The sequence below is a fragment of the Netta rufina genome (assembly GCF_964035555.1).
Source record: "Netta rufina genome assembly, chromosome: 14".
NCBI lineage: Eukaryota > Metazoa > Chordata > Aves > Anseriformes > Anatidae > Netta > Netta rufina.
The window spans coordinates 17,343,602-17,415,690 of record NC_140137.1 but is presented as its reverse complement, the minus strand read 5'-3'; the positions used below and the strand labels follow the sequence as shown (position 1 = coordinate 17,415,690).

Below are 72,089 nucleotides of genomic sequence, written 5' to 3'. Positions count from 1 at the left end.
CATCCATCTACTCCAGCTGAGGATCTGGACGAAAGCATTTAGGTAAAACAGAGGGCTGAAAACTACCAGAACACCTTTAAAGCTAATGTGCCAGCAAGCAAGAGAGGCATTCGCTTATGTGGAGTAGACTTCTTTCATCTGTGGTATTTAAAGCAGAAAAGTGAACTTTAGATTCTCACCATTTTACTGCATCTGTTAAAGCAGTATTGGCTTTCAACAATGAAATGAGTATTCAGGCCAAGTGTCTCTGCAGAATTTCGGGCACTCCACGAACGGATAAAATTTCAATTGCAGAAACAAGAGAAAGTACCAGACACAAATGCACCACATATTACATTTAAGGAAAGACGGTGAAGTGGGCAGGTTATACCGTGGGAATAGGCAGCAGCTGGTGGCTGACCCTAGTGTTATGGCAAAGTCACTGACGAGGCCACAAAAAATTAAGAAAATTAGTAAGCAAAGTCTTTAAGAAACCCAGCCTTTAAGAAATCCACCAGGGCTGCTCTGTGGGCTAGCAGCAGGGAACCGCTAAGCTCTGGGCTCGGGCTCCAGGCCGGGTCCCTCGTTCCCAGGCAGACAGAGTTGGCAACAGCCCGTATCGCTCTCTGGTGGCCCCTCGGGCCAGAAAGAGGAGGTATATTGGCAGCCCAGCAGGGGAGAGGCAGCCAGCTCCCCTTGCCAGAAGTCAGGTTGCTACATTGGCGGTGAGAAAAAGCCTAAAGCAGGGCCCCTTCGATGCAGCAGGCTGGCGAGGAGCAGCATGGAACAGACCTGCGGCTGCGCCACTGGGGTGGAGAAGCCCGGGCCAGGTGGGACTCACCGGTCGGAGGCTGCCTGTCCTGCGGTGAGCGGTCGGGGGCCGTCGTTGTGGGGCCATCGTTGCAGGTTGAAGTGTGGCTGGGCACTGGCACGGCCCCACGGCCTCACCCCGCAGCCACGTGTGGATGTAGCTCACGCTCTCACCCGGTCACAGCTCTTTGGGGTGCCCCGTGGAGGGTTCCTGAAGACATCTGTGCCTCGGCAGCTCCGGGGTCTGGTTTCGCCATGCGCCGGGCTCCCTGCGTGTGACTTTTCTCTTTCCACTGCTGTTCTGGACAGGCCTCCCGTTCATCCTTTCGCTTCATTAAAAGGGCTTCAGCCCCTCCTCCAGCATCTTAAAAGACAGTGCTGGGAGAGGCAGCAGTGACGGGAGTGACAGACAGACCTGGAGAAACTACTGCACCCTTTTTCTTAAAGCCCCTGCAATTACCTTCCTTCTAGTTGGGAATCTCTCTCAGTGATTATCTGGCTCTTCTGATTTCCATCAGCTGGAGAGCTGCATCTCTGGGATTATCCTCTCAGCATCCTTGCCTGCCCCTTAATGTCACAGGCTTTGGCCAGTTAGTCCAGTTATAGCTTCTCTCAATTCCAGCCTCATCCTCCTGCAAGAGTAACTCACAAATAAAGCAGAGTGGGAGTTTCCATGTTAACGTGCTTTTCTCGAGCCCTCGGGAAAGGTCCTGAACATGATTTCTTCCGCTTGGATGGAAAGAGGTATTCCTGCTAGAGCCTCCATGAAATTACAGTCCTTTTTTTTTTTTTTTTTTTTTTTTTTTTTTATGAAATGTAAAACAAAGTAAATATTACCTTAGAGTCTCTTATTCGTGTTGCAATAAAATGAGAGACTTCCTTGGAAATAAGTTTTAAGACACAAGTCTTGTAATGTTCACATTTATTGGAGTGGAGTTCACAGCTGACCCGAGGTCTGGAGGGTTTGGAAGCAATAGCCTGTGTGAACTTCCAATTCTTCCTCCTCCAGCACAAGGTGCAAAACCGGACAGTTATTCAGAGACTTCCCCACCCTCTGTAAGCTTGTGTGCTCATATATCTCTCATGGTACATAAAGAATGACATATTGCAGTGAATCTGCTGAGAATAGCTTGTAAAATACATCATTATATGAATCAGCCTCATTAGAAGTCTCCCTTTCTCATGATTTAAAACAGACACAGTACTTGCAGGAGTGGAAACCAGTGCTTTTTTTTTTTTCTTTCTTTTTTTCTATTTTTTTTTTCTCTGTTGTTGGCGTGTTGTGTTCAACCAAATGTTGAAACAGAAAAAAAATAGTTCTCTGAACTCAGGGCCAGAATTAGAAAGCAAATACTACATTACCCTGATGCCTCTCCGGCATAATTAAGGTCTCGGGTGTTTCCCTGGATGTATGACTTTCCAGCTTTGTTAATAAAATATTATTTTGCTCCTCTAAACAGCACAAAGCTGCATTCTTTGCATACTCCAAATCCCCCTGACTCTGGACCCTATAACACCTCACATTCAGCATCCTCAGCCATTCCAGGCTCTCCTCCCCCAGCTGCTGCTGAGTTTATGAAGGGGATTATCCGGCATGGTGCCTGTGATAGCAGGAGACAAGGCTCGGTGACCCAGGGCCTCTCTCAGCCCAATTTTCTATAAGGACTGGTGTACCAGGTGCCTCCCAGCCTCATGTCTCAGAGCCCGTTCAGGCTGCCCGTACGCTGGTGCAAGCACTTGGAAACGAGCTCAGTGGTGTCAGTGTTTTACCTCAGACAAGGCTCCAGCAGATGCACACCAAATGAGGCACCGCAGATCGCGGCAGCTCTGGGCTAGTGGCCATATCATGCAGGACTCATGGCAGAAAAGGGATGTGTCTTTGCTCCGAGGCAATGAAACAGCCTCCTCCAGTCCCCTTTGCCCTCTGCATTTAGTAGAGCACGCTGAAAAACTGCAGGTACAGCAACTTTTTACTGTTTCTCTCTTGTCACTTCAACATCAGGGAATATATCACTATCATTTCTTGCAAGCCCCAGCAACACACACTCTCTACAGCATGTTTTGCCTTATAAACCTCTGGCTGCACTCTTCTGGATAAAATGGATTTTTAATCAAATGTGATAAGTGCAATTACTCAGCTACCCTCAGGTCTGGCCTCCTGCTGCTCCCAACCCTGCAGCCCACGATCCCTGCCGGGATGCTCTGCTTGTGGGCTTGTCACAAAGAGCCTCACTGGCTGAACACCGTGGTACATTTTTGTCTCCCACCCAAGATGTTGGGCCATGAACATCACCAAGGGTCTTGTCACACTCAAGGCTAGGACATCACAACCTTACAGGGAAGTCGTATTTATCTTGAGCACACTTTTTTTCCTAGACTCTGCTCTGATTTTAGAGGTGATAAGCAGCTTCTCCTGCTTTACCCGTGTGAGCTTCCATGGAAACCCCACATGTTCCTGTTCTACCCCGGCTCAGGCAGGTGGTGCCACTTCAGGGCACAAAACAACAAAAAACATCCACTCTATTTCTAGCCTTGATCTTCTGTTCCCAAACATTTTCCTTATTTGTCACGACCTGAAGGATTTCTTTTTCATAGCAATTCACATAACCTTTGTTTCACTTCTGGTTCTGCCCTGACACAAGCGGGTTTACTTCTCCTTATCACTCACTTCATCTACCAAATGCCATTTTGTGAGACCTGTTGTGCTTTAGCAGAGTTTTTTTTTTTTTTTTTTTTTTTTTTTTTTTTTTTTTTTTTTTTTTTTTTGCCTTGAGGACTGGGCAGCCCTTCCGATGCCAGTCTTGCCTCCTTCCTCCTGGATTTGCTGGGGAGGATCTGGTTGCCAAAGCTGGGATTTCACAGCTGTGGTCTGACGGGCTTCCTATCAGCACATACAAAAGGAGCGAGCACACAGCACCAGCTAAACGTCCCCTTCAAGGCTTCTCAGCTGGAACAACTGCTGCGGTTTGAAGTTGTTTTGTTAACTTCTTTGGCTAATTGATAACATCTGCATCTCGCCACCCTTCCTTGCGTCTCAGGCTACTTCCAAACAGATCAGATAGATAATGCTGCGGCAGATCTCGGTTTCTGTATTAGTGATATATTGTTACACTTCACGAAAATGGTATTAAAAGCTGGGGGATGTCTTCAGATAATGCTTCCTTTATAAAGGTTTCTTTCACACAGTCACAGAAACAAGCCCAGAGACACTAATAAAACTTCAGGTTATTCATTTGGTGTTTCCCTTGTGATCACGATCAGATAAAAAAAACTTTTGAAATATTTCACGCTATCTTCCTTTCTTTTTCCCTACTCTACTACCTAAGTTTAAAAATTATATTTAGGCTTTAAAACATTGGAATTAGCTTTTATTTTTCATTATTTTTCATCATCCTCGTATTACAATAGGAGAATCAGGATCTGGTACATGTGATATTTTAGTAAATAAAGTCTTTGTATTCAGGATCACTCTTGAAGTCTGGTAATACACAGTGACACCATATAGGTCCCAAGGAGACATTATGGTTGTAATGGAAATATCGTATATCTCATATCTCAGGTCTGATATATCAGCTCGGCCATAAAAAGAAACAGGATATTTGCAACTATATTTTAACAGGGATTTTGCTGTTACCATGAGAACATGGATTACTTAGAAATTTTGGTGAGAAAACTCTTAAATGGTTTCATCAGTGTCTAGTCCCAGGAGTGTTCAGTTCTTTCGCTGCTATCGAAATAGCCATTAATGCAGTGAAAATCAGAAACTTATGAGTGTTTCATGGGTGTCTGACTGTACATCTCAGACTTAAGTCTCAGTACAGGTCAGATGGTCCCTTCTATCATATTTCAGGATTCCCAAGATCAAATCTGGGCCGTGCCTAGAGACACACGTCCGCTATGAGTTCTCTGTAGCTTGACATTTTTCCATTTCTGGCTGGGCAGAGGTTCCCTCCTCCACCTCTCAGTTGCTCTTGGGACAGTTCGTGGTGTTGCTGAGCAGGGCCCGGAGATGTCTGCAGGCCCTGTGATGTGCGGGGAGCTGATGTAAGCCAAGGCTCAAAGACTCAGAGTTGCTCAGCCAGCCAGGAGAGCCTCGTGAAATTTCTTGTAAAAGGAATTTCTCAGGATTCGGAGAGACCGGTGTTACATAACCCCTCAGAAACAGCATTTGACACAGGATAGGGCTATCCCCTTTATGAAGTCCCCAGAAGAACCTGAAAGATGCCATGAGAACTATTATTACTGCGATTCTTTTATTTTGTGCCATTTCAGCATCGGTAACATCTACAAAAGAAACATAGATAAAATCCCAAACACAAATCTCTCATGACTTCACCTAATGCAAGCTCAACACATTTGGTCTTAATCTGAGTATCTGGGCTGGGATGAGTTCTGCAGAGCTGTAATAAAATAAATATTTTTCTGCACTGAGAATGGCTCAGCAAAAGGTTCAAAGTCAGGTCAGCGCAGAGTTCTTTACCCATGTTTTGCTAGACATGGAAATTTATCCTCACCTAAGGAGCTGTGAAAGCTCCACACCGGCTGGTGGAAGGGAAGAGACTTAAATCAAGTATCTCTTGCTCATTTTAAACATCAGATTCCATCAGAATTTGAGGAAGGCTAGGCAATAGGTACAGCCCCAGATTCTGGAAACAAAAACATTTCCACCGGAAAAGTTAAAAATAAATGAATGGGGGAATTTCCATAGGGCTCCCTTTCCTGCTCTGCCCCATTCAAATTAGATTGCTTGCAGAAACAAAGGGAACAAGCAGCCTCGTTACAGCAGACTCATCCCAGGTGAGCAAGTGTGAGCTACTCAACAATTAGCAATAGAGTGAGAGCTCTTTTAATTGTTTTTTTTCAAAGAAACACAAACCACCTGTTCTTCCATTTTCATGCAGGAACAAAAGGAAGCGTGATTCACAGGTACAGCATAAAAAGGAAGGCAGAGAGGTTTGGAAGGATGTTTGCCACTTTGCTGCAGCATGTGATAGAGCTTCAAAATTTAGTGACCAATTGTTTTATGTCATCGTGTGATTGAGGCAGAAATAATATGAACGAATGAAGAATTCACGGAGGTTAGTAGTTTTCCATTTCTTTGCAATTATGTTGTCTGTTAGCCTACTGCAGATGAGAGAAAGTGCCCATCTTTTAGTTAGGTTGTTCCAAAGCTGTTCGTGAAGAGACTGTCACAGTACAAAAGCTGTCATTATCTTAGTGTTTAACTCTTGTCACCTTTCGTACAGCCAGGTGCTGCTGCAACTATATTGACATAATTCCCTTTTAAATTAGTGGGAATTGATTGTGAATTCCCAATATAAAAATCTACTTTCAAGTGGTAAATCCTTAAAAAAATGTGATCTAACCTGTAACTTTTCTGAAGGTTGATGCTTTCCTAGTGTGAGAAGTGATCCATCCTCTACTTAACTGTATATTCAGTTACTGTTAACTCTGTTTTGCTAGATAGAAATTCTCTATTTCATGTTTCCAGGCCCACACTAGCCTATAAAAAGAACTCAAGAGTTTGACCAAACTTCTGAAGAGGACTGCAGGCTGAGCTAGATGTGGATGCAGGAGTTCTAGTTCCAGGTCTTGCATCTCTGACTAATTATTAATTGTTTGAATCAGCCTTCAGAAAGGTCAGTCATAAGCACCCCAGATTATCTCAGCTCAAAGCAAAGGTATCAGGTGCACCCTTGCAGACCCAGGTTAGCAAGAAAACCACTGTGTGCTCATAGTGGAAGTAGATGACACTCTACACCTGGACCCAGAAATTTTCCACCCATTTAAATTCATCAAGTGCAGTGGAAGTAATCTTATCCCTCCTGGTGGTCTCCAGCTCTCCTTGTCCCATGGCATAGTAGTTTACTGAGTTGCTGCAGAGGCCCCTCCAGGAGGAGATGTCTCTCTTGGTTGAACTTACCACAAACATCATCAGCTGTGATGTCTTTTCAGAAGAGGACTTTTAAGGAAAGATTGAGGCAAGTATGTATTGTTTGTTCCCTGGCTGCCAGTAGAGAGGTTGATGTGTCCTGTCCTTGCAGAAGCAGTGGCTGCTTAAGTGAAAGTATTTCTTTATGGCCATTGCCATTTATCCTTTCATTTTGAAGCAGCACTAATCTCTCTCCTTTTAGGGTGTGTCAGTACATTTACAGACTATGATAAGTTGCCCTGAATTGAAGGGTTTACAACCATATGTATATTTTTTGATTTTGGGACACATATAGATCATGTTAAAAACCAGAAGTCCATTGTTCAATCAATCAAGTTAATCCTGGTGCTCCTTGATAACTATAGCTATCGCATTTCAGAGTGATTTTACTGGATATTACTGGGATTACTTGTAGTAGCCACTCAGTCTAGACAGGGGTTTCTATTACAGTGAACACAGACAAAAGGGTAAGAAATATTAATGCCCAACATCCATTAACCATGCACAAACTGCATATCAGGGAGTGGATCCTGTTCACTTGGCTGTGGTTCCCCTTCCCTTTTGTGTATCTCTCAGGAGGGCACTGGCTTTTTTAATTAAAAAAAAAAAAAAAAACACAACAGGTTGTCTTTATGATTTTAAAAGAAAAAAAAGGAAAAGAGCTGCATGGAAATCTTGCCATTTAGAGATAAGGGGAGTTAGAGATCTCTTGTGGGACTGTACCAATATGGAAAGGTCCACATATTTTGGCTTGAGAGTTGTCTTCAGGACGGCCTGTCTCCTATGGCCTCTCCTCCAAGTTGTGAGCAGGGTTGTGGTCATCCTGCTGAAATGGACAGCTTAGAAGCTTGGAGGATCTCCGAGAAACCTATCATTGTGAGACTATGGTGAAATCGATTCCAGGACTGTCATCAGGGCCAGATAAAATTATACTACCCGTTGTTTCTGAAACAAAGCCACTTAGAATGAGAAGCACTCCAGGAATGCTGGTTCTTGAATAAATGTAATGTGCCAGTGACATGTAGTTCCCACCATCCCTAGAAGATAATTCTGCCGCAACTAAATTAGGACAGTTGGCTGATTAAAATTAGACCTAGTTAATGGGGCACTGAGTGAGGTAATAAAGTTAAACTTTAAAGCATTTCAAACTCTCATTATGTTATTCCACATGTTCAGGCTCATAATGTATGGGCAAACATTGTATTTGCTGCTTAGACTGCTTGTTGTGTCCCAGATGTTATTTTGGGTATGCCATATTTCAAATTGTTGTCAGACTGCCTGTGATAGCTGAACTTCCACCAGGTCTTCCCAAGTACATTACGAGTTAGAGTATCAGTAGAAACACTTAAACACTTCACTTACATACTACTTGTTGTGTTGTACTCACTTGTCCAAGGATGTTCTCTTTCTTGGCGTCCTTTTAAGACTTTGGGAATTAATAGCTACCTAGCTTGCTGTTGGAAGGGTCTGAAGATCCTGTGGAAGTAGAATTTTCTAAAACATTTCCCTCTTTAGACAGCACAAATCAATATTTCCAGTTATATAGGAAGCTTGAAATTATTGCAAGATTATCATTGGGTGATGAGGTCAATTTGGTGCTATTTGGGTACATAAATCAAGGTTTCCCTGCAAAACTTTAGGTATAGGTCTAGGGAACATGGTCTGCATGGCCACTGCTTTGAAACCACTTCTATAATCTGAGAGCTGACTTCGAAACACTTGAATGTGGTGGGCGCTGGGTGCTGTTACTTCCTCAGTGTCTATCTTTCAGTTTCCAGGGCTGGGCACTTTTCACCTCAAATCTTCCACAGTAAATTTGCCCATGACAAGAAGCTTTGTCTGCTGGTTGGCATAGCTCAGCAGAGCCTTTGGTGGCTCCCAGATCTTCTCTCCAGTCAGAGGGAAACAAGTAGTGGATGTGTCTTAATTAGTTAGTCCCTGTTGCTGTAACTCATTCTAACCTAATGCTTTACAATCCTAAATATTTTTATACTGTGAGATGAGGATTGTGTTTATATCCATGTCTTACAACATGGAAAAGGCACCACTGAGAAGTTCAAGGTCCAAGTTTGTGTAAGTACCCAATTCTCTTGGTTACTTTCCTCAGCAGTTGGTCTTTTAATACAGTTATGGACATGTATTGGAGCAGGGTGATGCAGCTGGACTCGTAAATTTTAGACTTAAAAATAAAGATTTGTCTTGCTGTGTACATGTCTATCTGGATCCAGCAGCTGAAGGTCCGCTTACACCTCCTCACTTGAACTTTCATTTCATTTTTGGCTGTTTCCCACTGACGTTCATGCCTAGTTGGTGGGCAGAGTCACGTTTTCAGACTTGCTGAGGAAGTTGGAAATGCAGGAGGCTTCTTTGTGCATGGTCCCCTGTGATCCCTTCTCTCCTGCCTGCTGCTCACTCCAGGAAGCTTGGCTCTGTGGGGTCAGAGGATGACCAGAACCACTGGGAACCACCCATGGTGGTGTGGGATGAACTGTTGTGAAGAATGGCGAAAGTCCAGAGATTTTCCTGACCCATAGCTTGGAGATCCTCCAAGCTTCTTGATAAAATCCATTGCTTGACTGCACTGTCACCTCCTTCAGTCCCTGCTTCCTGGCTGCACAGCTCAGCACTGAATTCGAGAAGCAAAATCTTTTTCAGGCCTAGAGACAGTCCAGAACTGCACTGATTTACGTGCCCTGAGATAACGGCCTCATGCTATCCTTTGAGGTTTTCTATGTTTCTTTCATTGCTTCCCAAATGCCACTCGATACCTGCAACCCCAGCAATCAATGGTACTATATCAGGTTTGTTAACTTCAGATTAAACCTTTGTTAAACTTCACTGGTGGTGTGGATGTCTTGGAAGCTACAAAGTATGAAGGAGATCATCTGTGGGAAAGGCTGGCCAATGGCATTTCATTAGCCATCTGGCTGGGAGATCCTGATCATCTTTACAGTTCGTGAAAGGCTGTTGAAGTAGAAGTTTCAATGATAATTAATAACAGCATTCATCTCAGCTATTCTCTTGGTGAAGCTCTTGCTCTAACGTTGGCTTTCAATGAAGATATGCCATTGTAAGCTCTCATTTTATATAGAGAAAAATGCTTTTAAAGTTCCAGATTTAGAAGCTTTTACAGAGCTTAATAAAAATTCCCTTTTTGGGCAAAGTGCAGTTGACAGCTGTACTGGTACTGATGGTTTCTATTTAAAAACATGTTCCTTTCATTTGCTGCATCTTGCAGCTGCTGAGAATCTTCTGTTTTGCTTCCTCTGAGTTTCTCTCTTACCATCGTGCAGGCATTGGAGTGAGGGGCCAAGTGCCTGGAACAACACCAGTGGGGAGAGAGAAGCTGCTTTTAATTTCTCTCTCCCTTGACTCAGCTCTGTATTGATGTGGGAAAGATCTGGACAAGTACCAGGTATTTGCAATATAGACTTGTTGGGACAGAGGCTACTCATCTCCAGAAATGTGCAATTTCTAGGATAATAAAGTCCTATAGAAACAGTAACAATGGTGCTATGGGACTCTGCTAAAGGGGTGTGTGTGTGTCCATCCAAAGAGGGCTTGGTTTCTAACACCCACCACAAAGTCTTCATGTTCTGTATGTAGCAAATATAAACGCTGTTGATTTAGACTTTTCTTGAAAGGACAGATAAGCAACAATAACCAGAGCAAGATGTACTATTCTGACAAAAAGCCACATGAATTTACTGGGTAAAACCTCTGTCTGGGGAGTCCAGGGCTTGGCTCATCCTCCTGTTAGGTTTCTGGGTGCCCCTTGCTTCTAGGAGGCAGTCAGCAATGTGAAGAAAAGGCAATCATGTTAATCTCCTGCCTAACTAGTACCTGGATCTCTTTACCAGCTTAGCACTTCTGGGCCATATATCCATGTAGGAACCCCAGTTGTACTTCTTTTTATGTGTATTGACTTAGTGGAGTGCAAACATGTTAAAAAGTTCACTTTCTCCTTTATACGAGTCTATAAAAAAGCTCTTAAAATGGAGTCATAGGGTTTCAACGAGACAAATGAATGATCAGCCGAGAGCTAGCAGTCCTTTCCGATGGATTGGGTGCTTTACTGAGAGGAATGGTAAGATCCTAATCAGCCTGGAGAGTTTTCATGCCTCCAGCACTATGTAATGACACAAAATATTACGATGCCTCCAAGTTACAATGGGACAGGCGGGTAGGATGCAGTAATAGGTATCACTCATGATATTTGATTCCAGTTAAAACTATGTTCTCGAGTCTCTAGGCAGCAGAGATTTCTTATGCATTTATGGGAATTTGAGTAAAACTAAACATACACACACTAGCCTGGAAATTTTTCTAACAGTTATTTGGGCACAGTAACATGCAGAAATAATTGTAAACACATGCAGGAGTAGATCAGTGTGTTTTCAGTGCCTACTTTTAGGAGAAATAACACATTAACATATTTTCTGAATTTTGCAAATGCACTGCAAGGTTGCAGCTCAATAAACCTAACTTTATATGTTCTTTTAAACTGATGACACGGTATTATATCAAGATGTTTTCCAGTTGGGAAGCTGTACGACATGACAGAAGTGTTCGTAATCAGACATTTCAGCACAATTTTTGACTCACACGGAGCTGATCAAAAATCATCTCTCCAGCAAGGAACAGATCTGTTTACAAGACTTGCTGTGGACGGAATCGATCCCATGGCCAGGGCAGTAAAACACATCCACTGCAATCGCACAGGAGCAGGTTGCAGCTTACCAGAAGGAATCACTTACTGTACAGAACTGCTACACTTCATTTCTGCAAATGTTGGGTTATGTCCTGGAACTTACATTTGCGGGGATGTGCTTATATTCTGTGTTGGTCACTGGGATCACAAACGTGGTCAATCAGTGAGAAAAGAAAGAAAATGGAATAATTCATCTGCTCCCCCCCAAACACCCAGAAGTGGTGGTGTTATTTTGGGGAGAGAAAGAGAAACACAGAAGCATTTGGAAACAGCCCCCAGATAGCTCTATTTCTAGAGTCTTTCTACAAACAAATGGTGAAAACAGGAAAATTTCACTACAGGCACCACAAAAATGATTTATTTTTTTCTCTCTGCTGGTAGTTCCTGGAGGTTTTCACTGTGAGTACCACCTGCTGAGCTTCGAAAGGATGCACCTGAGCTAGTGCTGGGGTTTGCTAATGGTGAGGCTGGGAATGGTTAACTCATGCTGCTCATGGGGCTGAAAGATCAACATTCATCCCTGGCACAACTCTTCAGGAATGGTGCCAGGAACCAGTAGCTGAACTTCTCCCTAGGAACAGAGGACAGCACTGCTAAACGCCTGCAGTCTTAAATGATTGCTCGTTTGTCAAGGTGGCACTTGTGGTCTTGTTGAAGCACGAGCTGAGAGACATCTCTGTTACCCAAAGAAATGTGTAGCCAATGGAGCCTGAGCACTTTTGTTGTTACAACAGCAAAAGTTATCTGCATAATTACAAAGTTATGTTCTGATAGGGATTCTTATTTAAGCCTGTTACATGCTCCAGCAAAGCAGAAAATCCCTTACTGAGTACCGTTAATAATGGAGCATTAAGAATACACTGTTTTCTTTCCTTGCTTTATACACATCTATTTATTTTTCAAACGACTGTATTTTGGTACTTTCTAGGATTTCTCTCCTGGGTGCTGGAAAGGTCTTTCCCCTGGACATGACAACAAGAGGCAATGTCACCACAAGTGTTTCTGGTAAGGTTCCCTTTACCTTTTGGGGACTGGCTCTCTCCCTCCCACTAGGGTCTGTGAGGGGCTGGGACTGGGATTTAACTGGGAGATGAAGTGTGGGGAGTTTGTCAGCTCTGGAGAATGTGCCTGGCCTTGGAGAGCCTGATAACTTTCAGAGGTTTTTCTGCAAGGATTAAACTGAGCTTTCTGGTGGAGAAATTAATGATGTGGTGCCCGAGGACTAAGACACCCCTAACTTTTGTGAAGTTTTAATTTTCAGGTAGTGCTGTGTGGAGCTGGGAGCTGGACTCGATGATCCTTGTGGGTCCCTTCCAACCCGATATGCTGTGATGCTGCTCTATGATTCCTCTGGTGATCTAACTAGAAGAGTCCAGTGGGGTTAGCGGGATCGTGGATGTCCCAAGCATGGACCCCAACCCCAGGCAGTGCTCTGGTGGTGGTGGGAACTGCTTCTCCATGTAGAGCTGTGTGTAGCTGCGGGCACACACGTTGGAAGAAGCCACCCGAGGGACCCCGTTTTGTCCATGCTGCAGATTTGGGGATGGTTTAGCTGTGTGCTGTACCTACCCCGCTTCAGGTAAGTCCCTGCTAGGATGCATCTTCCCCCTGCTGTGGGAAACAAGGTCGTCTCACCAGTTTTAAGGCCCAGCAGTAAATTAAGCAATGGAAAAAGGACCCGGAGTCAACCCCTTTCCTGGGCTGGGCACTCTCGGAGCCGGTGAGTGTAACACTAACGTTACGTGGCTTTATCACCAACATGTGCACACGCAGACTTAAAGGCCAGTGGCTAGACTGAGCTAGCATTTAGTGCGAGTGGGAGGAGGGAAAGAATCTATTTTTGTGCCAATACAAAGGATGAGTAATGACTCCAGGAACAGCAGCGGTGCCCCTGAAACTGCAGAAGGCCAGCTGATTCCTGCCGTGCCTCCCCAGCCAGGAGGCAGCACCTGAGGCCTGCCAGGTAAAAGTTGGGCTCTGTGCTTTGTCCAGGTCCTTAGAGCTCCACTTGGAGGGAAGTGAGCGGGGAACAGGCTTTGCTTCACTGCTCAAAGAGTTCCTCAAAAAGGAGAAGGGGGGAAAAAAAATACCTGGGAGAAATATTTCAGCCCAAAGTAATATTTACTTGGGTGCTTAAAACTTTGTAAAATGCCCCGGAGGTCACGAGCCATTCATCCTGCTGTGTATTTCTCTTTAAGAAGGTGCTTGTAAGTAGTACTGGAACACATGTGTGATGAGGGGTTGCCATGGCAAACAGGTTTTGGCACTGTTTAAGACAGAGTTTTATTGCACAGCAGAATAAATAAGCATGTTAAAGCCGCATACAGTAACTTGTTGGCACATACATTAATGCTCCCAAGGGTTGCAATAACTTAAGCACCCTCCCTTTAAACATTTTTCAGTGTTTTTTCTTTTTTTATTGACTACATGCATTTAGTATTAGGGCTAGGAATGTCCCATTTCCACCCCCTTTTGAAGTGAGTAATTGAGGCAAAAAAGGAGGACTGTCTAATAAATCATAAAGGCCCATTGTACCCAGACAGGAGGGATGATTTTTCCTTTCCTAACCTGCATGAGGATAAGCCAGCAAGGGACCTGACTGCGTGCTAAATCCCAACCTGCTCCCTCTAGACATAGGAGTAGACTGTGGTTGTACTTCTGATAGAGCCAAAACGATCAGAAATCGTTTCACACAGTTCTCTGCAGTTTCTGCCTTGCTGTTTTGTGCCAAGCCAGCCTCCCACCACATCACAGCAGCGAGGTATTACTTCAGCCTCAGCACTTCTTGAACTACCTGTTCGGTTCCATTTGGCTCCCAGTTTGCACCAGTGAGTCCCCAGCAGGTCTGGAAATACTCCCAGCTCCAGGGAAGTGCTACAGGGAGGCAAAAGGCAAATCTGGGCCTGTAAGAGGGCTCAGGCTTGTGGTGCTCTTAAAGGTGAACATAAATTACTCTTTATAATGAAAGCTCTGGTTTAAGAAGAGTTATTAGTGTATTAGGCTGGGCTTTATTAGCTCAGAGCTTTTGGAGCCATGTGGGAGGTGTGACACTGGCTCCCTCTTCTGTGGGAAGCAGCAACCTTCCTGCGTGGAGAACTTTAAAGCTGCCAAAAGCAGGCAAAGCCCACAAAATCTCCCCCATCTCCTCCCACCTCGGTTAGGTTAGCATAAAAGCACATTAGTGCAGACGTGATCAGATAATGCCTGGCTGTAAGGCCGGTGGCGCAGCGCTGCCTCCGCTCCTGGGGAGTGAAGGATGGCTGAGGCCTTCAGCAGAGCTGGCAGTTATTGTTTCCTGTTAAAAAATGGGGAATTGGCAAGAGCGATGGGCTGAATTCTTTGTTTTATTGGTGAGTTGGGCAGTTATGGTGAAGGGTGACAAAGTAGAGATGCTCACCTGAAAAGGAGATTGTAGTCAGTACTGGCTGCTATCATACTCTGAAGTCAAATGCTTTGCACACTCCCTGTGTTTTTAGGATGAGGACTGTAATATATTTTATTCTTAGGGCCCTTTTTGCCTCTCACCATCTTACCAAGAAGAGCCCACGGCCATCAATGTGACCATCAGAGCCGCTCATTTCTCCTAAACTTTTTGTGTATGCTCAGCCATAGCTGAACCACTCCTGGGCTCCATGAAATGGGAAACGGGAAAAGAAAAGTTGATTATTTTAAATGAAACGTATGTGTTTGTGACACTGCAGGCTGATAGGCTCATTATGAGAAGTAATAAAAGAAACTGTGAGGGAAGGATATTGTGTTGAGGGAAAAAGAAGGGAGGTGATTTATTTTTATTTTTTTTAGGTGTTTTTTAGGCCTAGAAAGGCGTCTCCTGGGCATAAGCGGAGTTGAAGAGCTACCACTTCCTTCAGGTTGCTTGGATTTGCTTGCAATTAAAGCCTAGTGGAGCTGTCAGGGGCTGTTGACAAATATATTATAGCCAACTTAGGTTAAGCGAGAATTACTTAAAATTAATCCATCCCTGCACAATATTCCTGTTTCACTTCAGAAGAATGTGCCAGGAGGAGTAAGTACAATCCTGACAATGTTCGGGGAACCTCCTCAAGGTGGAAATTTGCAAATAGGGCTACTGTAGTATGTAATGAGAAGCTGCAGGGCTTTCAATTATCCCACATAGTCTGTCTCTTTGCAACTTGACTGACAGCTAATTATGCTGGTGCCATTTTTTTGGCAGTGGAATTTAATCTCCCAGATGGAAAGCAAATCAATCTGCCCATCGCTGCAGCTGAGGCATACTTTGGCTCAACTTTAATTTATTCTCCTAAGCCTGAGAAGGCGAGTCATTTCAAGGTGCAGAAATATCAAATTTCTTCTGTTAGCCAGGCTGGCGAGAAAGCGGGGAAGAGTTGGGATTTCGTAGGCTACGCTGCGAAGCGATGTTGCTCCTTGCTTTGTATTAGGGAACGGCGGAATCATCTCCCCTTGATTCCTGTCCGAGGTGTCTGACAAGGAGGAAGCGTTTATGAGCTGGGTGCTAGTGATAATGGTTAAACATGAGTTGTGCAGGCATTAAGTAGGATTCGATGGAGGAATGAACTAAATCTCTGAAGAACTCAATACAGAAAGGAATTGGTGGCAATTTTCAAGCACTTCAGCCAGTGTGTGATAGCCTGGTTCCCATTGGGTTTCACGCCAGGGATATAAATACAATCCTTCTACTTACCTGCACTCTTCAGGCCTATCAATTATGCTGCTCCCTCTGGGTTGCCACTGCAGCTTTAGGTATTACTGTCCTCTGTAAAACCACCACGGAGCACGGTATGTCACTAGTTACCACGGGCTACAGACCTGATCTTCGAGTGCCCGGGCACCTGCAGCTCCTGTCAATGCTGTTTTTCAGGCTAGAAAACCCAATTTTAGCTAGGATCAAGGGGAAGGGAGCTCACAAAAAAAACTTGGTGTTAACACAGGGAAATTGGAGCCTTGTTTTTCTGCAGACTTCTGCTTGTTTGGCTAACAAGGAGTCTTCTTGCTCTTTCAGCCTATGTGCCTCAGTTCCGTGCTTTATCTTACCTTTTGGGGTACTCTCTCTGAATTCTTAGCTTCTCAGATGTCTGGAGAGAAACAAAGTTCCTGCCTCGTTTTTATTGAGAAAAGCATTTCTACAAGTGCTCTGCTCAGGCCTGGTGAGTCAGATTCCAGCCTTCCTCACACTTGCACAAATACTTTGTTGACTTCACCAAGGTATGTCTGAATGCTGAAGGGTTAGAAGCTCTCCCTTCTAGCTATTAATATCTTCCTATTTTCATATAGTGCTTGTAATCATGCTGATGCTGCTCCTAATGAGTCCTAGAGTGATATTTTGTAATTACAATAAGCTTGTACATAAGCAGCACTTGTTGCTGGCAAAAAAAGCCCCAACACATTCCTGTGCCTCCCATCACCCACCTTTGTTGGGATCAGCCTTTGCTTGGCCACCTTGCTTTCACTCTGTTGCAGGACAGGACGAGCTGAAGTAGCTTGGGGCATACCCAGTCCTTTGTCTGGGGTATGTCTAAGAGCAGTAGGAAGATTTCAGTTGGGGTTGTGGGCTGGATGTGAGTGCTAGGAGCCTGCTTGTACCTCCGAATCTCCCAAACTGCTCATCCAGACTTCCAAAACGTTGAGATCCAGAAAGGAGCTGAAGCAAATGCAGCAAGTTTTGTTAGCGACTCTTAAATAAATCATGAGGTAGGGAGGGCTGATTCAAGTGGGATGTAACATGAGACCCAAAGTCTAACCTGTCCATCACTGCGCTAATCATCCAGAAGACACATCTGTGCTGCTGTTCCTAAATAATCTGCCCTCCTCAAACTGTTTTAGAAAACTCAAGGTTACACAAATGTTGTTCATTGCTTCCATTTCGGGGTGGGGTGGGAGGTGGGGGCTGGACCTCAGGAAGCCAGGACCCAAAGAGGCAGAGGAGCTGCAGCAGGACCGTGAGCTATTCTCTTCAGATGGGGGGTTAGGGGAAAGACCCCAAATTTGCATTTTTGCTTAATTCTTCTCCAGGGCAAATTAACACTTTTGTCAGCAGCTAATTGCTTCTAAAACCCAGCCTGGCAACCTGACCATGACTGTGGTAGGGTAATTATACCTGCTAATCACACCTAATCTGTCAGCCTAGGATGAGAAAAGCTTCGGGAGGGTGATAGCCTGCAAAATCAGAGTGAACTGCTGAAGTTACGTGACTTTTGATGCACCCAAGAACAGTATTACAATGAATTTTCTCTTCCACAGTGGAAAAAATCAGTGGACTAAAAGCAGAATAGTAGTGGAGAGCAAGATTTGAAGCAGTTGATTAAAAGTATTTTGTTGCCAGCAGCATTTTCAACTTTTTAAAGTATATGAATTGGTAAAGAGAGGACACTGGTTTTAACTGTTGTTTTCAGATAAGATCCCAAAAGGTCTTACCAGGAGAAGAACAAGCTGTAAAGGCGCTTTGACTGAGACTTTCCGTATGCATCCCTCCTGAAATATGATTAATTTATTTTTGCATGGAGCTTGCACACTTAAATATAACAAACAAAATGCTAGGAGGATTCCCAAAGTGGTATCATCTTGGTCGCAGTACATGTTAGCAGGAATTTCCTCTGTTTTTCTTATGCATGTAACCAGATCTGTTGCTTTTTAGGTACTTGAATATGAGCCATAATCTACTCGGGCTGCACCATGTGGCTGAGTTCAAGCTTGCTCCAGGATCTTTGGCTTCTGCTTTCCTGACAAAGCCTGCTGGATTTCAGGACCTCAGAGCAGCATTCTTCAGGCTGTGGGAAACGTGGGTGAGTGCTGACTGGGAGGCAGGGCTGTGTCAGAGACCACCAACTCCTCCTCCAGGCAAACTTCCCCTGTTCCAAGTGCGGTAGGGACCAGCTGGGCAGCAGTTCAAGGTCGCTTTCAGAGCAGGCTGGGTCAAAGCAATGGAATCACAGTATTTACTGCAAACACTGCAAAAGCTTTATGAGCTTTTGAATAAATGCTAGGAAGGAGGAGGAAGCTCTGGTGTTTGTACAGGAGGAGAATACAGTGATGCTACCTATGAGACTAGCTTCAAAATTGGCAGAGATTTTAAACAGGAGTGAAAGATGCTTCAGTTATGAGTTAGAATGAGAACAGGCTTCCTGAAAGCTCTCAGGCTGGGGCCCTGCCCACTGTGACCCACTGTGAGCATGGCGTTGTCCTTCTTAGTCAAGGCACTGTAAGAAGCCCTGATAACTGTCCCTGTTCACTGTGGTGCTGAGAGCTCAGATCCTCACCAGGTGGGAGCTGCTCATGGGTCTTGGTTTGCAAAAGGACCTGCAGTCAAACAAGGCAAATTGCATGTCACAGGCAATCCGATGGGAGCAGTGGAACTGTTCATGGAGCCAGTGGCTGAATAAGCAGAAAAGATTTGAAGCCAGGAGAAACAAGTCCATGTAATTTGAGTTGCGTTACAATTTACTTCAGGATTTTCTTGAAAGACAGAAGTTGCCATCCCTTCATTTTGTGTAACAGTGTAAGTCAGATTCGTTAAATGCCACTGGGCGTTGTACTTTTAACTGCTTTGAAAACACCCCTGATCAAACACTTTTTATGTTATTGACATGAAAAATTTTGGGACTTAAAAAAAACATTACAGTAAATTCTACAGTGCAAAGAGACCAAGAAGCTGTAATTTGTTGGGTACACAGTTGGTCTGATGTGTACACTCCTGTATTAAATATCCCCTTCTGAGCTTAAGAACTCAGGGCCCTTTTCATCCCAAGTGTTTCCTTATGACCCTCATCCATTGTCTACTCTTCAATCCTTTTAGTGACACCTAGTGAAATTTATGGAAAGTGCAGCACCCCTTCTACAATTAAATCTTACTGCATCTTATTTATTGCCACTTAACCTGCTGTCATTAAAGACTGATACCAGATGCATTTGGGCCATTTAAAAATTTAAAGTTTGCATTCATAGTATGGTCAAACACCTTACATGTTTGCACGGAGTTAACTTATTCTCTGTTCCTCTTAACTTTGTGTACATGTTTAGAGCAGCATTGTTCTAAAGACATTTTAAATGTCTTCTAGTATTGGTACTGTTGTTCCTCTGGAGCACTCCACTTGAAGCAAGTATTCTGAATTCTGTGCAAAAAACCAAACTCTTGCAGGAGCTTAAACTACATGTTTTTAATATTTGATAATGAGGATACATATACGGAGTCCTGAGCTTACTGTTAACAGTCAGTCACATTTCATCCACTCATTGCTCTGCATCAACCCAGGATGGATGTGAAGCACTCTTTCATCAGCAAATGAAGTTTTCCACAGAAATCGAAAACGTATGCCTACTATCTAGAAAGTAGGCTAAAGACTTCAAAGGAAGAGCTTCCTCTTCAGAGAGAGCATTCATATGCAATAGCTTTTGAACATGTAACCTCTTCTTTCTCAAAGTACAAAAACAAGTGGCTTCCGTAAGGTTTATGTTGGTATGGATTTCAGCTGTGCAAACTATATGGCAACCAGTACAAACTGGGCTCATAAAGAGTAGGAAAAAAAATACAAAATGGCTTCAAACAAGCCAATATTCAATGACTGGAACTAGTTCAAAAAAACAAACCCTAGGCCTTACTTGATATAAAAGGCTTGGACCTCTCAAAATAAACAGCCAATTAAGTCAGATTCTGAACAGGAGGATCTGAAGCACCAACAGGAAAGTCTGAATGCTCACTGCAGAAAGTTCAGTTGTGGGCGTCACCAGGCATGTAGTCATCCAGCCGGTACATGTAAGGTGCCCAGCATCTCCAAACAAGTTTCCAGGCTGATAGTTCAGATCTGGTTTCATCATCCTTCTCACAGCTACCTTTTCAGAATTTATAAAATAAAGACTTAAGGGGAAAATTAATTCAAGTACACTGACAGCAACAGTTCAAACATTTTACTAAATCAATTCACACGATTTCAAAATTGTAAATATAATTAAGAACAACAGGGTTTCTGTATCTTTTCTTCCAGATTTATCATTAAGACAATAAACAAACACAAATTAGGTTTATAGCATCTGTTCTTTTAAAAAATGAAAGGAACGCCACTCGATGTATTGATAAAGCACCACAACACAGTTACAAAATAGGGTCGGCCCGTTTCTTTCACAAGTAAAAGACTACATATTCCTAACAGCTTTCTGCTTCAACCATACTTCATTAAAATAAAACTATAAAATCTCCTAGATTACACTAAGTTCAGACGATGCCTGGTATACAGTGCATTAACAGCAGTAATGCCAACTATCAGTGCCAACATAAAACATTTTAGAAAGTAAAAAACAAAATAAAACTAAAACAAATCCAAAAACCCACCTTTTTATTTCCCTAGATGAGCAAAATTTAAAATAAGGGATGTTCTGCTTCACAATGAGTTAAGGATTTTGGGGAAGAAGATGGGTAAGAGGGAGCTGGTACTGTAGCTTTCTATGCTTAGTTGGCATCTAGTTTGGCCATTTCCTGCACATATATCCCTATACTCTCACTGTCGAAGAGCACGAAGTACACCGTCTTGATTGAAGAGGACATTGTTGACACAAAATAGCTGGAGATGGCTTTCAGGATCAGCTGGGCAGCCGTTTGCTTTGGGAAACCGTTTCTAGTAAGAGAAACAGGAAAAAAAGAAAGGAAATCAAGACCTGCAGAACAAGCTTTTGATGGTATAACCTTGCAGGGAATGCTCAGCCTTTTCTCTAATGCAGCACAGTAAATAAAGCCACAAAGCTAGTGTTTACAGGTGGAATTAGAAGCTACAAAGTTGTTTGTTTAAGCAAGACTTAAAACGTTCAAACAGAAGAAAGCATTCCCAATACGCGAACACAGAGTCCACACGTTAATGTGTTGAACCTTTCAGCATCAGAAGGCTCAATTATGCTCATTTAACAGATGAGGAAACCAATGGCCGGTCAGCCTGAAGTGTTCAGGAATCTGCATATACCTTAGAGTCAAACCCATCGTCAAAGTAAACCAACCCCTGAAGAAAAATAAAAAGGGACCTGGAACTTGGTATACAAACAGCACAAGAAAAAACAGAAAAACCTTGCTGCTTTCTCAGATGACTAAGCTGTCCGTGGCCAAATTTCAAAGCTGAGTACCTAGCCTAGGAACTCTGCTTACAGTTTTCTTTCCTCATTTATCTCTCGTAGCTCTTGTCTGAAAGTTTCATCTAATGTTAGGACAGGTCAAGCACAAGGAGAGCAGTCTGAACAAAGCCATGACCTCAACTATGAAAACGTTTTACAGGTCATGGCAAAAGCCCCACATTACACCTGGTACTGGAATGTGGTCTACGCTTTGCTGCTGTATTACTCAGGAAGTATTTCTGCCCACCCAGAGGGTGGTTTTGCCCTCGTCAAAGTCTGAGCAATCCCCAAGCCACAGTAAAGTACACGGAAATAATCAGCCTGAAGGTGATGGGATGTCACCCTTCTGTTAAGAGCAGGACCCAAAAGAATTTGAAGAGGCTGTTGAACATCACTTGATTGACTGACATACACTTACAGGTACATGACAGTCAACACTCCTTGTAATAAAGTGTGCATTTATGCAAATCTTTCTTAGACACAGGGTGATAAGGAGATACTAAAACCACTTTCACGTGAATTTTCAATACAGAGTGGCAGAGATGGATGGTGACTTAACAGTTCTAAGTTTGACAAGTTTCCATTTTTTTTTATTCAAAAAGATTGATAACATATTCTTTCATTTAAGCCAACAAAAGTGTGTTACACTGTCGTATAATATTGGGAAATATTATTAATAATTTAAAAATTACACAGGTAGGTGAGTTTGAGTTTCCTCAGCAATTCAAAGAAGCTGGACTAAATTCACCTCTGTTGTTAACAGGTGCAACATGACAGCATTTGCTCACTGAAGCACCAACCTCTGCTAATAAAACAATGTTGTACTCTCCCTCTCATTACATGCTGCAAGACACAAAACGAGAAAGGCAATTGCCTGTGTCACGGACCGCTTCCTGCACATTACCTGACCATAAAATACACTGTGAGAGCAATTCTGGGGTAGTGCTGCCTGTAATGGGGTATTACACCTGCTGGCTGAGGACAGTGCTTGTGATATTTCAGAGATGATGACATGAAATAGCACATCTTGCTGTTCCTTTCTTTTCTGAAAATGCCTATTTTGTTCTCTCACCGAAGAAGAGAAAAAAAAGGAAAGAGCACTGTGAAAACACTTGTACTCTTCCAAAGACAACTGAGCTGCTCAGGCAGAACCAGCCGTGTGATAAAGTAATCAACTGGCAGCACAGTTTTGACATTGGAGCTAATTCCTGCTGGTGGCTTACACAGACAAAGACGCCTCCACATCTGACCCCTTGCTGGTTACTTCGGAATGCTGCATCCTGGCATATCAAGAACAGACCTTTGAGGAGTTTTGCTCCTGAACAGGCCAGCATCAAAATCAGGGTACATGCTGTTTCTGCAGTGCTGACGAGGACTCTGAAGCCATACAACTTCCAATTGAGCCATGTCCCAGTAAAGTGGCCGTGACAAGGCAAACGAAAGAAGAGCAGCCTGATCAAAGGGAGGCATGCACGCAGGGAAGCTGATGAAAATGAGCTGTTTAGGACCACTTGCTAAAGAAGGGAAAGAGAAAGTGGAAAAATCAGACGTAGGATGCTGACCAATGGCCACGTGTGGGCTGCAAGAAGAAACAGAAGCCTCTTGCATCGATCTACAGGTCTGAGTTAAATTCTTGTGAATAGGTGGCTTGAGGCTTTAGCCAAGCTAGTGTCAATTCAGATCAAAGTTGGAGCCTCAGAACGAAATCCCTACTTTGAGGATGATTTTGTTTTCAATCCCAAACTCTTCTTTCCCTGTTCTCCTGCTGGCCCTACCAGAGTGAACTCCAGGCTACCTTTGTACAGCACCCAATTTGTGCTTTCCACAAGTTGGCTGTAGCTGAGCATCTGGCCCACCGAACACTACAAGTATGCTATTTTATTTTCCCCCATGATTTATTTGAACTGCCCTCATGTAATCCCATTCCTCCACTATAAAAGAGAAAGAAACTGTTTATGTGGGTTTATTGGGTGATGTCTGCTTGACAGATGTCTGTACTAGAACAGCTGCATACATGTGGTGTCTTTGGCATTTGCTTTCTTTAAAAGCTTTACTTCTTTTAACACTTCTGACTTCATAAAAACAAGTAGAGTATTGTCAGAATATATTCTGTTTTCTCCAAAATTCATTTATGCTTGAATAACTCTAATTAAAGAGGAGAGGGAAAATATACAACCTCATACATGTGCCTGTTGATTCCTCTCCATCTTTTCAAAGCACCACTTCAACTGGCTTGAGTAGGAGCAACATACACATGCCAAGCTGAGAACATAGCCACAGATCTTGCCTGTCAGTAACCAGATTTCATAACAGAACGTGGATCTCATGATTATTCAGGGTTTCATCATCTTCCAACACCACTCAACTACTTTGCAACAACAGTTTGGAAGGCTCTTCACTGGGAGCTCTCCAGAAAAGAAAGGGCTCCGTGGAAGGTATTTTTTGTAGCCTTGCTTTATCCAACAGATAATTCACCAGGTCAGCATGAATCCTCCACTGTATTGCTCTACCATTCCATAAAGTTTGCTCAAGTTACCTCCTTAAAATGCCACCCATCCAAAACCACCTTATTTGGAGCTGTCTGATGCAAGTCACTTACATTTATTATTCTAATAAAACTTCGATTTCTTCACTGTCATTCACCCAAAAGCTCAAATAGTGCTTTCTGCCCTATGAAGAATGTGCAGGAATTAATCTAATGTTGCAACATGGCACAACGGGAAGAAGATTCTTGATGAAGATCAGCCAAATTCTTTCACGGCAATTTCAAAAGTGGCAGTTGTTCAGAGTTAAATGCACCACTGTGTGATTCAGCATAGATTTGGTTTTTCATTCTGAGCAACCAAGGGCCAAGTGCTCCAAACCTCCCTACCCTTTCCAAATGCAAGAGCCTTAAATTAAAATGTTAGTCCATATTTAGATTCTTTTTCCTGAGACAGTCTTATGATATAAACTGTGTGGAGTTCAGCTTGAAGACTTTGGGTGAAAGCTTGAAGTGACTTTGGAAATCCAGAGAATCAAGGCACTTCAGGTCTACTGCTTAAACAAATACTAAGACATGTAAAGGCCTCTTTATCAGGCAGTGTAGTGATAGGACAAGGAGTAAGGGCTTTAAACTAAAAGAGGGTAGATTAAGATTAAATATAAGTAACAAATTCTTTACTATGAAAGTGGGGAGGCACTGGAACAGGTTGCCTAGAGAAGCTGTGGATGCCCCATCCCTGGAGGTGTTCAAGGCCAGGCTGGATGGGGCTTGGAGCAACCTGGGCTGGTGGGAGGTGTCCCTGTCCTGGGCAGGGGGTTGGAACTGGATGATCTGTAAGGTCCCTGCCAACCCAAACCTTTCTGTGATTCTGTATCTTCAGGCCATCCTACGACATGCAGTAAAACGAGGTAAAAGAGACCACTTTTCTTCGTGCTGTCCTCCATATCCCCAGTTTATATGAACAAATTAATAGTCTGAAAAAAAAGGCTTTTAATATACTCTTAAAAAGTTATTTTTATGCTCTTTAATCTATTTGTATGCTTCAAAGGTCTGCAGGGATCACTGCTAGACACGCTGAAGTTTAACTACTACTCAAAATACTACAGGCTCCATATGCAGCTTGAAGAAACCCAGAATAAACATTGCATTCAGGGAACTGATCCAAACAAGCAAGAATTGAGTCAGCATTATAGAAGTGAGTTTTGTACATGAGAAGGGACAGGTACAGAGGAGATGGCACTTAGGAAACATAGCCTGTATCAACTATCATGTTTATGCAACAGCCTTACCTGCCACTGCCAATTGAAGGAAATGCAATTGATTTCAGCTTCTTTTCATCGGCCAGAGCCAAGCAGTTCTTCACTGTCTTTTCCAGCAGCTCCTCGCATTTGTCTGAGCCCCAGCCTGGGCTATTACAGTGGATCACAAATTTTGCAGGCAATCCGTGGCCAGCACTGACAACAGCTAGTAAGAAATGAAAGTGAAACATAATTGCTTCCCTCTCATTAGGATTAAAAGAATGCGTATGTGATTAAAATAGCAAACAATTGACAGACATTCCTTCAGCCCCATGAATGTTTTAGATTACGAATCACACAGCCTTAAAATATAACAACATGATTACAGAGACTTTTCCACTTCCAGCTGTACTTTGCTGTGGTAATTTATAAATCATAGTTATAATAGAGCTTATTTTAGAGAGAGCAAGAATTCATGACTGACATCAAAGGAAACACATTCCTACTGGGGACTGTGCAAACTCGTCTAATGTTGGAGGAGAAAGGCAGTAATACGCTAGGACATAAACCTGTTCAAGAGATGATCATCCTTCAGTTCAGAGTTCATTGCAGAGCTACAGTAAATCCCAGGATGCTGCACTGTCGGTGTTATGACTTGTGTGACCTTCAGCTACTCCTGCTAAACACACGGTTTATTTAGCCAACATCTGATCACACTGAACCCAAATTGGCTTACTTCAGAACTATTAGTGTTCTGCAAACTGATAAGGAAGGCTGGGAAAGGGTTGAATTCAAGTATTTGCTTTATTTCCATCTTTGTTTCTGAGTAAGTACAAAGAAGATTTTTTGTGATTTCAAAACTTTGAGCCTGGTTTTGTTCAAGCCTTTATGTGCATGGGTCATCCAAGACCGCTTAAACAATGCCTCTTTTAGTTAACTCTTTTGTCACATTTTTGACAGTTCGACAGGATGCATTTACAGATTTACAAAGTTTGATTCATGCTGTTTATATGCCAGCAGGTGAGGCCTTGGATGTACAGAGAAACGGATAACTTGTACCGTACTGATCATACCACCAGGCTACTCTCAGGGACAGGTGGGGATTACAAAGACACACGAGGGCCTGCTTACAGACTATGTACAGTCAGTGTCCAGAGCAGTCCCTGTCTCGGTAACAGAACGCATCCTGGGTTCACTGCTTCCCATCGCTGGGCAGCAAACTGTGCTCTGCCTGCCAGAAAACCGGGCGAGAGGTCCCTGCCATTTCTGACCTCACAGCTCTGCGGCTGCAGATAAAAACTTGTACGCTTTGGTTGTTTAAAAGTAGAGATGAAACTAAAACACCTTATTAACATGCTCATGGAAGGAATAAACCTAGTCTGTCTCGCAAGGGCACACACCGAACCTTCACAAACAGGCTTTGGGATATAATAATATAAAGCCATAGAAGCACCAGAATAAAATGGGAGTTTGCTCAAAACAAAAAGAGATAAGAAAAATACCATTTTTTAATTCAAAAAAAATCAGTTTTGCAAAGGTGCTTAAAGACCAGAAATCCTCTACTCCATTCCGGAATGTTTATGAGGCATTTTGTAATTTAAATATAGTAGAAATAACTCTTGGAGCACTATCATCACATATGGATACTATCCTGCAGCTGCTGAAGAAGAGAGAAAATAGACTTTGTTGTGTGGCATTCTGACAGGAGGTTAATCAGGAGAGTACACTTTAAAGGACAATGGAAGCACAAGGATTTATGTCCTTACGGGTTTGTAAATTCTCAACATGTTGAATAACCTCAGTGTTAGGCAACTTTAATTTGTCCTTATATGCAACTAAAACGTTGGCAGATCCAGACTACATCATAAATCCAAGAAAAATCTAATAAAAGCAGCTGACATATCTCTAGTCAGATGTGAAATGCTGATAATGTCTTCACACTGAATGAATAAAATACCGTATTGATATGCATCACCTACTATAATGCTTCTCAGACTGAGAGTGTATTCTAGGGCAGCCGTTAATTAACTCATAAGGATTTTGTTGAAGACAACCGTTAATTACCCAAAGTGGCCATTCCTTACTTCAAATGCAAATGCTCTGAATGGGGAAGTTTTACTTTTGGTATAGAAATGAACAGAAAGAACACGGCCACATTCTGTGCTAGTTACAGAACTAGAACCAGGTGAGGATCCCGGTTGTTATATTAAAGGGGATAGCCATGTCATTGGGAAATCTGAACAGCAGATATCCATGTGATGGAGAAATTGATTCGCATCAATTCTTCTCCAGCAGTCCAGCGTCTGCTGGGGTAGCAGAGAGCTCCCTACAGGGTCAGGCTGCCGAGCAGCACTCGGATCTGAGGGATGCATTGATGTTTGAGAAAAAAAAATTTTCTCTCCAAGTTGTGATCTATTTCTTAGCACAGTTTGATCAACTCATTAATAGGTTGATAAGCAACAGCGTACATAAGCAAGTGAAAAAAAAAGTAATTGATTCTACATATTTTTGTAGAACAATTCCAAGAAAAACTTATTAAAAATTTTAAAAAGCAAGGAAAAAATTTGTATTAAGCACCAGAAGTAAACAGTCATATTTTTTCCTGCCATAGCTCAAGTCTTACATCTTCCCCTCAGTTTTAGTCAAAATTCGTTTACAAAACTGCACGCACTCTATTTATTTTTATAGCATAAACACAGATGGCAGCACCAGCGTTCTATATGAACATGTATCAGCGATATCACAGATGGTGTCAGATTGCCATTACCAAACGTTAGTACTCCTATAGTAGATTTTTCTCAGATATTACATAAATTTTGATAACTAGACATCAAAAAATCATAAGCTTCTACAGTGATGATTTTGGCACTGTTTAGACCAATTATCCAACAGCTGCTTAACTTTAAGCACGTGCTTAAATTCAGTGAAAGTCAGTGACTTTTTAGCAAAGCAGATATTTAACAGAGTTGGACTCAACTGTTCTGAAAAATAAGCATCCAATTAATTGCTTTTATGACCTGTGCCCTCAACAATCAACATTCTTTGTGTATGCATGTATCCTTGAACAGCCCTGTTTTTACTTGTAATGTTACGTCACCACACCATTTCCTGGCTGCTTTGGTAATGGTTACTTAAGATGCACGGTGTGTATTTTAACTCTGGAGAGCACAAGTACCGTGTAACCCAGCAGAGTTGCCTGGGGACACCATGAACCCGAGCAGTGTGCTAGAATGAGCTTGGCCAACTGACTGCAACGAGGACCGCTGCAGACGTTGAAGCTCGTGACCCCAGTGTATTTTTCCCCTGTTTCCGAAGCGCAGAGCCTCACCTCCAGCTATGTCCAAGGGCCCGTTCTTTTTCCGAAGCTCAATGACAGCTTCCACGAACTCCTTGCCGCCTTTCTTTTCCAAAGTGCTCCCTGAACAGAGAATTGTTATTTTACTCCTCTGATCCCAGCTTTCCACAGCAGACACATGACTCATCATTATTGGCAATTACATCAGTCTAGATTTTTCTGCCCAAACTTTTTTTGGGGACTGCAAAGTAAGATCTAAACCTTTTGGGACTTCAGAATTAGCTAGTCATTAAAAACAACAACAACGACAACAAAAATGAAAAACCAAAAAAGACAACCCTAAGAACCCAAAAACCTCACGTCTGTATCCCTTGCTAACATTCTCAGACTGTGCTTTTCACGTCAAAACATCTGACGTGCCACCCCTATCTCCTTCCTTAGCATAAGCATCTGTCAGTGTGAAATGCTGCAAGAGAATGTGCTAGCTCAAGGGTGGTTGAAGGTTCATAATTCCTGCCTTCAAGGTTCATTTCCCCTCTCTCTTATAACTGGTTTTAAAGAGCCATTTGCCACAATAAGAATTTGAGACTCACCTGATCTTGGTCCCTGACCCCAACAGGTGGCACCAGGAATGAAACAGTCTCGTGAGTGCAGCGGGCTGCTTTACTTGGTAACTGCCCAGCTTGTTGAGCCACCTTTAACCAAGAGGAAGAGCCTCAGAAATAAGGAGAATCTCTAAGGAACATATTCCTCCAATGAACTTCTCTAACTACAGCTAAGGAGCTGGACAAAGTCATTTTGGGAGTAGAAGAGCTGTGCAGTGTTATCAGGGCAACCAAAAGGTACGCCATTTACAAAGGCAGTCCATCACTAAATGGTTTAGATCTTATTTTGCAGCTCTAGTTTTAGGTATTAATATAATAAAAACAGCCCAAGAAAGCATTTTCCTAACTACATAAGCATCCCAAATAATTTTGTACTGTGCATATTAATTATACAGGTAAATAAGTAAAAAGCAGTGGTATCATAAAGGCTCTTATTTGAGACATTACTTTGAAAACTGATTTCCAAAAATTCAGAATAGGATCTCTAAAGATCTAGACATTCATTTGGTGAAACCCCTTACTTTCACTGATGAGGAAAGAAAAAAACGCATTTTCTGATGGAAGTGCACATATTGTATGCTCAAGGAAGCAGAGCCCCTCCTCCAAGATTCAGTTTAACATAGAGAGCTATGGCTCTAGGAACTAAGAGGACTGCCAGAAGCTTTTGTTTTGACACCGTTGCTGAATTTCTTCCGACAGAAATATTAGAAGTTCCTTGTTTCTTGAAAAACAAGGCATTTGTTCGTTCAAAAACTGACCGTGTGACCCTACCTCTATTTTGCTATTGGCAGCTTATTGCTTTTGGGGTACAAAAGCTGAGGCTAATTAAAAAACACATCCCATATTTTGCTTACTTCATGACCAATTCACAACTGGTGGTTGCCAGAAGTCAGACTGCGAGGTCAGACTGTGTATGTCAGAGCACAATTTGCTCCTTGTACTCATTTAAACTTATTTGCGTAAATACTTTAGTCTAAATTTATTTAGACAAATTCCTCACTGAGATTGTTTCTGAAACTCAAAGCTACCTGTGCAACAGAGCAGGAGGCACCACCCAGCAAATCTCTCAGACAAGACAGCAATGACTTTATCGATAGCAGCAAGTCCTAGGAGAGGGTGTTCTGAACAGAGACCCCCCAGGACGGAGGGGCTTTGAAGGGCACTGCCTTTTGCAGATGGCAGCACGACACACAGCGCCCTTTGCTGAGCTTATTTACCTGGTGGGGCTGACACCGGGCACTTGTGAAATCACTCTGACAGGGAGGGGATGGGGAGGGAAAGAAGCACTTCTCCATCCCAGTTAGATTCTTGTTTGTGTATTGCCGTATCACGCTCGTGTTCACACTCGTGTATGTATCCCAGTTATATTCCCCATGAATCCATGAACTCAATCAGTCCTAAACCCCATGACAGTCATAATCCTTAATTTCTCTTGTTTCAAGGCAAAACATAATTAAGCCTTGTACAGAACTTAGGAACAGAAAAGATCTATTAACTGGGTCATCTCTTTGCCATTGCAAAGCTGTTGTACATTTAATGGAATTTAGCCTAGTTTTGTTTAATTCAATCCAGGAAGACCAGCTTTTCCCCTTCTACTGGGAATTAATTTATAATTAAAAGCAATGAACAACCTTGTCAGTTTATTTCATGGAGCACTCTTCTCACAGATATAGAGCAAAGAAGAGCAAGAGTAGTATGTGCTGTGAATCAGTGATGGTTTCTGCATTTACTCCTAAATACGTTCTTCTGCTTAATAGTAATGCTCTATATTGAAATTATATTTCAGAACTAGATTGTAAATTAGCTTCATCTTGGAAAGGACACACTGTATTTAATCATTTTCCACTACATTAGCAAGTTTCTTGATGGAAGTCTTGCTTCACAGCTTCAAGGTTAGTAGCTTATTTGCTCACAGGCATAAATATGTGCCACTCCCATGAGAATAAGGTCATTATCTCATGCTTTCCAAGCAGGCATCGGTATCAGTGTTGAAAACAGCGTTAGCAGAAATTTAGGCTCTAAAATTCTCAGAATAAGCCCCCAGTACATTTAAATTGTTAGGGAAAAAACAACGAAAAATTAAAAAAAATTTAGATGGGTAAAAGTTAATCACTGGAAGCTAGGCATTTGTGCACTTCCATTCTTTCTTACAGCAGTCAGAGGCAACAGGAACCTACGCTAAGGTATGAGCAGTGCGGCTTTGAGAGAAAATTTTCTTTGTAGGGTAGCTTCTTAAGCAGTTCTTTGTCAAAGGGCAGGAGACGAGCACATTAGCTAAATGAGTCTGACAGACTTTAGAAGCACATTCTTTAGATACAGGGTATTATGACACTTGTCTTTTATCGTCTCTGCATAATATTTAGCCAGCCAAGTCACAGCTGTTCCCGCTCCGACAGGCTACACAGAACTACATTTTTCTGCACGTTACTCAGAAAGTAGCTCCTTCAGAAACAGCAGCTGTGTCAGGCTTGCTCGCCCTGTAGCAGGACAAGCGCCCTTCAAGCCAGCACTGAAGCAGGGCCTCTGGCACGAAGGGACACCCCTTGCACAGTGGCTGACACAGTGTAAAACAGAGGCTGGGATAATTTCTTTTAAAAAAGCATGGTGTGTCATCACCCTCATCAGCAACTTCTATATTCGGCCCAAATTCTGATTTGCCTTCTGAAATTATTCAGCAGTTCAGTTAAAGTGTTGCTGCCTGGTTATGAAATCCTTCAAAATATTGTGCTTAGAGAAGGGTAATACCCAGACAGGAGTTACCCTGAGCAAACCAGAGATACAATTTAAGACGTCTGTCATGCTGTATTACGATGCCTTCTTACATCAGCGCAGCTTAGATGACTGACCATATGAAAAATGTGTGTTGCATCTCTAGCCATGTGCTTGTAAGGACCATTGAGCAGGGCTACAAAGGTAATTGGTCTATAAGCTAAAGACTGAAAAAAATTAATCTTAAAAGAGTTCAGAAAATACAGGTGGGGTAGATCCAGCATGTCAGATGTGAACATCTGAAACTTGGCATGGAGAGAGCATACTGGAAGTGGCCAGAAATCTAAAGATTGAGACTCAAACTGTATTGAAAACAGGCATTTAACATGCCAAACAACCAATGTGGTAATTCATTTTCCTTGCTCACATGCCTGCATTGCACATATATTGTTCTTGCACTTCAAATTTTGATAGTGCGTTCTATCGTTACTTCTGAAAATCTGATTTGGTGATACAAATCAGAAATGCCTACTGAGTTGGCAATAATTAATTTCTTTTTCTTATCCGTCAGGACTGCTGGAAGTGAGAAATAAATGCAAATCTGCATAGCTACAACAAGCTTGTGGCTGCTGATTGACCATGCACACACATACAAACTCCGCAGCACTGAACTTTCCATTACCTACTTCACCACCGGTGTAGAAGTCAGAGTTTGTCGGGTGAACGACAGCATCACTGTCGATCGTGGCAATGTCAGCCTGTACAACTTGCAACTACAACAGGTAAACAGATGTATATCAACCACGTTGGACAGAGACCCAGCACAGGCTCTACATTTACACATGTACCAACGTCCATAGTTCCTACCTTTACATCTCCAAACCTTGCGCCAAAGGAGTATGCTGAGTTGTGTGTGCAGGTGTGTGTAGAGAAAGGGGTGTAGGGAACAGGAGGAGGAATATTGAGTACGACATGATCAAATCAACGTTAAAATGACAAGTCAGAGCAATCAAATGAGATCATTTCCAAAGCTTTAAGATCAGCTAATTCCCCATTTCACTTTGCAGAAACCTAGAACAACTAGTTCCCCACAGAGCATGACACTAAAATACGGAATCTGTTTAAAAAAAGAAATTCAGGATCATCAAGCCAAACAAAATAACTAGTTTCTCCATTTTGTCAGCACCAATAAGCTGACAAGCGCTAATCTTGATATGAATAGCAAGTTATCATTTTGTTTCTAAAAATGACAGTCTCCTTCATATGGAAGAAACCACGTATTTGCAGGGCTTTACTGAATATGATTTCAAACATAAGTGATCAATCTTTATTTTAAAGGCAAGGCATATTCTCTATATGTTGTAAAGGCTGAGACATGTAAAAATATACATATCTCAGAGAAATACCGACTTAAAAATTAGCCTTAAGTCTTTTTCTTATTAAATTACATAAGAACATTCCCATAGGAAATGCAGTAGTAGGAGAATTATGGGTTGCATTCCATTAAGGAAGTTTAAAAAAGAGACAGCAGCAGGTATAATCAAATAACAGGGGAAGGCACTACATAATGCAGGGATTTTTCTTTTTCTTTTGCTGAAGAGCAGACAGTTGAAGAAGGATTTGGTTTTCAATTTGTAACAAGATAGATGTTTAAAAGTGATACCCCATCGATGATAATATCTGCAAGTTCAGTGTTGGTGTAATATCAGTTTTTGTTTTCAGCTGAATGCGAATGTGACGGAATAATTTAAACACAATGGAAACATAATTTGACTGAATCAAACATGGAATCATGGTAGAAAAAATTGGGGGATAGTTAATTATTTAATCATTCCTCTTTAAATAATGTTACGCCTACTCTGATTATAAGAAAACACAAAACCAAAAAACACAGAGATTGCAGTTAGAATGGAGAAACTGCTTATTTTGAAAACAACCTGACAAAAAAAAAGTATTTTAGTCCTCAAAGAAGCCACATAAGAAACCCCCCAAAATAGCTAACAGTCACATATGATCATTATGGAAAAGAATTTAATTTGTTTTAACTGAATTCAGCTTAAAGATTAGCAATAGCTGCAAGTTTTCAGGTTTGGTAATGACTTTTGGCTATAGTTCTTCAACAAAAGAGAACATGGAAGATTTGAATTTGGCTCTTATTCGATGTATGAAGCCCTACAGAGTAAATTCTGGGTTCCATAATTTCCATGTGACCGTTAGTTGTGTCAACCCATGCCCCATTTACCTAGGTCATCTTTAAGGTCAATGTCAGCATTGGTAGGATTGATAATGGCCTCCACCTCGAAGCCGGCTAAATTACTGATTTCACTGTGAATAAGGTTCAGCTGAAAAGAAAAGCATGAGGTGGGAAATAACAGGACAGCTGGGAAATCACAGAGAAGCTGCAGAAAAGTGAGCTTTGCAACACAGATGGAGATAGCATCACTGCAAACAAATATGCAAAATAAAAGGCAGGTCATAAGGAGGGTTTGTTATCCAAAAAAAAATATTCAAACACAAGACTCAAACATTGTTCACACCAGGAGGAAGTAAATGTACCTACTAACAAGCTTTAGGCTGTCTTCTATCTGGAATTCTAATTTTGGCATTATAAGAGGCTATTTGTTTTTCCTGAAAGGATAGATGAAAGACACCCTAATAATTTCAAATGCATTAATTACATTAGTCACATGCATGTGCTGTGACTGCTCAGCACTGAAACAGGAAAAAAGATACCATTTCTCCTTATTTAAGCTAGCAAACTAGGAAAGCAGGCTTTTGGCTCCAGAGTTCACTCCACCCCAGCAAGGGGCCACACTTTTGCTTCCCATGCTAGTGGTCCCCATACTCTGTGCTGCAGTCCCTTCAGATTTCACACGCCCACTTCTGCTGGCTTTGTGACCAGCAACCTACTGCAAACAGACACACTCATGTGCTTACCACTTCTAGTTATTACTTTATTTGCCTTACTTCCTTTTGTTATTTATGAAAATAGAAATGTTAACCCCACCCATTAATGCCCATTAACTCCAAGTAACACCCCTGCATTTTAAACACGCCTCTCAATTGCTATTTGTTACGACATCAGGAGGATTTCTTATGGGCACGGTGAGGAAGTTAGCATGGATACCTAGAGATTAAGCTCACATCCACACCATGTGTTCTCAGAAGAATTAATGAAATGTGAGAGATTTCAACTCCTACCATCACATTTTGAGCAAGATTTACAAACAGATAAGAAGCCAAGGAAATATACAGACCATCAGCGGTAACTGACTGGTGCTGAGGTGCAAAGTAATGGCATGATTTCCTTTCTGCTGATGGTTTGGGTGTCTCCTGTGACCCGCGTCACAGAAACAACTCCATAATTTGAGACAATTTGATTAAAATGCCTAAGTCAGCAACACTAAAACTGCAGTACACTGACAGATACGTAAGGAGGCTTATAACCCGGGGTTTGGACCACTGCCCTGAAGCCAACCCTGGGAAGTCTGATTTCACATGCACCAGTTTTACTGGCCCCAAAACTTTGCACTTTACAGAGGAAAATAAAATCCAGACTTTTGTATATGGAAATAGGCTGTTTCTATCATACATTGTGCTTAGATCTACAACATGCATATCCATTTAAAATCACTGTTTCAATTGGTGATTGGGCAGCAGGGAAAGCAACTAGAAAAGGGAAAGTTCTCATTTATTTATGCAATCCTGAAGCCAGCTGAAACTAAGTGAGGCTTTCCTTCTAATCCAAAGCCCACTGGATTCAACATACAAAGCTTAACATAAACATTCAGGCGCGGCAATTAATCTCATCAATAACTGAATTTCATTTTGTGGATTGTAATCCACATTCTGTAAACTTTTTATATCTTCTCCATGTGTGAGTTTATTAATAGGGAATACAAACCAATTCATGAAACCAATATAAATGAATGGTCATTTAAGGAGGCCAATGTACATTGATTTAAGTTTTATGAATAAAATTATCTCCATTTCATTCATATGATTACATGAATTGACCTTCCTTTTCTGCAATATCATATATTTTGCATATGTTGCATGAAAAAATGATATTCCCTTAATATAGGGTGATTTAGGCTAAAAATCAGTGTAATTCGGCCCCATTTTAAGTATGAGTCTGTATGGGAGTCTGTAACAAATCTAAGAAAGCTTACTTTCCAAATAGCTTAGAAACCCTTATTACTTCACACTTGGTGAGTTATTCATACTCGAGTTTGAGTCTTGAGTTTGACTACAAGCAACTGCTGTTTAAAAAAAAAAAAAAGTCAAATCAAATCAAACCAAAATGTTAAAGAAACTATGAATTTTGAAATAAAAAAACAATCAACAAAATACATGCACACACCAAAAGACTGTTTTGTGGAAATTTTAGTATGTTCCTAAGCACATTTCATCCATTTTATAAGTGACTTTCTGATCCCTAATGCCCTATATTCTAAAAGTTTTTGCCCCAGATTTATTGGCTAACTACCATCTTGGTTTCCAACCTTTAAACTATCTCTGCACCTACGCAAATATGGGATTTGCAAAGCAACCAGTTGGCAATTAAAGCTTCAACTTAAAAGCAACAACAAAATGCTCAAAAAGCTGCCCGTAACTGATGACGTGTTGGCAGCTAAGCATTATTTTGCTGAGTTTTGCATTTACTGTTCAACATACTGTTAGCCAACTGTCAAGTAGTACAGTAAAAACCGAAAGTTTTCCTATAGGTTTAAATACTCCATTGAATAATTGCTCAATTTTACTACTCAACAGTACAAAGCATTTATTTTAGACAGAAGAAATTAATCCCTAAAGGACCACTTAAAAAAAACAACATATGACAACTTGCATATACATGTGTAATAAAGAATGGATGTAACTTTAGGTAACATTTACATTAAATGCTAGATAAAATGCAGATGGCACTTGGCACATACATGAGTACTTTCTACTGAGCTAAGCCTTGCATTTCTCAGTTCAGACAGAATTACCTTTACATTCTTAGAACTTTTATCTGATTTGAGCTTCATACAAAAAACTATAGATGCCTTCTGCAGACCAACAATCTGAGATCTTTCTTAAAGTCCATACCCTGGTGCTTAGGCTTCAGGTCTTAAAAGTCTGCCTCTGCTCCTTAACAGTCTCAGGGAAATTAAACTAGTTAATGTGCAGAATGTCACATTTCCACTGGGATGTCATTTGTAGGATGTGCAATCACTTAAATATTAACTGGATTTTAATATTGTATAGTGTAGAACTAACACATTTCTGCAAGTATAACTGAAGGGTTCTGAGCCATTTCCTGATCTCCAGGAACTTCTAGCTGAATATCAGCAGCTGTCTTAAGATTTAAAGCAATAACAGTAAAAAACTGAACAATACTCAGGTTAGCAGTATTTTCCATTGTGTTTTTCATTAATCAAATCTGGGGATATTAGACATACGAAGAGCCATTCTTGCAAGTAAAACCTTTCCTTTTGCCTTCTGCAAATGTGAGGCCAAGGAAAAAAGATATTTGCTTTAAGCTCTGAATTATGTGCTACTAAGAACGAGATTATTTTCTTCCTTCTCCACATCTACCAAATTATTTCCTGTTCTAGCAGATAGTGGTTCTGCAGACTAAAGAGACATGCTGTAAAGGTGTTCAAGGATATCAAGTTCAAAAGACACTGATTGTTTGAGTATTTTTTGTGTGTTTTAAGGTTTCTGTGTTTGCACTGTAGTTTACATCTCTATTAAGAACACACAACATTAAAATATGCTGAAAATCTGTAAGCACAAGTTCAAGACAAATTAAATAGCTGTGATCAATATGAGCATTTTTGCGTTCCAACTGAACAGCTCAAAATGTTTTAACACGTTAAGCTTTCCTGCCATCCATGTAAAGAGTGTAGTTGGGTCTCCATTTCACGAATGAGGAAGACAGCAGAAAGATGAGGTGATTCACAGCATCTCAGAATCAGCCAACTCCAGAAGGCAGGAGTCGTACTGCCAGGCCTCCATGTGAACTATCTAAATGTGCTGTTCTCCCTGCCCAACAGACTAGAAGGTTTTCCTTCCTTCAAAATGCTCTTCAGAAGCGAGGCTATCTTAAATGGAAGAAAGGTCCTCCTCCGAACAGGCAATCAATCACTTTTTGTCTTCACGTGCTTTGAAAATACGTAACGTGCACAAGCCTAAGACATCAAGCCACAATGCTTGTCTAGGCCAGCTATTGAAGGAAATTCTTTTATCATTGTGTTTATGAAAGTCATGTGGCACTAATTTAAGGCAGCTACAACTAAACATTTCTTTCTCCTGTTAAGCGTCAGAATTAACAGACTTTGATGAACATTTTAAGTATCACTATTATCCTTTTAAACAGCAATTGCATGTAGAAGTGGATAAGTAGAAGCACTTAGTTGATTCAAAGCCTCTACATTTTTTTTTTTTTAAAGATTGTTACATAGCATTTGTAAATTTCCAAAATAAAAAACCAATTATTTGAGATTACCACATGTCACAAACGATTATCGACCACCACAAGTGAGCACCCAGCCTGCTAACCCTGCACTCAGCAGCAGACATCCTGGCTCAGCCAGAAACCCCCTGTCCCATCAAAAATTTAGGAGACACGAAGCACTGAATCCATGACTGGAAGTTTTAGCTTTGCCCTTTTAGACAGAAGAAAATCAAAAATATGTTGATTTGGAAAATAATTTCTGTAGAATACTTTAAAAACATTTCTAGGAATGAGCCACCATAACAGGGTTGTATTTTTGTTTTTATGCTAAATGAGATGTTTTTGATCATTGCAGTGTGAAGTTGTTTTTTTTTTTTTTTTTTTTTTTTTTTTTGCATTGTAGGATTTCCCATTTTTCAGTCTTAACATGAATGCTTGAAAGAATTCGGGTTGGTCTAAACATGCTTCTTTTGGGAGTAAGTCCTAACAAACAAGAATTTCATTTTGAACTCCCACATAACAAGATACAGAAAATTTGTGTATTTGTTAGACATAGCCTACTTTTTATGTAGATTTTTATACTAATCATTTACTGCTCCTAAAGAGGGTTTCTCTCATGGAGTCAAAAGCAAAATATAATCGGTGCTAGAAATATCTCAACAACATCTGTGCATTTTCCACCCCTGAGAAAATAATCTATTTCATTTGGTCTGTTCCCTCACAGGAGCCAAACTGGTTTTAATTTTTCTCTTATTTACATGTACTGTGTTAGAAACACAGCCTAACACCTGACCCCTCTCACGTCAATGGAAAAAATGTGGGGCTAACAGACAAAGAACCAGTATGAGGATGGGCACATAGCACCCCATGTCTTTACAGGGGGCTGCACTCCAAGGGAATGAGAAAGCCAGAAAGTCCGTTTCCCAGCACAAGCTACTCACTGGGAAGCTCTCTGACAGACACTGGCTGTGCTCACCACTGCTTAAAGCAGTCCTGGAGTTCATCATTTTCTTCCTCTGAGCCCAACAGCAAAGCCCCATCGATTTGTAGGCCAGTCTTGTTAGAACACTTTAGTTCTGATTACAGGTTTCCTATGGTAACTAACTAAAAGGGGCTCAAAGTCAGGTATAAAACTCTTTCTTACTTGCCTTCTTGGCAAGTAGTGTCATTTATAAGTTTCAGGTTCCAATTTAGTCATCAAAATGTTTATAAAAATATGCTCTAAACCACCCCCTGTGGAAGTACTCAAATAGCAAAAAGCCTACCAAAACATAAAAATCTACCAAACCAACAGTCGGGCTCTAGCTGTAAAATTAACTGGGGAAAACAAGAAGTCTTGCAAGAAATAATGTTACTTTCATGCATTTTAAACTTAGTAAGCAAGTTGTGGAAAGGTAAATGGAGAACAACCTCAACACAAAATAAAAACGAATCAGAGGATACATTCCACAATGGACAAAAATGGTTCATCTTTTATGGCTTACGACACAATGATCTGGTTACCGAATGATAGAATAAAGATGCAGTTTTACTTAATAAAATTTTGTATGGCAAACTAAAGGCAGATTTCAAGATAAAAGACCAAATTAATTTATTGAATTGTCTCTTTAAATGAGTTGTCTCTTTAAACAGGTAAGTATTTGTATTAAACCACCCCATGTCCTCCCAAAGCATATTCACAGGGAAAAAAGGATCATTGACTTATAGCTTTTAATTAAAGCATCATTCGTTATTATGCAGCATTAACTTTTGTAAACAAAAAAAAACAAAAAAAAACAACAAAATAAAACAAAGCAGAACAAAACACAAAGCAACTACTATAATCAAATGTCTAAAGTAGGTTTTGATTAAAATATATAAATCCTTCACAACAGGAATGAAGAGGGATGCCCTTCAGAAGAGCCGGTTCATTCTTAAAATAATTTCACTTTTGGCAACAGATTAGCAGTACCAGTTATGCTGTCTGTGAATAAGGTGAGATAAATTACAAGCACACAGGCTTTCCTTCTATTTGAATATTTAATTACATAGGCACAAAGACTCATTCATGTATTTTTAAAGTGTTCTAGAAGTTGTTTCAAAGAATTTATTTCTTCATAAACTAATATCACACACCCCCACATGTGCTTGGTAAGGCAATACCAATTGTACCTAGATGTCTGGGGGAAAAAGGGGGTGGTGGGAGGGGCTATTCCCTAAGCAGCACTGAAAATAGGTATTCATTTATAAAAACGTAGAAGCATACCTTCTGGCCAAGAAACAGACTTTTTGTGGACAGGACCGTGAAACCATCTGCAGGAGTTCCCTCTGTTGTACTGTCAGCACTGGCTGATTTGCTCACTTCTCCCTGCTTCTTCTTCCAAAAATATAGTTAATTAGTTAACTCAAGACTAAGAGAAAAACACTGTTTAATAACACTAAGATATAAGACATGCCATACATGCTTACCAGGCAATAAAATGTCAGTACAGAAACTGGCATTTGGATTTTATCCTTAAGTCTAAAGTAACTGCTAAGAGCTGAAGGAATCAATAACAAAACCAACCTCAAAGTCTGCATATCTACGCGTGTGCTTTTCTTGCCTATGATAGTACGCTATTTACGGGACAGTTGTCTTAAATGTTGTAGGAAAAATATAAACAACCACACATTTTTAACAGCTTTCTGAAGACTTGTGTACAAAAAAAAAACAGCCAAACAAAAACCCCTACGTATCTACGTGTGGGCAGACGCTCATTCTAAGGTTAAAACTGGCTTGTCAGAGTGCAAATTTTGTCCCTCTGTGAAGGGAGGTGATTACAGGTTTCCCAAACAGTTTTAGAAATATGGTTTTGAAATCCGTCTGACCTTAGAACTAATGTCAGAAGAATACTTCTACTTTCCACCTGCCTAACAATAAGAAATAGAGTGAACAACTTTCTGTCTTGCTTAACCTGATCACTTTCCTTTATCTCCAGGAAAACTGTAGAGGGGGAGTCCCCTCAATCATTCATTTTTATTTTTTTATTTTTAAACAGACGTAAAATGATAGGCTTCAGGAATGCATTGATTTATTGAATAAGAATGAGAATAAGAACATTTTGATAAGGATGCATCATGAAGACAGTGAATTGACTGTTGCAGTTACCAACTCAAGTGGTGCCAAAAATCATTTTCAATAACACTACTACTTGTGATTTCATATAAACGTTTGTTGCCTCAGCAATATCTATACTGAAGCTAAAAGCACACCTGAATCACTAAGCAAGCCAATGTTATCCTGTTCTTCCTTTCCAAAGCATATAAACTAAATCTGTGGCAGACCAACTAAGATGACTGATGCAAAGGTATGTTGGTGCTTCTAGGAGCTGAAGCCATGTTTTACTTTACACAATTGTTTTGAAAATTAGATTTTCAGGGGTCTTATTTCAATTCCCCTGGAATTTACTGTTAGCTGAATACCAATATAGTAAGCAGACAATGCAGTTTATTGTATGGAAGAAAAACAGAACCCCACAACAGACTTCCTGCTTTTGTAATCAAGCAGGAAAAAAAAAAATCCAGATTTAGGAAAATTATTAGTGCTTGGTTATTAGAAACACTGAACTTGAGATGTCAGCTTCTAGGTGTTCTAAAAGGGAAAATTAAATTCAACAGTTCAAAAAACAAAGAGTGAAACAATCAGAAGTCTCTAAGTAAACAATAACAGAGACATACAGCATGAATATAGAAGCGTTGTTTGAAGGCAACATTTTCAAATACACTGTTAATTTCAGGTAAAATATATGTACTTTTCTTCCTACTTTCATAACCTATTGCTTTGCAATAGTTTTGCAGAAGGAATTATCCTTGATTACACATGCACACATTAGAAAGATTCTCTACTCCTACAAACTGAAACTAAAAATGGAAAAAAGGCAGTTACATGTTCTTTCTAGCTTTCTAGCATAAGAAAAATCATATTTTGGTCCTCTTGTTCTTTCTGTCACCTCCACACTTCCTTCTGAATTAGTTTAATTTCTTCCTCAGAGTTAAAAACACCAAGTCTAAACACTGAGGAGTCTTGCCTGCCTGCCCTGCAGACCTGTGCTGCTACTTCCACCTACCTTAGGTACTGGGCTGCACTCCTCCTTTGGCATTTGCTTGTGCTGCTACTGAAATCCCTGAACTACCCTACATGATGCTCTCTACAGCTACTATGACCGAATTTGTTTGTGTTTCAAATAAACTGATTACTCTACCTTGGATTTCCTTGCCCCTTTCTTGCCGCCTGTTTTCTTTGATACAGTTTTTTTCTGTGATGGAGACTTTGCCTTCTTTGCTGGAGGTGGAGTGATGATGGCTTCCAGTTTTCCTTTTGACCCCCGCTTCTTTGCCAACAGCTCTGGGTGAATATTGGGTAACACTCCACCACTGGCTATGGTGACCCCTTTCAATAGCTAATAAAAAATAAAAGTTGTAGATGACAAATTCCAGCATTTACTCACCAATAAACAGAAAATGGCATTTACTGCAAATTTTGTACATTGCCTTGAGTTTTAACCAATTATTTTATGTTTCTCCACATATATCTTTGAAGAGAGACATGAAACGTGTGAAATATCAGAAAAAGTTGATCATATACTAAGGTGTAACTGTAAAGGGAATATATATTCCTCTTGCACATATGCTTGTTACTGTGAATGTCACTTGGGCTCACAAGAGAGCTGTTTCTTCACTTAGCTGTGAAGCCATGCAATGAAGACTTACCCAGCTACTAGAAAACAGGCTGCCCTGCAATGCATTCATGTCTGTGGCTGGGGCTGCCCTGTTTTTTGAGGGATGGGGACCTGAAAGTCCATGGTACAGGACTGCAATAGGTACCATGCTGTGGGCAATGCAATATTATGTTTTTGTTGCTGAGTTTTCTTGAGTGGGCATTTTTTTAAAACAGAAATTAGTTCTTAGAAAAAGAAACTTCAAATGGAGGGTAACATTTATACAAATCTCTATACCTGGAAGTCTTTCTTCAAAAAAATCTTTATGTAGTTGAAGAAAAGCAGATCAATACTCAAAAGTGTGCAGTTCATTCAAGCCTTTAAAAGCAGAGGTGAAATAAATCATGTTCTGCATTTAAAACCACTTTAATCCATTTTTTAAAAACATCTAGTTGGGACTAATTCAGTTTTAGGAAGGATACAAATGGTGATATCAAAGTCCCTCAGGTATTCCCACCTTCTCATTCATGGTTACTGCTCCCCAACCACAACCCACTGAGGCTCTGAGCTTACAAAAGAATGATGAACGGAAAATATTAGCAATTTTCAGGCAGGAGGAGGATGGTTTGGGGATTTTTTTTCTGCTCCATCATGATACATAGGGTTGGAAAAAGTGTCTTTTTAGGTGTATTTTTACAACACCTCACACAAAGAGACATTAATCCTAGCCAGTGCCTCTGGCTGCCACCACAACACTATAATAATAATGCCTGAATTATTTTTTGGCTAAGTTAGACATCTTGAAATTTGCAAAGGACACAGACTTGCAAGAGTTCCAGAGCTCTTCATTCTGTGGTTGTCATGACAGACTTCAGTAGGAATGGGATAGGTCCCACTGAGTCCTAAGCTGCTTAAGGGGAAGACAAAAACCAACCAAAGAAGTATGTACAAGATTCCACCACTTCTCTACAGAGCTTTTAACAATGTTCCAGTCTTTAACAGAAGTGGCTGTAATAGTGCAAGCAAATGTCACACTAGAGCTCCCTTGCATTTTCACACATTTTAAGTGTCCTGAAATACGTAATTAAGCTGAGTGCTCTAGTTAGTTACATAGCGAGTGTGCTAGTGAGTGAATGAGCTGTTTCCTGGTGGGCTGTTCAATAAGCAGAGGTCTTGAGTTACTTTTCAGCTATATGGAAAGACAATTTAAAAAGCCCTGAAGGAAATCCCGGCCCTCACACAGTGGGGTTTTTTCTTACCTGATTTAATTCTTCATCATTTGCTACAGCCAACAGGATGTGTCTAGGAGTTACTCGACCCTTCTTGTTGTCCCTTGCTGCATTTCCAGCCAATTCCAGAATTTCCGCTGGGGGAAAAAAAAAGCAAGCCCCTTTTAATTACATTGTGATCATTAAGAAAAATCAGTATGTGTCATTTAGCATTCAAGCAAAAAAGGTATCTGATTTGTATGGTACTCCTCACTGCCACAAAATACACTGAATGAGGCATCTTACCCTAAAATTTTTATTTGCTTTTTTATGTAGAATCACTGATGGCAGAATGCACACATTAAGTCCTATGGTCTAAACTGCAAACAATGTTTTTATATATATATATATTTATATATATATTTGTCCTTTTAACGCAGTTCCTCTAGATTCTGGACTTTTCAGTGTTCTTCTCAAGGTTACTGTGTGTTTATTTCCTGCAATCCCCCTTCTACAAGGGATCCCCCTACTCTACAAGGGTACTAGATGTAAAAAAATCTTTATTTTTTTCTCAAACCTGTCACAAATACGACTTCTGGCTTGCATTGCTTCTTTTTTTTTTTTTTCTTTTTTTTTTTTTTTCTTTTTTTTTTTTTTATTACTGGAGAAGCTCCTATTCTCAGTTCCTTCTTTGTAACATTACAGAAGCAACCTTCAAGTTAGGGTACTAAAAATACAAACTCAGTTGCTACATGGACTTAATGACTTTCTGTCTCTTGAGAAGATGTTCTTGTCCAGAAGAGGTAAGTGATAAGTCACGTTTGTTTGTTCCTCGTAGATCATCCTTTTAGAAAAAATCTCCACTCCTGACAAATTATGTTTAACAGGTGTGCATATGATGACTGTTATCGAATTAGGAAAGATTAACTTGCTCTCCTGTAAGGATCTGTGAAGTGCAAGGCTGGAGCTTTACCTGCTAACTTATCTGTCTTCAACAAAACAAGCCTTAGGCAAAGACCAAAATTAATTACAAGAAAGTCTGGGGAACAATAAAAAAAAGATGGCATATGTTTATCTGACTTTGCAATTACATGCTGTTGCTGTCTCCATTATACAAAACCTTTTCATCCTCTGCATAAGCCTCTGTTTCACTATTGCTTTTGGTATACTACCTTCTGTAAACCTGTAAACTTTTGGAGAAAAAGAAGAAAAAAAGAAATGAAAATGCCCACCTATACATATATATATATACACACACACATATATAAAACATGAAAATAAGTTAAAATTTAACATCAGAACTAGTGTATGAAATTGGTTTCATGTTTAACAACTGACTACACCATGAAAGCCCTACAAGCTTGCTTTCGAGACAAATAGAAGTAAATTAGGACAGTAATCTTGAAGTGAAAGCCTAGAATCAAAGGCCAGGCAACCACATGCCTTTACTGCAACACACAGTAAAACTTCAGCAGTACTAGCACAGACTACGGCTTCTTGTTAGACTGAGTTTAACATGATTCACCAATTAGTTTTCATCCTAAGTCCTATAATAAGGTAGTTGTGACACCTACTGTAAAACTTCCAGCTGCTTCTGGATGCTCTGCAGTTGAGTTTCATGGTAGGCCTTTGATATTTTTGTGTGCTTTCCAGTGCACAATTTACTGTATTACAGGGCAAGACAGAATACAAAACTAAGCCCCCAGAAGTAACTCTTACAATGTTTCAAGCTGACAAGAATTACTTTATTTTTAAAGCAGGATTAACAGAGTAAGGTCAACCTGACTATGCTTTCCACACCTCCAAAGAACAGAATTAAGCTGGCATAATCCTTTTCACGTACTTCTTACAAGCTGCAGCTCAGACATTTGAGGTCTAGCTTGCATTCGGCAGGGCACACAGCTGCCTGTAGTGAGAGTAGACATTCAAAATCTCATTCAGAAGACCCGTGTCACATTCAGAAGGACAAGCTGTGCTCTGGGGTACACCCTGCACATCCCCACTGACCTCAGAAGCTTCTGTGTCACTGCAATAACATCTCCATCTCTCCAGAGCAGGACTTGTTTTGTTTGCATCTCAGACTTTACTGCTGGCTGCAAAGCAAGGGAAGGCTTTGCCACAAACAGCAGCCTACTTTGCAGTTTGCCCCTGCTTCCCCCACCTCTCCGCTTCTTTACTGCGTCAGGCAGGGCTGAACAGTCGGGCCGTGTTATTCTCTGCAACCGATCAGCATAACTATGCAGACAGGTCATTTCGTAACTAAAGGGCCTAAGAAAGTGTTACGCCTGTAAAGCACAGAGGAATGTTTTATTTGTTCCTCATAAAACTAAAATGTCTGCCCTGTACAGTGGAGAACTGTTCTTCTAAGTGCTAAGCCCTCTTCCTTGGACAGGAAACTCATTTTGAAATTACAGTTTTCTAATGGTCCTTTAGGGAAGTTGAGGTACCCCACTTCCTCTGCAGGAACAGAACGCTTTGCAATGGTGTCGAGGACCACAAAAGAGGAGCTTTGGGAGAAGAGGAGGAGGGCATGGAGGGGGGAATTTTTCCTCTGGCCTCCTCCTCACAGCTCTCCAACAATAACCGAGCACTGCTGGGGCGTGCAGAGAGCAGCAAAACTATGCTGGGTGAACAAATCTGGCCGAAGGGGGACTCTCAAAGGGGCTGACGCCAATACAGGCAGCAATGTTTTGATTTATCACTGACAGAGACAAAACTGACCCAAACCCAGCAGATCTGAGCACTTATAAATGCTGAAATGAAGACTTTCTGGATCCGGATGGGATCCGAACTACTCGGCTGGAGAGGACGTGCGGCCAACTTTCCTTTCACATCTGTTTTATGCTACTTTAGCTTCAAGGATTTAAATGGTGTTCCAGCCATGTTTGAAACCAATCTTAAATGAGATGAAAATCTAGCTTGCTCTGTAAGGGAGAATCCGCTTTTCAGAATAATCTCTCTGGATTTAGGCATGTAGCTGAAAGAGGAGTAGGTGGGAAAAGGTATTTAAAATTGAGATTGGACCTGAATTCTCTGGTCAGACCCTTCTCTGGGGCAGCTTTGGAAGTTACTTTCCACCAGATTCAAAGCTTTGAGTCATGAAAGAGTGAAACCTTACCTTTACCTTCCCTTAAAGGTAACTTTCCAACAGTAGGAAAAAAGTGTGCAGCATCCCTGGACAGAGAGCATCATTAGACTGGGACGCAGGCAGTCAAATGGAGGGCCTAATGCATTGATTTTTTTTCCTCTCTCTTTAATACTGTAGCAAGTTTAATGATTTAATTACATCTAAGTTTGCAATTTATAAACACAAACCAATTTAAGTCTGCCTGAATATGCAAACGAGTAAATATCAATCACCTATGAGAATTCACAACAAATTGATACTCAAAACTCAACTCACGCAACTGAACAAAGTCAACATAGAAAGCTTTGTTTTTGTCAAAGTAAAAAAAATCTTAAGAGCTTCCATGATGTCAGGCGTTACTTGGCACCTACACATCCAGCCAGAAGACCAAAACAATATAATTTTAAAAAAGTGAGAGCTCACAAAAAGGGTGCAAGTAAGTTGTATAACGTCTATTCCACTCCTTTCACATATTTACTCCACACTAGGGAATAATTGTGCCACCACCACTCAGGCAAGAGGCAGCTATGAGATACTTTACTGAAGATTCTTCTTAATTCCTAAATTCTTCGTAATTCTTCTTAAATTTGAAGAAAATATAAACGTATTTCAATATTATAAGCTTTCCTAAGAACATTTCTTTGATTTTTACTTATTGAAGTCTCAGGTTAACTAGAAAAGATACTCTTCATGTTTGACTTACCAATGACTTTTTCTGTGCTATTAAGTATATTTCAAAAAAGCAGAACAACATGCATTGCTTTAACTGCAAATGTAAGGAAAAGTTTAGTAATAAGCTGTGGAAAGCATATAATTAGGAAAGAAATAACTAAGTAGGAACGTAATGTCAGCATGTGATAGATTCACGTATGAATTACTTCTACATTGCAAGTATAAACACACTAATTTGATTCAAAATACACGATTATACTTCATATTTTTCTTTTCTATCTTTAAAATAAATGGTTAAAGTGGGAAGAAAATCTAATGTTAGGAAATTTTCTCATAAAAATTAACTTAAACGTTGTCATTTATATCAAGTGAAAAAATTCTTTGCAATGTTTGGAACTAGGCAAATGGATATGGGTAACAATAACTGGTCTAAGCCTCTTCTCAGCACTTGAACAAAAGCAGTTTTGTTTTTTTTTTTTTTTTTTCTCCTGAGCTTTTTAAAGCTCAGTTAAACATTTTAAAAGGAGAAAACAGGTTGTGTATCTCTGTACTGAAGCCTGAGATAAGACCACAGGAAAAGCTGTTCAAGGCATTTCCTACTTAAACACAACCAAGAAGTGTTAGAAGTCTCCATTGATATCTCATCCTAAAGCAAATTTCCAGAACAAGTTCCTCATCCTATACTTGGAGACTTCTCTCCTCTGATCATCTCTGGACATCCCACAAAGTTCCCAAATTCACTATCTGTACTTCCCTATTTCACAGTGGCACTGCTGCGCCTTGAGTACTGCTGTTTTGGTGTTTCACAACACTTGCAGATTTTGGGACAAGAACTCAACACTGAGGTTAAAATAAAGTAAATTACTATTAGAACCTAAAGCAGGCACATTACCAACTGCAGACCTATATGGAAACAAAAGTAACTGCATTCTTCTCCGACTTGTATAGAACACACCAGCTCAGTCATCCTAATTTTCAAAGTATTACTGGTCATTACTGACTAAAAAGCTTAAATGACAAAGCCTCCAGCTTAGCATGCATTTTAGGCTGTATTGCTTCCTAAATGTAAATGTTCAATCTGGTCTGAGTTCATCCCAAAATTATTATTTTATTTTTTGGGGGGTTTACGTCTCGAGCTAAACCACCGCTGTTTGCATCGAATCCTTTTGTCCACCTTTTCTTCCGGGAGATGAAATCATAGCTTTGAAAATTAAGCTCTTAACAACTAACAGGTGACGTGTTGACACAAAGCCAATTTCTGAACACAAAAGTTCCAACAAGGAACAAGTCCGGGGTCTCTAAAAAATTTTGAAGCCTCTCCTCAAAATAAAATTGAGAACAATATCCAGAAATGAAAGCAAAATGAAATGTTGATACAATTCCATTGAGAAAATGTGCACTTACTACAAAGCCAGCTACATGACAAGGAGTCTGTTTATTGTACTTTAAATTAATCATCCTTCCATCAGCGTTTTATTGACTTCAGAATCATTTTACATGATTCCGGAAGGTTTTAACCCAATCAACCCCAATCAACCAAGATTGTTAAGAGTTTCCTGCATTCTTCTCTCTGTGTATTCCACCCAATCCCCCTGGAATCTGCAGCCCTAACAGTGAAGGCAGAATCATTTAATAACACTTTCCCTCGTATGCATTCCAGTAAAACAGTTCTCAGCCTCGGTTCAAAGTCATGGAAATTTGATGCAGTGAAAATCAATTCAAGAAATTTTACTGCTTTGAACAAGCCTTGATGAAACCTCAACTCTCAACAGAGCAATCATTCTCTTAGGATGCGATAAAAAAAAATCACTTCAGTTTTTAGTCTCTGAGCTGTATCAAAACTAGGCCCCTCGAAGGAGAAACTGTTAACTTTGCCAAGTTATTGTAAGTTTTGCTTTTCTGTGAGGCAGATGACAGACTGCTGTTTACATAAAATTCAAGTTCAGGCCACAAAAGCCACTTCCACTTAGAGCCTTCTGATCTGACTCACACTTCTTTTCAGCTCTTTTCTCATTTCCACACTTTAATACAATCCGTTACTTTTTTTTTTTTTGGTAGGAGATCTAACGCTATTTAACTTCCTTTTTTTTTTTTTTAATTCTTGGTTAAATATTGATCTGTAAAATGTATGAGTTCACTTTCTGATGAAACTTGAAAATGAACCTCAATCTCAAATGAACTTAAATCTCAAATGTTATTTATTATAACAGTCACACTGAGAACTGATTTAAAAAGTGATAGCCTATTCCTTCTCCACTGCCTTAAAGAATCCTATCCAACCCAAATTAACCCTTTTGTTTCTGTGGAGCTTCCTCTACCCAGCATTTTACACTTTGCTGTTACTGCTAACAGTTTACATATGTTTTAGAAATACACTCAAACATGATTAATTTAACTGCTGCCAGACGTCACTGGATCAAATGCAGCACGTATGCTTTGGTCTGGCTGTTACAGAGTGCAGGGGACTACTGATGTCTTCTGACTTGGTCCTCACTTAGTCTTTGACCTTTGCAGGCACACGTTAGGAACCTGCATTTCCAAACATTAAAGAAGTCAAGTGGCAGCTGACAATCATCTGCTGACACTCCGTGAGCATGAATAATGTTATTAAGCAAAGAAAAGGAGGAGAGGGCTTCATATTGAAATTTTGGATTTTACTCAAGTGGCTCCAAACCCTGGGCAGAGGAGAAGGATGGTTACATATAGCAGGGGTGCGTGCAGCCAAGCCCACGTAAAGAGAAGAAAAGCATCCAAGTCACTATCAAGGACTCTACAAAACAACGACCTGATGCAATCCATATATGCTGTGCTCTTGTTGTTGTAGCATAGTCATTTCAGCAAGACCTGGCAGATGGTGATGATGGTTGTATTAGATACCGCCTCTGACAGCAGAGGAGGTAGGTTTCCAAATTTATTATTGAAAATACTACGACTCATTAAATTGCTGTTGTCGCTAAGTCCTTTCACCACTCCAAGCCTCTGTTTTTTGTATCAAGATGGCAATGGAAGTCATAATAAATACACGCATCTGCACACAAATACAACTATTATTATTTAGAAGAAAAATAGTTGCAAATCTTTCTCTCTATTACTTTGTGGAAGCAGTACAGGAGAGACTATACAGAATATTCAAAAATATGTGGTTTTTTTTTTTTTTAAATCTATGCCTGGAGAATATATCATGTAAAATGTTCTATTACTTTGAGTGTTCAAGGGTAGTCTAATCTAGCTATAATTTCATCAGAGCAAAAAAAAATGCATCTAACCTGATAACCTGTCCCCTGCCAGTGCCCAACTGCAGATTCTCCGGAGGATTCAAGGAACTGGCAAACTTAAAAAGCAATTTTTCAAGAACACTACCAGACATCTGCAGCTTAGGGGCTTCTGAAGCTAGAAATGCTATCTTCATGTGCATCTCCCAATGGAATTTATTTCGATGGATGTGTCTAATTGTTTTCTGCAACCATTCAAATTTCTGGAATCCATAACATCTTGCAATAACAAGCCTCACTACATCACAGACATTTTTGCAATTTGGAGGAAAAGTACCTCCTGTTTATTTAAAAAATACTCTATTTCACTGCAGAATCCCTATATTTATTTCTTCCCTGAGGAAGTTTATGTCAAGGACAGAGCATTTCATCTGACTGCACCTAACAATCTATATGGAATTTCATCCCTGAAAGAAAATTAGGGATAAATACAGTGTGGAAAAGAAGACTGAAGACCCAAGGCAAAAACATAATGTGAACAGAGTTCAGGCATTCTTATATAATCTCTATGGAAAAAAATAAAAGAAAAAAAACATTCTTACAATACTTGATGAAAGAACCTCTAAACTTTGAAAAAAGCTGAGGAAAAAAACTAGCTCTTACCTGTGATGTCATAAAAAAACAGCTGACATATTCAAGTGAAAATTAATATTACTCTTTTAAACTCTCCATCAACGTTCATAAAAGTCTGTTGCTATACACTGCTGAAAACCTGTTTCATAGCCCTGAGCCAAGATCCCTTCAAATTGTGAACTCCCATATAAATTCCAACCCTGAAGATTAGCTGCTTGCAACTGGACCGCTGTTATATACCTCAGACATTCAAGAACAAAAAATAAATGCAGCACCCGTTCTGAGGACAGAATAAAGAAACTTATCATGAACTAATGAAAGCATTTACATGCATGGTTGTAATGTCGACAGGGTTAAAAACACCACGTGTATTTTATTTCAGTGTGCTATTACTGCTAATTTCTCGCAGCAATATTCTGTATTACTTCATGTGTTGTACAAGGTGGGGTTAACAAGGAGACCGTGTCAGAGAAGGAAGGCCTGAAGGAATGACCAGCGATGCTACCAGCTCTCTTGTCTAATGGGACCCTGGCAGTTAACCCAAGTTCTTTCCACTTCAACAGTAACACACATTTCTTAGAAAACAAATCCAACATACATTTTAAAATTGCCTACGACAAATGGAATTTATCAATGGTAAAGTACAACTTTTAAATTACATTATTTAATTTCTCATCTAGCATTATGCCCATTTCAACCCTCACAGGGAATTTCTGTTGGTGTGTTCTTCAGTCTGGCATGAGTTTTCTGCAACACCCTTTCCCCTTATGCACTTTTGAATGATGATTGCACCACTATTAAATTGAACAGTAACTTAGGCAAATAAAGAGATGTAACATTAGTAGAATTCTATGTTTTCTCTTTATCCTACATCTAAGAATATTAAAATGTAATCAGAATTTACCCCATTGATAACTGTTAAAGTTATTCATGATTAAGATGTAAAAACAAAAAAGTCCCAACAACCCTAACCTACCATTCTGTACATTTTCTCAATATGACACACCACAATGCAAATTTTGATATTTACCCTTCTGAAATAAATATCTCTACTGGCTAATCAGGATGCATTGCAAGGGCTTTTGTTTTGTGACAATACTTTCACTTATTTTTCATCAACCCTGATCTGTGTGGCTTGGAGAATACAGTGGGATCCTGACCTGGCAAGTCACGTTGTGTAAACTCAGCTTCTGTAACTAGAAGAGCCAATGAAATTTATGGGACTACAAGCTAAGACAGGCACATGCTTAAGTGTTTACAGGTCTGGAGCCAAAGGAAGTCTTATCAGTGAAAGAAAACTCCTCATTTACATACATCTGAAGCAGACTAATTCATGCCTTTATTAGTTCAGAAAGAAAGTTAACCACTCAAATGATAACAGTGTGAAGTTTTAAATCTAAAGTGGCATTTCTTGAAAGCATAGCTGTGAATCTCACCTCTGTTAAGAAAATGACTCAAGCCCTACATAAAAGAGGAATCTTACAAAGGAGCTTTCTGTAATGGTATTTTTCAAAGGTCTCTGCGACCCTGCTGTATTTTAGGCCCAGTATTAATCCATGTTAAAAACACCCTGCATCTGAAGAGGTAGTTTCATGCTTGCTTAAATAGAGCATGGGTCCTACAAGCCCCTTAATTTATTTTAAACCTCTTCTGGGACACAGTTTGTGGCACAACACTGTAATAGGGATTAGCGTTTCTAAAGCTGCCTGTTTAAACAGAAGAAATGTATCCTGGTAGTGAATACGTTTCAACTGTATCAAATAGATACTGTCAATTAATTCCCTTCTTAAATTTCATTACTCCCTAAAGCCCGCTATTATGTTGTCTAAAAATGTCTGGAACTTCAATCTGCTTTTAACCTAATGTTTTGTTTTTTAGCATGGCCCTCTGAGCTACCCCTCTGCCTCAAAGCAGTTGAGCAGTACTTCTGCTTTGACAAACAGGGCAAAGCATTGTTTTCCTCTGTGACCCTGTAAAAATGTTCAGCAGCGAGCAGAACACGAGAGGTGAACAGCAGTTCAAGCTGATTAGCTTGCACGTTGGAAAGTGAGCATCTGAAGCGAGCAGTTAAACTTACTGCATTCGGGAAGGACTTGCATTTTGCAGCCAATCGGCAGCTGGCCTAAGAAAGTTTTCCACATCGAAAATTAATCAAGATGAAAATGCAACGAGCTGAGCTCCAGCACATGAACCTCCAATAAGGGATTCTGGTGACATCAGTAAGCCTGAAAACAAAAACTCGGGTAAGCACCAGAATGCCTCAGATGCAATTTCTAACCCTGGGACTGAAAAGGTGCTTAGTTTACTTTTTGACAAAATACATGATCAACAATACACAATGGGCAATAAAATCTCACTGGAAAAAAAGTCTAATGGAGAAAACAGACATTTTTCTCCTACCTTACTTCAGTAAGTACAGAACAAATATAAATCAAAGTCTTATTTCTTCTGTATTTCTGTTCTCCTGCTGTTCTATAAACTTCTCCTTCTCCTTATTTGCTATGACATTTTGGCAAATGAAAATTATTTACAGCATAGAGAAAGTGACTGGGGGCAGGGGGAGCAGAAATCGCTTGCAGGCCTGGTTCTTGCTACCTCTAAATACACTCAAGAGATTTTTCTTTTTTTTTTTCCGAGGGCAAATGAGTGTCTTTTAGTAAGAGAGTTTGGACTATGCTGTAACCTCTGCAAGCTATAGGTCTGAAGGAAAGATAAGTGTTTAGTTGTAGGGCTGGATCAGTTCTGCCAAATAAAAACCATACATCATCAGAGCTGCTACGATGCCCCAAATGAAGTCTGACCTATTGACTGACTCAGTATTTTATTTGATATTAACTGATGTGTACTACTTTGCAGAGAAAATAAGGAGTGGCTGTAGTTTTCCAAACTACATGTATGGGGAAACATGCAATGAACAATTCTAAGGAAAGTGCCACAATAAGGAAAGACAACAGAAGGAACTAGTAACACTGAACTTCTTGCCAGTTTAAACTAGTTAATAATGCTTAAGACTAGTTCTATAGCAGAAGCAGAAACTAGTCAATTACTCTGTGTCATCTCTCTACAAGATAGGCAGCGCTGCATGAACTGTTACTGCCAAAAAGAAACAAGAACCACACGTTATAGTCCATCATCCACGCTATTCCTCCAGGGTAAAGAAAGGAAGTATGTCCACTTGCTTCAATGCTGGTAAAACACAAATATGCGTGGCACAGCAAACATGAAAAGTTTTTAGTTTACAGCAGCTGAAGCAGCCAAACTAATTTAATGTGCTAAAACAGTACAGATTCCTTCTCTTGGAGCTATACAGTACACAAACATGCTAATACCAAGGCACAAGGACATAAATGTAGTTTGAAAAGCACTTTGTTAAGCAGAGGCTGAAGAAGGGCTTAAAGTCCAAATGGACACACACACTACAAGAAGCTGCAGAGTGTGTATTTTCACTTTTTGATGAATAGCAGTGTATATATGGTAACAGGAAGCTACCTTCAAAGGAAAAAGCAGATAAAGCCATACCCGCAGATGGATCCAGAACAGAACTGTAAGTCTGAACAGCTGGAAGTGTTATAAAAGTTCAAATCCCAAACTGAATCAAAAAAAAAAAAAATCCCAGATCTGAGCACATTATGGCCTAATTTCAGATTTACATCCAGAGTTAAACTTTTGCACAGGCCAGCAAAATTTAGCACCTCATCTTCTAAAGGATTAAAGCGAGTGCCATATTCTGTACACACATGAACTAGTTTTCAAACCTTAGTGGGTTCCTTCCTATTAGGTCACGTTTCTGTCATTTCCCTTCCAAAGATCTTCTTTCCTGCAACTGCTTTTGATATTTTATGTTTCTCCTCTCCTTCCTGGATGCACAGGATTGCTTTTTTGATTTAGCCAGTTTATTATACCACTTTGCAGGGTCTCATTTCTATTAGGTCACATTCCTCCTTTTATTTTGAAAAGGTTCAAACACTTTCATTTAGCCTCAGATCAGGTGCTGACACGAGCATCCTTGAAAACTCTCCCATAAAGAAGTCAAGATTTCTCTGGTTTCGTGAAATAATAACTGCCAAGAAGTTAAAAAATTAAATAACACCACACAGAAGAAAGATGTCTAAGCATCCCATTTCCAGGAAGTGTTTCTGAATCATACTGAAAACAATGAGTTACTTGAACTTCAGAAAATATACTCATTATTAAAGGTTAATAAATTAAGCTATATAGTGTAAAAGACTTAAAGAATGGTGGAAAAAAGTCACCAGATTGAAACAGTCATAAAACAAAACTATTATTAACTCAATAAGTATTTATGTTTTTGAGATGTATCTATGTGTAACAATGAAAGAAAATGTTGAAGTACAGGATCCTCAGACTATCTACCTTTTTTTTTTTTTTTTGTGGGGGAATGGCAATACAAAAAGTTTAAAAGTGTTCTGAGGGAGATGAACAGAGGTACCTTCCCCCATAGCTCTTCTTCTTCTTCCTCCCCCTCTTTTCTATTTCCTGAAGGAGTGATGGGTATACATTTATTTTAAATCTCCTCAACTGGTTTCCCAGGATGCATGGCAGTTAAAGAAACACCTCTATTTCCCCAGCTTGTTCTCTGCTGCCTAAACTGAGAAAACCTTTAAATCAAAGGGTTAACCAATAACATGTGCTGCTCATTAGCAGTGCCTTGAGCTCACCTGTACTGTTCTGTTTCTTTAAAAGGGCAGTATTCAAAGCCCCATTCACCCTAAGAAGCATTTTATTTGAGTTGTTATTGCTCTAAGCAGGAACCTAGCTGAAGGAAATGTTAATTTTTAAGGCCATCTATGAAGTTTAAAAGCATTCTTTTAGAGAAAAGGCTCAAATAAATAAAACCGTGAACACGAACAAGTGAAGAAAAGTCTGATGGCTTAGAAAATTCAATAATGTAATATAAATACCTTACAGAAATCAAGTACTCTTAATTATTCTCTGATGTTACCAATCTTCGTCTTTAGGGTTGGAAGCTTTATAGAAAACAAGCCTATTTCTATCCTTCATTGTCAATATAAATTATGAGGTGTATTTAAAATTGCCTTAAATGCGTATGATCATAGCTGTCAGACTCAGGTCACGTTATACATACTACATGCTTTGCTCAAATCAAAGTTAAAAAAAAAACACAAAACTGATTACAGCTTAAAGACCCTGAAACACCTGCATCTGTTGCAACCAGAACACTGAAATAAGCAACTGCTCTGTACAAAGAACTGCGTTATGAGACATGCGATCCAATATGAGCTTTTCTGTAGTCATGCTGATAGAACCTGTCTCCCAACACTCATCCATTTAGCGCTTTTGCTTTTTGCTAAATCCCTTGCTTACATGTTTGCAAGTCGATCTGGCCATGTGAATGCAACCTGAATTGATCCTTCATTCTTGTCCATTTTTTTCCAGAAAAAAAATGGCATTCCAAAAAAAGTCCATATGTTGATGCTATTGCAATTAGGGTTCATTTTCCTTCAGATGACTACTTCATATGCTCTTTTGTGGGGTAAATTTGCAATGTCTTAAGTCTTGTATGAGCAAAGAACTGCTACGTAATGCCCTTTACTTGCATATCTAGTTGCAAGTCTAGGACAAAGCACTTTCTTCCATTGAAGTTTCTTTCTAAGCAGAGGACAAACAATACTTTCAGCCTCCAAGAGTGCATTGTGAAGATGGAATAATCATTTAACGTGTTCTCATTCAATTGTGATGAGAGAAACAGAAAAAGGACTACAACCAAAAGCAAATAAGCTATGCTGATCTGTGGCAGATGAATAGCGTGCATTTACACAGGCCCTTCAAACTGCGAACAGCCTACATAGTCTCAAAAATAATCTGCAAATTGGGGAAAAATGCTTAAATAACACTGTAAGCTACCTTAGCACTGTGTAAACACTGAGGAGCTCTCCATTTAAAAGGAATGTATTCCCTTATCAATAATTAGAACCCAAGCAAATCCACAAGGCACCAAATCAGAGCAGGAAGGTCTGCAACACTGAAGGCCCAGTCCATACACAGTGATGTCAGTAAGTCCTTCTGACTGACAATGTGGAAAAGAGTGTTTACAACAGGTCAAAGCGAATCAAATTCTGCAATGCACAAAAAAAGCCATGAAAGCTCTGAGGCAGGGGTAGCTGTACCTTAGTTTTGACTAAGATGCAGGACCAACATAGCCCTTACTTCAGCAGTAACGTTTCATTTAGTCTATAAATCAAAGGATCTGTTAATGCTTTCCCATTAGCATACTGTGCCAATTCAGTTTATAATATTTCTTTCACTGTTTTCACTATTTCACATTGTTCTGCAAAACCTACCAGTCAGATATTCCAGTACAGCAGCCATGTACACTGGAGCACCTACACCAATTCTGTACTTCGGGTGGCCTTTCTTAATGTAACGCAGCATCCTTCCAACAGGGAATATGACCCCAGCCTTTGCAGAGCGCGAAGTCTTGGTTGACTTCTTCTTCCCACCCCTGCTGGACATTTTGGCTGTATTGGGTCTGGAACAACGCTCTATATATTAGGGAAAAGAAAAAGATAAAAGGTTATCAATAAGGAATACCACATTTAAATGATTTCAAATGGTAATCAGAGAAGCAACTTCATATAAATTGGCTTTGGAATTACTTTTCTGAAATTCCTAACGTGTTAAAACTGGCACCATTAGTGGAGCAAAGTGTGATAACCACCTAAGATGGAAAATAGAACTTTAGCATGAAGGCAGAGGATGCTTTCTGCAGGGAGAACTGTCATGAATCTCTGCTCTCCTGGAGAAACTGTTGATTTGGCATTTGAACAACCACGGTAGGACTGTTATACTCATGAATAACTATGTTCCCAACTAGGAAACCATACCCACACTAAGGTTCTTGTACATTTTATTTTATCTTCCTAAAAAAAAACCATGGATTTTCAAGGCTGTGTGGATTTACAGAACACAGACCTATGCATGGTAAGCTATGTTACCTGTAAACTAAACACGTTTTTTAGAAAGACCTGAAATGAACCCCTTGAGATTCAAACCTACCAGCATCCAGCTATCTCCATGCTGAAGTTAATCAGATTCCTAGATGGCATGTTGCAGCAGTACAACCTTCTGTCTGCTATCTTTCCCTAATATAACAGTGGTCTAAACACCCAGCAGCTATCTGACAACTGCATCTCAGTTTATCTCTGTGAAGAAACCTGCTGCTGATACAGCTGTCAAATATTTTTTTCTCTCTTTGATTTCTGCTCAGGCTGTAATATAGAAACTGGCAAACCCAAAGAGGTGGAGATTTTGCAGACTCCCAAAGTGTCTTTGAAGGTTTAGGCAATGCACTGGGGTTTGAAATTACTGAGAAGGAGACTGTTCTCCCACTCCCTCCCTCCAGCATGTCTGAACTCTAGGGAAACCAGTGGTATACATCAGTGATACATCCCGGCTCTTTCCTGGATGCCCAAATTTTACCTGATACGAATGCAAAGTTGTTGTGTGTTTATATACTCAGCAGAAGCTCTCCAAGCCTGCTTTCCCATCACAGCACTTAGTTCTCTGTTTCCCTACTTTTTTTTCCTCATGTTTATGCTGTATTCTCTCCTTCTCCATATGAACTTAACTGTATTTGCCAACCATCTGAATCCGTGATTGCGTGAACTCAGAATTAGGCAAAACAGGTTCACCAACTCTAATTTTGCAACTTCTGATCTGTACTGACACGTCCTGGAGTCTCTTAAACCTCAGTGAGTCACTGAGATACCGACTGCGTAAGTATCAAATCAAGACCACTCAGGATAAAAGAAGCTCACAAATTAAACATTTATTTTCCTTTCCACCTCCACACTTTACTCATCAAGGATTCTGTAACTGCACAGCACATTAAGTAAAATAAATGCAACAGGTTTATGGCTTGTTAAAAGTAAACAGAACAATCCCACCTTTTTAGCTCAGACAAAAGTCAGGCTATGTTTATGAAAGGGATGTCAAAAAACAGACAGGAAACTGGAAGTAGGAAGGCATCAAAAGCCCTGCTCCCCCTTCCCTTCACTGCAAACTCGGCTCTGTAACAGCTCTGACTCTGAAGAGGACATTTTCTTCCCTAGAGAAGCCTCCTAAACTGGAGCTCACAGCTGGTTTACAAACCTTTCTATTTAGCTGCATTTTGTCATCTCGTTAGCTCTGCCATTGTTCCGAGAATGGCTGGGTGGGGCTTTCACTTGGCTACGGGCTTTCTGCCTGTGAATTCTTATGGTCCATGCTCTGTTTTCAGCAGTGCTACAGATGTTTAGTCTCACAAACGTGAAGAAGTTCACTGAATTTAAGCAACAGGGAAGATGGGCATGAGAAACAGCTGTGCTTCTAGCCTCACCTGGAATTCCTTTGTTTTGTAACTGACAGGTGAATGACAAAAATCAGATATTTTCCAAGGGAAACCTGCAAGCCTTAAATGGTAAATTTACATTAATCATTTGTAATCGAGTTTTAGCTGTCACAATAAAGTACATTTTTAACACATAACACTTCCAAAAACAGGTCATTAATCCCTTGTGAAAATCCTTTCCATAGCTTTAGTGAGGATCCTGTTGCAGAACAGGGTAGCTTGGGGAAGAAAAAGCTGAAACTGAATGCCATGTTAATTACAGATCTGACCTCCTAACTGGTATGAGTCTGAGAACTGGGATGGGAACAATTAAACAATCTACTCGCACTTCTACTGAGGGGAAAAAAAGGAAGAAACAATTAAATTCAGTAGAGATGTTCCAAAAGGAACATATTTGTTCTGGACTGCCTATTTTCCCAAAAACCAGGATATAGAACTTGCACATTCCATGTAGAAGGAAGATGGGAAAAGAGTAGAAAAAGGAAGCAAATAATGGAGAAGTTCTGGGGCTTCTTGTCTCCCCTGAGCTGAGCAACTGGATCAGGTCTTTGAGAGTGACACAGATGTGAGCTCTCACAAAGCCTCTCTGCAGACAGCTGTGGTCTTGATCTATGGAATCCAGCTCACTGAGTTTATGGGATGGTCAGGCTAGCTGGAAGACAATATGGAAGTCCTTATTTCCTGATGTCCTTGGGTTTTTTTGTTTTCCCTTGGGAAAACGTCATCCACCTGTGAGCTGCTACAACATTTGGATCAAAGCACGAGTAAAATACGGGGCGATATAGAATTATTGCCAAAGCAGCATGGGAGGAGCTGCCGTAAATACAGCTCTCCCAGCCTAAAAATCCAAATGGAAGACATCCACAGATGGCCACAGTGTAACTGGCAACAGGAGGAGATGAAAGAGCACTGCCCTTTCATTTTCAGTTCCAAGAAAAAGATTATTCACAAAGTAAGGGAAGCAGTTCCTTTGTATGTAGAAACAAACAGTTACTGTGAATCACCGGCCCTGGATAAATATCATCAACTCAAAGCAATGCTAAGTTTGTTGTTAATGTAATTGTCTTTGATCATGCTCAACCAGTGTCCTTTATCAGGCTTGAGCAATACATTTTGCTTTTAGTTTCCATCGTTTTTGGAGATTGGGAAGTGTTCTCCCCTTTAACATGCTATTTTCTTCTTAATAGCTTCAAGTTTCCTATCATCTGTAACCATCTAACACCTACCCATATATAAAACGGTATATTTTTTTCTTGTAAAAAACGATTATTTTACCTCTTCTACAAAATCTAGATGTTCATTTCCCCTTTTATTTTATACTGGTCACATTTCTCTCAATACTTAGGATGACCCTGGAAATACCCTGACAATTAACCCAATCCTCTCCTACTGTACGTTAAGGAGCTATCTAGTTGTAAGGTTATTTACGAAGAAAAACATTGCCCAAACCAGAAAGCCAGGGGCTTGCATACTGAACAAAGCAAGCACTTTTGTAACTTTTCATATGAAATGTAAAATGTGATAAAGTGAGTTTCAGAGCATCCTGCCTAAAGGACCCCATCCTTGCCAGATGCAAGGAATTGCTATGTCTTGACATACTGGGAGCAAAGGGAGGGAAATTCCAGTTAAGTTCTAAGCACCACTTTTCATTTTGCCAACTGCTTAATTTGGAAGGGGAAGGGAGAACCTGGAATGGAAGAGCTTTTCTGGGGCTTAATCTTGGATTTGGGATCATTACTTTACAGAACTTGCATGTCCTGCCTTTGAGCAGAGGGATGGGTGGCCCAGTGAGCTCTCAAAGACTTTTCTCCAGTTCTGGTTTTCTATGGCAAAAGAGAAGGGAAAGAAAAAAAGATTTCACTTGCAGAAACCACAAAGAAATTTATTAGAGTTAAATGTAAAGAGCAGGGCAACAGATCAAAAACCAAAGAAAACTATGTGCCTTATATGTTTTCAAATGGTTTATCTTTGTAGCACCAGAAACTCTGGCTCACAGCCAACATTAATGAACCAGGGCTGTTTGCTGAGTCACTGCTAGCCAGCAGATGAGGGAGGCAGTGCTTGCCAAAGGGAGCTTTATCACATGTACCACAGCTCAGACAAGATTTGGGCAGGCGAAAAAAAAAATAAAAATCCCAGTCAATGGACCAGCCTTTTCCTTTCTTACTCCTCTCTTGCCTTTGCAACGCAATTACTGAGAAATTCTGTCAAATGCTTAGCATCTTTAAAGGCTTGACAATAAAATGATATAGTTTCAAGGTGACAGTTCACAGAATTATCACTGGGATAATCATGGGATATCACTAAGAGGTAAACTTAGATAAGCCCACCTTTGACTCGGACTAAAATTTAATGCTGTGTTCTCCAGTGGCTCTGCTGTGCTTGGACACGGATTGCCCCAGCACCTGACTCACGGCCTTCTGAAAGCCTCTTAAAGGCTGTAGCAAGATTCACACCACTTCCTAATGTTTCAAAATTTACAGAAATGAGAACGTGATGGTATTATGTTAGTACACAGCAAAGATTCTAACAAGGCTCCTCTGCTGTCATGTCTTTACAAGCCAGAAATAAGTAGCCTAAGAAAAAAATAAAATTCAGGTTTAGCAAAGAAATCGGCATAATTAATATTTTTCTGCTTGAAGCTGGCTGTTGGCCAGAGCTTTCTGTATGAAGGTAGATACTCCACTACAACACTTTTAAATACCATCTACATTTAAAGGCCAAAGGCATCTGTTTTTCTGAAAGTTTACCATCAGATCGTTCTGGAGGTACTGACTGCACACCCCAGTCAAGTGATGCCTGGTTTCTGATAGCTCAGACACCACTTCATTAACTCAGTCACTCTGACCCTTTTATCCAGCAGCAGCAATAAAAGAGCACTCACTATTAATAGTTTTCAGGTACTGCTTTTTAAATACTTAATAAATTACTTGATTTCCACTGCCGTCAGACAGGGATTGTTCTCCTCGTGGGCTTACCTTGGTGTATTAACTGCACTCAGCAAACAGATGATTACATTTAGAGCTACAGCATCACATCTGTAAGTATAGCGGAATGCAGGAGACCATTACTACAACAGGACAAATACTAAAATTTAGTAATTATTTTTCTCCTCTTTCCCATACAGAGACTAAGCTGAAAAGTCTACTTTTGTATCACAAGGGCTTAACTGCAATGCTATTTTCTTTCCATTGTTTCAAAAGATTAACAAGTAAGTGCTGCCACTCCATCTTAAACCTATTTATGTACTGTAATAGCTGCTCACTGAACTCTCTCTGAAAAGGTACACTTGAATTTGCTTTGACAACTAATCTGCTCTGTTCTTGGCTAATCAGAAGCTAGTCTGACATATTTATAAAATGCACTGCTTACAGAGTCAGTAAAAAAAAAAAGTCTCTAATAATGCTTGCCTAGCACTACAGTGTCTCAGGCTGTGACCGTGGTTTCTAGGTACTACAGTCATAAAAGAAGAGCTAATAACTCAGTAACTGTTTCGTCTGTCGTGATTTCTAATTTCAGCTTAAGTGCTTTATCAAAGAAGCAATTCTTTGTGGTCTGGAAGAGAGGAGTGAAACTGGTTGCACAACAGCTGTTCCAGCACTACAGTAATTTCTTATCTGCAAAGGTAGCAGTATACATTTATTTTCGCATGAAAACCTGAAAGAATACTCATCTACCAGTGCCCTATGGATGTCTTTTTTTTTTCCTGAAGGTTAGTAAGACTAAAACTCCCATCATGAGAATGCAGAGCAGGATGAAAAGAGGAATAACATTTTCACCAAATCTGTGTGCAAAACAGAATACTATTGCACAATTTTATTCAACTGGCAGAAGTCCCTACCCTCCACAATGGGTCTGAAACCTTGAAACAAATATCCTCTTAATGTGCAAATGTCCTCTCTGAACAGTGCTGGGAGTGTGACAAGAGTTTTAGCTGGGCACCCTGCCACCAATAGTCAGGAAAATGTAAATACAATTGTATTCGCTGACCGCTGTTGGGAGTGCTAGCATGAGAACAAGTCCAGTTGTGTGTTGTAGCTTTTTGTAGAGTAGGTAGGAAGTGTAAAATTTGGTACAGGACCTGAAATCACCAGACTGTTTATGAATCCGGTGTTCTGGAAAAATTGTTTCAAAGAACATTTTGAGAACTTGTTTGCTACTTGACATTTTGGACAGCAGTGAGAACACAGTAAAGAATTCACATGGATGCTTCCAAATCCAAAAATTTAATGAAGATGTTGTACTTCTGAGGACAAGGAGTGCAAGAACTCAGCCCACAGATGGGGCCATGAGTGTTGTGCTTCTAGCATCACCCTTTTTGCAGCAAGGGCCACAAGCTGAATCCTGTCCATTTGCTCTTCTGGGTGGGTCTGGGCAAGGCACTGTAACAGCTCTGTGCTCAGAGAGGCTCTTGTTTACATCCCTCCCTAACAAATGAGGGAGCACTGCATCTAGAACACTTCTTTTCCAAACTCACCTCTCAGAAGCACTGCGCTGACAAAGCCTAATGCTCACTGATCTGCCCCGGATCAATACTCTTCTTCCCAAGGGAGGCTCTCTCTGGAGGCTCTTTTTTTTCCTCTTGTGGCATCAATTACTGCTTCCTGCTTCTTTATCCCTACTTTGCCAGTTTGCAGTAGCAGGTTTTTCTTCCTGCTAATGTTGATCTATAAAGCAAGCAGTGCTTAAGTACTCTTCCTCTATTACCATCATTAGGCCAAATTATAGCCTTAACTATGACTTCTTCGATCAGTTATGGCTTAATTTGCACTATCAACATTTAGTTTTACTGGCAATCAGTACTCTATGCCCCGTACACAACAAAACAAAGTTACTCTTTAGGAACCCAAGGGGCCTAAAACATTTCAGCGTGCGCGGTTACAATATATAACACAGCAAGGTAACCTGCAACTGCTACCTGGCACACACAACCGCCACCACAATGTAGCAACACAGCAAAATAACCTGGGAGAAAAGCAATGTAACTCCTTTCTTTCAGACCACTTTTAGAAATACACTCAGGAGTGGGCTAGGGACTGCTTGATACAAAATACATCACGTTCGATTGCTAAAATATGTTCGTGGAAGCAACTGTAATTGTCCTGTTCATGCCTGAACCTTTTAACTCAGTGCTGTGCCCAAGAACCCAGGTTTGGTCTCCAGTAGCTGCTGACTTGCTGTTAGCTCCTTTACTTCGACCGACTCTCAGGAACGGGGGAGGCAGCGGATCTGCAAAGTTCCCCACAGACCTGTTGCTAAGTGACAGCCTCATAGTCCTGGGGAAAAAACGGTCCTCTACTTCCACAGTCGAGAGAGAAATAACAAGCCTCACCCAAACCTCTCTCAACAGCCTTTTTCCTTCCATCAGTACGAACGAAGCAACCTGGCTTACACCACCGGGCTCGCAAACAAGCTGGCTCCAAACACCTGCTTCAGATGCGAACGCCCTGGCCTTCTGCAACTTACTTTGGGAGATCAGGATGGAAACCAAAGGATTTCAGGAGATGCGGGGTACGGAAGCAGCCGTTCCTGTGGCCGCCTGCTACGTGCACAACCGCGTCGGTCCCTGCCTAGGTCTGGGTGCTGTGCAAGATGCCCTAAGCCCCTACACCCACCTTTCCTCGCAGCCCCTACCAGGGACAGCCCGCGGGGCTGCCGGGCTCCTGCAGGCAGACATATTGCAGCTACTGGGGAGGTGACAGCTCAGGAAATCACGAGGGGCCCCCTTTTCCAGCCGAAAACCGCTGTTCGCTCCCTCCTGGCTGCCTCTGACGGCTCTCAAAACGCCGCTCGGCTCCGTTTGACGCCGAAGCCGCTCGCCTTGGGCAGGTAACTTTTACGCCACGGGTTCCTCACCCGAAGCCGAGCCGGCTGCGGACACCTCCTGCTTCTCGTCGCCTGCAGCTGGCGGCGGTGGCTGCGGCTCCCCGGGGCCGGGAGCGCTGAGGCGAGGCCGGGACCCGCCGGGCCCAACGCCCCCCCCCCTCCCCCGGTGCAGCCCCCACCCCGCCCGCCGACCCTCAAAACCCCGCTGCCACCTCCACACCGGCTCCCCCGGCCTGAGCAGCGCCAGGCCTCCGCAACCCGAGCGAGACAAACAAAAAAACCACCCAAATTCACCTCAAAACCCAACACCCCCACCCCCCCACCCCACACACACAGCCGCCTCAGCGAGGGGGCTGCCCCCCGGGACCCCTCCCCAGCACCACCACCGCCTCTTCCTCCTCCTCCTCCTTCAGCGGTGCCGGCAGCGGCCCCAGCCCTCGGGGAAGGGCGGACTCGGCTCCCCCGTCCCCACACGCGGCCGCAGCCCCACGGCGGCGACTTACGGCGCGGTCCCGGCCGCAAGATGTCTGCCGGCGGCCGCCCCGCTCCCGCTGCCTGCGCTGCGCCCGCGGGGCCAACGGGAACGGCTGGGCGGGCTCCCACAGTGCCCCGCGCCGCGTCCCTCCCCTCCCCTCAGCCCCTGCCCTCAGCCCCTCCCCGCCTCCTCCGCCCCTCACGGGGACGCCCCCGGTCCCCTCGGTGCCTTCACGGTTCCCTCACGGTCCCCTCATGGTTCCCTCACGGTCTCCTCACCGTCCACGGTCCCCTCAGCGCCGCCACCTTCGTCCCCTCTGCCGCCCACCCCCGTCTAAGCGGCGCCCGCCGGGCTGTGGAGGCGGCTCTCCCCGGTTCCCCTCAATTCTCCTCAGTTTTCTCCTCAGTTCCCCTCAATTCTCCTCAGTTTTCTCCTCAGTTCCAATCAATTCTCCTCAATTCCCCTAAATTCTCCTCCGTTCCCCGCCGCCCAGCCCCATTGTGGACACAGGACCTCGGCCATTGTGTACAAATCGTGCCCGCTCCTCAAGGAGGAGAGGCAGAGCATGAGGTCAGTGCCGCATCCTTCCCCGAGCGAAGTTCCTTGTTCGGGGAGCGAGGAGGGAGCGTGCCGTGGCGAGCACTGCTTTCTCCTGCTGTACAAAAGTGGCTGGCTGCCATCTTGCCAAGGCCCCAGATGGAGCTTTTGGAGGAATTCCTGCTGTGGTGGCACAGATGTCCTTCAGCGCACCTTGCCGCATGGGGAGAGCTGGCTCCCCGCTGCCCGCGGCCCCTGCCTGCACCAGCTGAGGGTTACGGGGCAGGGGCTGGTGTCCCCTCAGCACCTTCCCTGCTCCTGCTGTCCCCCAGCTGCTCCCAGACCCTTCTGCTTCTCCCTTTCTCCAGTGCTCAGTGCAAGATGAGGCCTGTGGCCTCTTCCCCTGTGTCCCTTGGTGCTGCTGGAGCTGTGACAGGTGACGGCAGTGGCACAGCATCGTTGCCATTAACCCTTAGGGGCGAGGGGTGAGAAGGGCTGAGGGACAGTAGGTGGAGGCAAGGAGTTTCTCTCTCATCAGCACGCCATGCTCCGGCTCTCCTTGTTTTGCTCGGCATCAGCACATATTCACAGAAGCTTTGTCATATGATAGAGAAAGCAGAACAGAAGGGACTGGTATAAAGGAAGAATGAAAACCAGGGAACTGGGGGAGGATTATAGAAGAGAAATGAGGGTTAATATTGCCCCTGGCCTGAGATACATCACCCAAAAAAGTTTCTGAAATAGATGGAGAGAAGGCACAGTACAGGCAGAACTGCATACAGTCCGTGTGGCCCCCAATAGCAATCCCATGCAATTCCGCTAACCAAGCTCAGTAATTATAATTTTGCTGTTCTCACCCATAAAAATGGCCAGGATCGGTCTGGTTTTTAGTGCAGTTAAACTCCTGCTCTCCCAAGCCATCCCTCATTACGTTGCAGTGCAGCACACAGTCAAATGCAACCGTGGTCTGGCTGTGCTCCCTGAGCGCTAATTGCAAACCCAATGCTATTCACACACGCAGTTTTGCCTAACAAAGACTCCCCGCTAAGTAAAGCACCGCATAGTCCCTGACTGCCCTTAACCTAGGGATATGGATACAGTACTTATTAGGCCATCTGCCATGGCTCATCTTACACAGCTGAGGACACACTCTGCTTTCCAGGTTCCCATCCACACACGCCATCTCCCTCCCACCTCCTCCTCCGCGTTCACACCGCAGCTCTGCTTCTCTTCTTTCCCCTTGCCTACTCCTCTTCCCAGCCCATTTTGCTGTCACCCACACAAATGTTATTTAAAAACAAACAAACCAACCCAAACATCTCTGTTGACATGAAAAGCTGGAAAGGTCTAGATGGAATCTAAAGAACCTGCAATATTGTCTAATGGGGCTGATACACAGCAACCAGGTGAAGATAGCTATCTGCAAAAGCAGCACAGGTCTATGCCTTTCTACTATCATCGTTCATGATGTCTGTTTTTAAGGGCAATCTCGATCTTGTGCCTTTGAAGAAAGCTTTCCAAACACAACTGGTGAGAATTTCTGAAGTTTACGTGAGTTCTGCCTGAGTTTTCAGAAAGCCTGAACAATTTGTCCATGGAATAGGATACTGGCGCAGAGACTGATGTTGATCATCATAATGTTAACACCGCCTGCCTCACCTCCCACCAACGCACAGATTTATCAAGCTGAATGTCTGCTGGGTCTGCAAAGAGGGCTCATTTTGGCTGGCTTTGAAAGGACATAGAGTGGCACAAATGATTGTATAAAAGCGAGCATTGCTTACAAAAGTCTGTAAAACTACACTACATAAACTACCTCACTAAAACAAACTTTGGCTCGGGTTTTATTCCCTTTGCCAGATTAGTGATGTATTTATTTAGATATAGGATGATAAAAAACACCTTTCCAAGAGCTCTGCTGCCTTTATGATTAATATAAACAGTTTGTGTTCTTACATTTTTGTGTTTTTTCATTTTGACATCCTGACTCTATAATCAATTTGAGCAACCTCAAGGGACTACTTGCAGAAGATAGTCTTAAGTGATTGAGAGTCTAAACACCCAACTTGTTTATGCAGCATAGGTGGCAGAGAAGGAAATACTGCTTGGGAGGGGAAGCAGCAATGTGGGGAGGGTTGCAGCTGATGTAATTCCCTTAAACTTAGACAAGCATTTTCACTTTGGGATAGCTATCTTAATTCTGAATGTGTCACCTCATTTGTCAGTGGTGCTTTTGTGTGTTTATTATATTGGATATTCAGAATACATGGCCTAGGTTTACTTTGGTTTGCTGAAATATCTTCTCAGGATTTAGTGTGCAAAGCCAGCAGATCCCTGCTGGTTTCCTTCCACCTTCACATGGTCAAGAGAAAGTTCAAATTCCTCAGGAGTGACCTACTTCTCTGGAGGGGCTATCTGAACCTCCTTCAGCTGCTTAGTCTGCTCTCTTTCTGCAGACTATACCACTAATCCGTGCCTCGGTTAACTCCTTAAAGGCAGGCCACAATCACCTACATATACCTGTAATTTGTGTAATGCTATTGACACCCTTGCGTTCTGCGTCAGACGGGCATGGTGACCTCCTACCAAATCCAGTCAATGCTCATCACGCTTTAATGCATCACACAGAGCCAGTATCTGTCCCCGCTGAGCGCAGAGAGCATTAACTGTGATTTCCAGAGGGCCGACACTGGCCTCGATACAGGTTGTTATAACCCACCGTGGTTGTTGGGAGAAATTCTGCACTACAGGAGTTGGATGTGTGTGGAGCAGGTCTTTTCGTTCCCTTTGCTCTGGTTTCCTGCCACCATAAAGATATGCAGATCGCCCATTACCCAAAATTAATCCATAAAGATCAGGAGCTTATGCAAGAGAGATTGACCATAATGCCTGGAACTGATGCTGGAAACATTTTGTGCAGGGTCAGAGCCACTGATCATAACAATCCCCTTTACCTTCACTATATAGACAAACAGAGAGCTGCAGATTGGTTTCCAGCATCCTTCAAAAGCCAACAGCCGGCTTTGTTGAAGCGAGCTGCTCTTTTACACCCAGCCATCCTCTACCATAGGTGAACAGAATGAATCCCATTTTCAGATAGCCACTCCTTGCTTTGACATTCAGGTCCCAACAACTGTGAGTGTACTCACCCTCTGCTGAATGTAAAAAACAATTATTTTTTCCTGCCTCAGTGTTCTCAAGACACTGTCAACTCTATATTATTGCCAGACATGTTATTCTGTAGCAGAAGCGCCAACTGGTGCTAATATGTTATGGTTAGATTAATACTTTCAGAGCAGAAGTGGGTGTCTGGGATTCATTTTCCAGGCTGGTAAACAGAGAGTTAGCACAGATAATTGACTTCTTTTGTTCAAAATCCTTTTTTTGTTGTTGATTTTGGTTTTGGTTTTGGAGGCAGGCAACCTTTTGTGTTTTTCCAAAAATGAGATTTGCAACAACCAAATTTTTGAATATCTATGCCATTGCTGTAATGTTGCTGTAATTGTTTTCTTCTAGAAAAGTATCATCTATGCAACTTCTTATCAATGTCCCCTATCACGCACACACACACAAATCCTTAATTGCTTTGAAAAATTTTAAAATGCCACTTTTTAAAAAGGAAGACAACTTTTTTCCATTTTAAGTCTGGGAGATGAAAACCATGATGATACTTGCACTTTTTAACCCAGATTGCGAAGTCATTTATGCAGCTAATGGATGCTGTGATTCAAAGACACGCCAAAAATCTGTAAAGTCATAATTAATCTGAAGAGTTGGGAAAACATTAACCTCCCATATAATGCATTTCAAAACCTGCTTCTTCGAAATAAAAGCGACCTAATGCGTTTCAAAACATACTTCATCAAAATGAAAGCAAAATGCTGTTTTGAGTTATCAAGTTGTCAGCAAAACTGCAGTGTGACGCAGTGACATCAGGAAGCATGAATGCTTGTCTCCCAGCAGTATGGAAGAAGCGTGCTCTAAAATAAGACTGAAGCATGCTGGAGCACACGGAGAGCAGGCACACTTGTCTGCCTCTTATGTGTAGTGTCAGCCTTCTGCTCGGAGCGTAACCTGGTTCAGGTTGTGCATTAAGCAGCGCAGCTCATTTTCTTCTGCTATTCAAAGCAGCCTCTTGCATGAGTGCATTCTGAATGTCAAGTGGCTGGGGAAAGTTCTGTGTTATTGTGCAAATGAAGTATTAAATCTAAGAGCTATGATTTATATCATTAAGCCAGAGGATTCAAAATTACGTCCCATGGTGGTCTGCTCTGTGGCTCCTGGTAGCTGGTGGAAAGCTTGGTGGATAGGCAGGGAGTAATAACTCACATCTCTTATTTTTAGTTATTAAATCCCATAGCTTCCCCAACATTAATTTTCCATGTAAGCAATAGCTATAGTTGCCAGAGGGATTTTATGTAATTGCAGATGGTAGGAGACAGAGTTGGTAATTGCAGAAATGCAGGGGGAGATGTCCAGGAGATGATCGTCTATTAAGATGTGGCTGTTGCTATGGCATACTTTACTAACTGCTCTTCTGCATGAGAGCTCGCTGATGCATCACTTCAAATAGCAGGTTATTTTTAAAATGGACCCATTTCTTTGCCTCCAAGAGAAAAATCAGATCACCCCTCTGAGGAATATTAATTAAAAAAGCTCCCATGCTGGACAACAGGTATTGTATAGAATATAGTTCATGAAGGAGTCAAGAGATTTGGCATCTGCCACAGTACCAGGCAGCTCTGAAATCAGGGGCTTCCATATTCATCTCATGAGACAAACCCTACTCCTTAAATTCAACAAAATCCACAGATATGACGATCACTCTCACAGCAAACAGAAGATTGTTAGGGGCTAACATCCTGAGTTTCAAATGCCCTTTGTAAATTCATTCATATCAGAGCCCATTGCATCTCCTGTTTATTTTGAAGCGGGTTCTCTGTGCAGGGAGAAAACGAAGCAAGAAATGATGGTGCTGGATATTTGTGTGGATATGAATTGTTCTTGTATGTTTGTGTCCAAGCAGAGCCATGTGCTGCGGTCACAGGGGACTTTGGAGA

General features: G+C 41.3%; 1 protein-coding gene across 5 annotated transcripts; it reads right to left on the bottom strand.

Moving 5' to 3' along the window:
* Positions 1–19,563: 19,563 nt before the first annotated feature.
* Positions 19,564–66,609, bottom strand: MACROH2A1 (macroH2A.1 histone). 5 transcript variants are annotated; one of them, XM_084295259.1, is made up of 9 exons: positions 66,521–66,609; positions 58,144–58,344; positions 44,228–44,334; positions 42,513–42,710; positions 40,538–40,648; positions 34,093–34,192; positions 28,570–28,659; positions 25,293–25,467; positions 19,564–21,034 (listed from the first exon to the last, which is right to left on the bottom strand). In XM_084295259.1, exons 2-9 carry the CDS (start codon positions 58,313–58,315, stop codon positions 20,869–20,871), a joined length of 1,119 nt encoding a protein of 372 aa, XP_084151385.1. In that variant the 5' UTR covers positions 58,316–58,344; positions 66,521–66,609; the 3' UTR covers positions 19,564–20,868. The 5 variants fall into 5 exon arrangements, with proteins under 5 accessions (XP_084151385.1, XP_084151388.1, XP_084151387.1 ...); XM_084295262.1 differs by lacking the exon at positions 34,093–34,192 and adding an exon at positions 32,533–32,623; XM_084295261.1 differs by having other exon boundaries at positions 40,538–40,645.
* Between the last annotated feature and the right edge of the window lie 5,480 nt (positions 66,610–72,089).

Coding starts and splice junctions, on each gene's coding strand:
- MACROH2A1 (XM_084295259.1), bottom strand. CDS start 58,315: ATGTCCAGCAGGGGTGGGAAGAAGAAGTCAACCAAGACTTCGCGCTCT. Junction 42,711..44,227: donor ATGATGAAGAATTAAATCAG/GTAAGAAAAAAC, acceptor ATTTTTTATTAG/CTATTGAAAGGGGTCACCAT. Junction 34,193..40,537: donor GTCTGTTTCTTGGCCAGAAG/GTATGCTTCTAC, acceptor TTTTCTTTTCAG/CTGAACCTTATTCACAGTGA.